At 35.7% G+C, this 58721-nt stretch overlaps 2 protein-coding genes across 8 annotated transcripts; both read right to left on the bottom strand.

Moving 5' to 3' along the window:
• Window positions 1-242: 242 nt before the first annotated feature.
• LOC108044937 lies at window positions 243-42194 on the bottom strand. Of its 3 annotated transcripts, XM_017124102.2 has the most exons (3): window positions 15203-15483; window positions 1895-2403; window positions 243-1840 (listed from the first exon to the last, which is right to left on the bottom strand). In XM_017124102.2, exons 2-3 carry the CDS (start codon window positions 2338-2340, stop codon window positions 535-537), a joined length of 1752 nt encoding a protein of 583 aa, XP_016979591.1. In that variant the 5' UTR covers window positions 2341-2403; window positions 15203-15483; the 3' UTR covers window positions 243-534. The 3 variants fall into 3 exon arrangements, with proteins under 3 accessions (XP_016979591.1, XP_044316481.1, XP_016979590.1); XM_044460546.1 differs by lacking the exon at window positions 15203-15483 and adding an exon at window positions 42114-42194 and having other exon boundaries at window positions 244-2403; XM_017124101.2 differs by having other exon boundaries at window positions 244-2403.
• A 112-nt stretch (window positions 42195-42306) lies between these two features.
• Window positions 42307-57370, bottom strand: LOC108038164 (GIGYF family protein Gyf). Of its 5 annotated transcripts, XM_044460545.1 has the most exons (10): window positions 56986-57122; window positions 56207-56579; window positions 55975-56148; window positions 55633-55912; window positions 50900-53542; window positions 49568-50098; window positions 49139-49504; window positions 49000-49074; window positions 42610-42764; window positions 42307-42557 (listed from the first exon to the last, which is right to left on the bottom strand). In XM_044460545.1, the coding sequence occupies exons 2-10, from the start codon at window positions 56540-56542 to the stop codon at window positions 42432-42434; spliced, it is 4686 nt and encodes a 1561-aa protein (XP_044316480.1). In that variant the 5' UTR covers window positions 56543-56579; window positions 56986-57122; the 3' UTR covers window positions 42307-42431. The 5 variants fall into 5 exon arrangements, with proteins under 5 accessions (XP_044316480.1, XP_016970396.1, XP_016970398.1 ...); XM_017114907.2 differs by lacking the exon at window positions 56986-57122 and adding an exon at window positions 57334-57370 and having other exon boundaries at window positions 49139-50098; XM_017114909.2 differs by lacking the exon at window positions 56986-57122 and adding an exon at window positions 57340-57358 and having other exon boundaries at window positions 49139-50098.
• Between the last annotated feature and the right edge of the window lie 1351 nt (window positions 57371-58721).

Here is a 58721-nt window from a genome sequence, read left to right as displayed (position 1 = left end):
CCATTGACACAAAAAAGTCATGCCTTCGAGTTTTCTCAATCAAAAAAAATACGAACGTGTATTTATCGTAATGGAGGACATTAATGGTATCCCTATATATTTATACGGAATTTGCTAAAATTTCGATTTACATATATAAATCCTTCTTGCCCACTAAATGTTAATGCTTTATAAATAAAAATTCAAAATAATGTTTCGTCATTAAAGTGTGTCCCAAAAAACAAGTATGGAATAACTTGAATTTGACCATTCTGAAAATTGGGCTTTATTGATTGATTATCGGGATGAGTGAGATTTACAGTACTAAATTTTATTAAGTCACTAAATTTATTTTGCGACCTACGAAGTTTAACAATAATTTAACATTTATTTACGTTCGTTAAAGTATATAAAACTGCATTGAATGAACCCTATTTTATAAATATCGATTTAGGTATGTATTTGTATTGCAGGGTGGGACATCAGTTTTCGAAATATATATACGGACATTGGTCTCGCACATTCCAACAATGTTAGTTGCTTATCAGAATGGATCTAATGCTTCTGTGAGACTATTTTGGTTTTTGGAGGTGGAGTAATAGAAGTCGATCTTGCAGTCTTAGATGCCTCCATATTAGCCCGACGCGCAGCTGCGGCCATGTACGTCCCATAGTATCTACTGAGCATGTGAGGATCAACATGGTTGAGCTCGATGTATGCGTTTGGAATGGCAACTGACAGAGTGGATGGGATCGCAGAAGGAATGGGCGAGATGAGTGCAGATCTGGGAGCAACAGTGGGCTCTGCCATGGGACATTCCTCTAATGAGCTGGACTCTTCGTGTTGGCTGCTGCTGCTGCCCAAGGACCTGGCTGCCGAGCTGGAAATGGAGTAGTGGTGCTGGTCAAGATCTTCGGGATCATGATCGGGGTCGGCTTCGAGTGAAGACAGCCTGCCATCGCTTAGGTACGAGTTATTGTCCTCAACAGAAAACAGTTGCTTTATAGTTCCTCTGCTCTTTTCCTGGTCATCCGCTTCTGGATCTGCATTCGCATCCGGATAGTGATCAGGATCAGGATTGATACTTTCGTCTACCACATCCACGTTAACTTCGACATCAATGTCGGTGTCAATGTCGGCATCGGTCACAGGTTGTTCCAATCCCAAAACAACCTCACGATGTATAGTTTGCTTTGTTATGACCGTGTGGGTTTGTGTCGTCGTCCGTGCCGTTGTCGCTGGCCTAACTAAGGAATCCTGATCTTCGGAGACAATGTCAACAATCTGGACATCGGGTGCCAGGAGCGAAGCCACGTCAAACTGACGCTTCCGAGTCTGCGAAAACATGTTCGCAATGGTTGTTGTCGTGGTGGAGTTGATGTAGGCAATGTGCTGATGCTGGGCATGTGGCTGCTGGGCCTGAGCCGGTTGTACTACCTGGTCCAGCTGGCTGGGCTGTTGTCGCTGCATTGCTGTGACTGGGTCTGCGGAGGGGTACTGTGGCATACCGTGTGCTGAGCCCCGATTAAAGAACTGGCCTATGTACTGTTGGTGATACGGATATCCCAACGCCGAAAGTTGCATGGCTGACTGAGAGCTGGGCGGAGGTGGAGTGGTGAGATCCAAGGGGGGCGGACTGGGCGAGTCAGTACTGGCATCGTCCACTGACAGACCCATGTGCTTTCGGACTTTGCGCTGGGCCTTTCGACGTCTGAAGTCTCCTTTGCGAAAATCATCCATGTTTGCCGGATGTATTGCCCAATAATGGCCCTTGCCATTTGCACTGCGGCCAGATTTGATAAAACAATCATTAAGTGAGAGGTTGTGCCTGATGGAGTTCCTCCAGCCCGGGCCTCGGCTTCTAAAATACGGATAATTATCCAAAATGTATTGGTAAATGTCTGAGAGGACCAACTTCATTTCAGTTGAGCTCAAAATGGCCATGGCAATGAGCCCAATGTAGCTGTGTTGCGGCTTGGGCTCCTCGGGTTGAAAAATGCGTTGCGTTTGGGGGAAGAGGGAAATGGTTGACAGTGCGGCCATTCGGTTGACAGCTGGAATGTTGCCCGAGCCATGGTGTCCGTAAGGGCTTAAGTGCAGCCACGGAGTACTTGTGCCACCACCGCCTCCTGCGGCGTATTGGGGGCATCGAAAGCGTTCAATGTTTAGGGCGTAGTTGTACAGCTGCAGGCGGTATTGCTCCAGAGCCATCGTCGTGGCCTGAGTTTGTGAATTTCTTGGCGGTCCAAGTGGATATATGCTGGACAACGTTTGCTTGGGAACATGACCGCTGCTGGACGTGGTTCCATGATCCTGCTCGGCAGTGGTCGCCTGCGAAGCAGCCAAGTCAGAGTGAGCCATTTGGTTTTTTACATCCACACTAGAACCTTCTTTATTCCGTCCTTGAAGATCATTAAGTTAAACCTGTTCAAAATAAAAAAAGAAGTTTTTATTAAATTAATTAAATAAAATAGGTATTTATTCAAGTTACTCAACGTGTATAATAAACCACCAAAGGTTTAAACTCTTCTGTTGATCTTCATTTTATTTTCTTAGCCTTTAAAACAGCTTGTGTAGTGAAAGTCATTGGGCAATTCTAGGTCAAGCTACAACGCAAGTGTAAAATAGTTATACCTAAAACCAAAAAATTACGTCTTCATATATGGTTTAAGGTCTCGGATTTAAACTTTTTTTGAAACTTGTACGACTATCCATTAAAACCTGAAATTTACTTTTTTGCTTGTATGCCTCTTTCGGAAACAATTTTTAAGTTGTTATGAGTTCACTTAGGCAGCGTTGCTTTCATTGTTGGCCCATTACTATTACGATTATATATATAGATATATATTATATATATAAATATATATTATTTGAAATTATAATGGGCCAACAAGGAAAACAACGATGCCTAAGTGAAAATATATAATATAAATATAAGAATATATTACTAATAAATACTTTAGCTAAATTTTTAATTTTTCGTTTTAAGTCACACTTTGAATACCTTATTTTAAAGCTGCTATTCAGTAAATAAGCCTTCTGTTTTACTTAAGCCTAGCTATGAGGGAGAGCGAGAGGCAAAAAGCTGGCGAACGCTTTTCGTGTTAGGCTCTTTTTTCACCCCGGTACTCAGATCGACGAAAAAATACCAGAAAATTGCTTAGCGTTGCCAGTCTGCTGATATGAACTTTGGGTAAACGTTTTTTTGAGGGTCTGTGTCAAAGCAAAGTGTTTCTTAGATCAAAAATGTACAAAAAACACAATAAACAAGAAAGGAAAGCTAACTGCGGGCGGAGCCGAAGTTGATATTCTCCAAAATTATTCATATCATGCATTCATAATACTCATAAAAAATCCCAACTTCCTAACTTTACAAACACCAAAGTTCTGGCATTTCCGATCAATCAGTTGTTTGGCAGCTATAGGATATAGTCGGCCGATCCCGGCCGTTCTGACTTATATACTGCGTGCAAAAGAAAGAAGGGTGTGTTCAAAGTTTCCATTCGACATCTTTAAAACTGAGAGACTAGTTTTCGTAGAAACAGACAGACGGACAGACAGGCGGACAGACGGACATGCTTATATCAACTCAGGAGATGATCCTGATCAAGAACATATACACTTTCGGAGATGTCTCCTTCACTGCGTTGCACACTTTTGACCAAAATTATAATATCCTATGCAAGGGTATAAAAACTTAGACAAATCGCCTACTAGAACTAGGTGCAGCTATGAACTTTAAATTAGCGAATAATCAATTAAATTAAAAATCAACTATTAAATTTAAATTGTATTGTTTTTTAATTTCTTTGTTCTGAGGCAGACTTGTCTTGCCGAGAATATTTTTTCAAAGGCTCTGTCAACAAACCCACATGATTGACAGTACGACCGTAGCACGTTTAATTCTGATGAACTCTCGAAAATGCAGTCACACTGGAAAGATTAAAGTTTTTCCGCAAGCGAACTCGATACTAAAAACCATGAAGCCACATATGACGATTTTGCGCTGCATCTTACATTGTTTTTAAAACAGCTATATGATATTGTTGTCCGATTTTGACAAAACTTAAAGCGTCATTCTGATATAGTAAATAATTACTATATCTCAAACAAATATTTTGATAAACAGAAAAGCAGCAAAATGAACATTTTATTAAATTTTTATTTTTTTTTTAATTTTTCGATTTTCTTATTTAAGCTATAAGATATAGATGTTCGATTTAAATTTAATTTAAACCGTAGTATTTAAATATTAAAATAAATTAAATAAATTAAAAACTTTGTTAGTTATTCTTTTTAAAATTTTTTTTCCGATTGTTGCTATAGAATCTCCGGCTCGTTCCGACTTATAGACTACCTGCAATAGAGAGACAACTTTTGGGAAAGTGTCAAGCCTTAAAACTGAGGGACAGGTTTCCGCAGAAACGGACAGACGGACATGGCTAGATCGACTCTCCTGGTGATGCTGATCATGAATATATATACTTTATAGGGTCTGAAATTATAGTCGATTGGACCTTTATATCCTATAGCTCCCATAGGAACAATAAAGTGAAATCGGTTAAAATTTTGTGCTTTTCAGGATATTTCGCGCAGTATTTAAGCTATTGACACGAATCTTTCCAAGTCGTATTTTTTTATGCATACCTTAATCAGGGTAAAAGCGCCGATCGGACATCTATATCATATAGCTCCGATAGAAACAATAGGGTGAAATCACTTAAAATGTTATACTTTTCAGGATATTTCGCGCAGTAGTGACATACATCTTTCCAAAACTTATGATTTTATGTATACCTTGATCAGGGTAAAGGCACGTGCCGATCGGACGTCCCATAGATACAGTAGGGTGAAATCGGTCCAAATTTGATGTTTTTCAGGATATTTCGCGCAATAGATTATAATTGACATCAATTTTTTTACGTCTTATTTATTTACGCATATCTTGATCAGGGTAAAAGCGCTTGCCGATCGGACGTCTATATATTATTGCTATGAAAATATCCCTTTTTTTTCTATTTTTATATGGCATTTTTGCAGTATAAAAGCTATTGACATGAAACTATGCAAATCTAATTTATTTAAAAATTTAAAGTTTTTAATTTTTTTTTATTCTTTGGGATTTGGTAATATTTTAACACTATGGTATTACGGTGTTTATTAAAATAAAAAATTTAATTTAATTAAAATCGGACATCTATATCAAATAGATCCCAAAAAAAAATCAAAAAATTAAAATATATAAAAGTAAAAAAAATTATTTTGATCTACTGCATACTTAAAAATTCTTAAGTCGTCCTTTTATCCTGGGACATATAATCCCAATACGTATTTTTGGTGGGACATATTATCCCAATAATATTTATTCATTTAATTTGTGAAACGGAGCAAAGTATTCAAAACACAAAGGTGTATTGCAGCCCGAGAATTCCATCTTCGTGTGTTTTTCCTGCCCAAGCGATGTAATTATTTGTCCCTAGGCAAATATAGTGTGAAAATGGATCAGGAAACAATATCCTATAGCTCCCATAGGAACGATCGGTTAAAACTAAAAATAAATTAATGAAATTTAAGGAGATGAAACTTATTGCTCAATGCCTATAAAAGTGGATGATAATAAGTGCAACAAAAGCAAAAAGAAAATTCCATCAAACTCAAAACTTATCGGCACCCACGGATACATTTCGAATATCAGTTCGGCAGTTTGTAGGCAAAATGATTCGAATTTGTCCAAATTGACGGGCAACTGACAGGACAAACATATCAAAATGATCCTCATATTACAAATAATTTGTTCATCAAACATTGTATTGCCTTTCTTGCTCCAGCCGGCCCTTCTCGCTATTCCAAACAGCAACCAAGTCGGCGTTGGAGAAAGTGATTATCTTAGAAAAATTCAAATTGCACCAATAGTGCGGAAAGGTGCACAATAAGACTAACAGCTTTTTGCTCAGAGTTGAGAACGCTACAACATACACATGGACGCGCTGAAAACTAATACAAACTTCTATTTCAAAACTCTTCCCAAAGTTGAAATTTGTTCCTCAAAATTCAGCTTAAGGTGCATTTAAAAAATGACAAAATGTTAGTATAAGCACGCACAATTTAAACAATTAATACATTTAACATAAAGTACAAACCTGTGAGATCAGTTTCCATTTGTTTTTGTCTTTTCAAATGGTGTTTTACACGATTAAGTTAATGTCACAGAACGCTTCTAAAAAATTGCAAACTTAGCGCAGGTGCTTTCGGATGCAACAGCTGACATTACCGCTGTTCTGCTAACATATGCTGTTAAATATTAACATTTTGACAGTTTGATGTTCTGTTAATACATTCCCACTATTATACCCTTGCAGAGGGTATTATAATTTTGGTCAGAAGTTTGTAACGCAGTGAAGGAGACGTTTCCGACCCCATAAAGTATATATATTCTTGATCAGGATCAATAGGGGAGTCGATATAGCCATGTCCGTCTGTCCGTCTGTCCGTCTGTTTCAATACCGTTTGCGAGCTCAGTTTAAAAGCTAGCGATCTGAAACTTTCACAATCGTCCTAAAACATGTGTACGCAGATCAAGTTTGAAAATCGCCCCGATCGGACGTCTATATCCTATAGCTCCCATAGGAACAATTGGATATATCTTGCAAGACTTTATGATATTTCGCGCAGTGTAAAAGCTATTGACATTAATCTTTACAAATCGTATTATTTTATGCATACCTTGATCAGGGTAAAAGCGCGTGGCGATCGGACGTCTATATCCTATAGCTCCCATAGGAACAATAGGGTAAAATCGGTTAAAATTTAATGATTTTTAGGATATTTCGCGCAGTGTAAAAGCTATTGACATAAATCTTTCCAAATCTTATTTTTTTATGCGTACCTTGATCAGGGTAAAAGCGCGTTACGATCGGACGTCTATATCCTATAGCTCCCATAGGAACAATAGGGTAAAATCGGTCCAAATTTGATGTTTTTCAGAATATTTCGCGATGTGTAAAAGCTATTGCTGTACATTTTTTCAAATCGTATTTTTTTATGCATTCCTTCATCAAGGTAAAAGCGCGTGCTGATCGGACGTCTATATCCTATAGCTCCCATAGGAACAATACGGTGAAATCGGTCAAAATTTCATGTTTTTTAGAATATTTCGCGCAGTGTATAAGCTATTGACATACATTTTTCCAAGTCTTATTTATTTACGCATACCTTGATCAAGGTGAAAGCGCGTGCCGATCGGACGTCTATATCCTATAGCTCCCATAGGAACAATAGGGTGAAATCGGCCCAAATTTGATGATTATCAGAATATTTCGCGCAGTGTGTAAGCTACTAACATAAAATTTTCCAATTCTTATTTATTTACGCATATCTTGATTAGGGTAAAAGCGCTTGCCGCTCGGAAGTCTACATCTTAAAGGAGATAGGAAAAATTGTTAAAGGCTGCGAAAGTATCCCTTTTTTTCTATTTGTATATGACATTTTTGCAGTATAAAAGCAATTGACTTGAAACGATGCTAATCTAGTTTACTTATGTATACCTTATTCCTTTCGCTACTTTTTCACTTTTAGCAATTTCGTCAAAGTCTGCAAGGGTATTAAAACTTCGGCTTGCCGAAGTTAGCTTCCGTCCTCGTTTTTTTTTTTAAATTAGAGCACTTTTAAAAAATGCGTAAATGCCACATAAAGTGGTCAAAAACCCCATAGTGCAATGAAGCCTATGGCAAATATTGTTTCATGCTTGATCTACCTTTGAATTTAACCATACATTCATCAACAGACTGAAAAGGACTACCGCTACGAGCTGTGTATTTGAAACAAAGTACAGTATCAGCAATATAATAGTCTTTAGTCTCATTCTCGCTCTTTTTGCAGTCGTTGAATTATATTTTTGATGCTAGTAATAGAATAGCGATAGAACAGAATTTCCAATCGACTTATTCTTGTTCCAATAGTCCTTTAGTTATGGCACCTTATTGTAATGCATATTTAATGTAACTCCAAGAAAAACTTTAAATTTCATTAGCATCCGTGAGCCCTCGCTTTGAATCCAATCGACGATTCATAGCAGTTAATCTCTGATTCGTAAAACCGCAATTTGTACACGCAAACTATATGGAAAGAGCTAGCTAAACACTTAAAACTCAGTGCAGTCATCAGTAATGTTCAACGGAACTTTTGTTTCACGTTCAGATGGAAATTGAAACTTTGGCTTGAAGTCTGGATGGCTTTCAGAAGTGACGTTTACCCAGTGGACTATTACTCCTTGCGATTCGTCGTGGCTTTCTTTATTATCGTGAGGGGTAATTTTGTCACCAACCTCAGTGTCTGAAGCGGATTCTGTTTCCTCAGAGCTTTCACAAACAAATTCACTTCCAGAATTTTCAAAATCGTCACCTGAGTCCAATTCTTCGAGCACAATGCGGCCCACGTCCTCAAGATCTAGTTTTCTTTTCGACATCTGTTGATTGGGATTATATATCCCACTTAAGAAACGTATTGGGATTATAAGTCCCATTTTTATAAAATCATGTATAACTTACAATTTATTAGTGCTTCCAACGCTTCCAACAATTATTAACGCTTCCAAAATATATTTCATATTTTTTCTCACAGAGAAACCGCAAAAATTGTGCACTTTGAAGCTTACACATGCGTTTTTGTCAAATTTGGCAAACGAACTGACGAAATTTTACCTAAGTTGTAAAATTCATCGTCCATTTTGCATATTGCACTAAAAGCTGCGTTTGAGATATTCACATAAGCGATCGCTTTAAAATTGATGAAAATATGGAAGCTTGAAAATTGCTGTGACGTATTGTCTTAATAGTCCCGAAAGGGTTAAGTTTTGTCAAAATCGGACAACAATATCATAAAGCTGCCTTAAAAACGATGGCAAAATGCAGCAAAATGGACGAAGCTTCATTGTTTTTAGTAATATGGCATTGAAATCAAAATGTATTCGTTTTGTAATAACTGAAAAGGTATATAAACTTCTTGCCGCAGTTTGCTTCCGTTCTTGTTTTTTTTAATTTTGATTTATATATAATATTTTTACCAATCGCATAGTTACCTCAATTGATCTTATTAGGTAAAATCATCGAGATTATCGAATAATTCTTCGAAAACAACAAAACTTTAAAAAGCATACTATAAATAAAGGGGGGGGCTAGAGTTAATCTACATTATTTTGAGATTCTTGTGTCAAAATTTCATGTACATCGGAGTAAATCTGAAGAAGTGCAGCGGTTAAAACGATTGAACAGCGCGTTTTAATTATACCCGTTACTCGTAGAGTAAAAGGGTATATTGTATTCGTGCAAAAAAATGTAACAGCTAGAAGGAAGCGTTTCCGACCCTATAAAGTATATATATTCTTCATCAGGGTCACTAGCCGAGTCGATATAGCCATGTCCGTCTGTCCGTCTGTCCGTCTGTCTGTCTGTCCGTCTGTCCGTCTGTCCGTCCGTATGAACGCTGAGATCTCGGAAACTATAAAGGCTAGAAGATTGGCATTTTGCATGCAGATTCTAGGAGTTCCTACGCAGCGCAAGTTTGTTTCAAAAAGGTGCCACGCCCCCTTAAACGCCCACAATCGCTTATAGACGATTTTAAAAATTTAAATATTTCGGAAAAGTAAAAATGCAGTTTTATTGTGTTTATCAATACCTATCGAAATGTAGAAGAAATTTTTCAAATCGAACCATTCGTTAAAAAGTTATGCGTGATCAAAGTTTCTATCTCCATCTCCCTCGCACTCCCTTTACCTGAGTAACGGGTATCTGATAGTCGGGGCACCCGACTATAGCGTTCTCTCTTGTTTTAGATTAAAACGAGGACGGAAGCTAACTTCGGCAAGCCGAAGTTTTAATACCTTTGCAGACTTTGACGAAATTGCTAAAAGTGAAAAAGTAGCGAAAGGAATAAGGTATACATAAGTAAACTAGATTTGCATCGTTTCAAGTCAATTGCTTTTATACTGCAAAAATGTCATATACAAAAGGGATACTTTCGCAGCCTTTAACAATTTTTCCTATCTCCTTTAAGATATAGACTTCCGAGCGGCAAGCGCTTTTACCCTAATCAAGATATGCGTAAATAAATAAGAATTGGAAAATTTTATGTTAGTAGCTTACACACTGCGCGAAATATTCTGATAATCATCAAATTAGGACCGATTTCACCCTATTGTTCCTATGGGAGCTATAGGATATAGACGTCCGATCGGCACGCGCTTTCACCTTGATCAATGTATGCATAAAAAAATAGGATTTGGAAAGATTCATGTCAATAGCTTGTATACTGCGTGAAATATCCTAAAAATCATTAAATTTTAACCGATTTTACCCTATTGTTCCTATGGGAGCTATAGGATATAGACGTCCGATCGTCACGCGCTTTTACTCTGATCAAGGTACGCATAAAAAAATAAGATTTGGAAAGATTTATGTCAATAGCTTTTACACTGCGCGAAATATCTTCCATTCTTGCAAGTTATATCCGATTGTTCCTATGGGAGCTATAGGATATAGACATCCGATCGGGGCGGTTTTCAAACTTGATCTGCGTACACTTGTTTTAGGACGACTGTGAAAGTTTCAGATCGCTAGCTTTTAAACTGAGCTCGCAAACGGTATTGAAACAGACGGACAGACGGACAGACGGACGGACGGACAGACGGACATGGCTATATCGACTCCCCTATTGATCCTGATCAAGAATATATATACTTTATAGGGTCGGAAACGTCTCCTTCACTGCGTTACAAACTTCTGACCAAAATTATAATACCCTCTGCAAGGGTATAAAAAGATTAGCTATACGTAATTAATTTAATTTTTAAATAGCGGATGTAGTATGTACTTGTCTGATTGGCAGCAACTTTTACCCTGAGCAAGGTGTACATAAATAAATTAGATAAATTGCATAGTTTCATGCCAATAGCTTTTATACTGCAAAATTGTCATATACAAATAGGGAAAAAAGGGATATTTTCGCAGCCTTTAACAATTTTTCCTACGGAAGCTATACGATATAGACGTCCAATCGGCAAGCGCTTTTACCCTGATCAAGGTATGCGTAAATAAATAAGACTTGGAAAAATGTATGTCAATAGCTTATACACTGCGCGAAATATTCTAAAAAACATGAAATTTTGACCGATTTCACCGTATTGTTCCTATGGGAGCTATAGGATATAGACGTCCGATCAGCACGAGCTTTTACCTTGATGAAGGAATGCATAAAAAAATACGATTTGAAAAAATGTACAGCAATAGCTTTTACACATCGCGAAATATTCTGAAAAACATCAAATTTGGACCGATTTTACCCTATTGTTCCTATGAGGGCTATAGGATATAGACGTCCGATCGTCACGCGCTTTTACCCTGATCAAGGTACGCATAAAAAAATAAGATTTGGAAAGATTTATGTCAATAGCTTTTACACTGCGCGAAATATCCTAAAAATCATTAAATTTTAACCGATTTTACCCTATTGTTCCTATGGGAGCTATAGGATATAGACGTCCGATCGCCACGCGCTTTTACCCTGATCAAGGTATGCATAAAAAAATACGATTTGTAAAGATTAATGTCAATAGCTTTTACACTGCGCGAAATATCATAAATTCTTGCAAGATATATCCAATTGTTCCTATGGGAGCTATAGGATATAGACGTCCGATCGGGGCGATTTTCAAACTTGATCTGCGTACACATGTTTTAGGACGATTGTGAAAGTTTCAGATCGCTAGCTTTTAAACTGAGCTCGCAAACGGTATTGAAACAGACGGACAGACGGACATGGCTATATCGACTCCCCTATTGATCCTGATCAAGAATATATATACTTTATGGGGTCGGAAACGTCTCCTTCACTGCGTTACAAACTTCTGACCAAAATTATAATACCCTCTGCAAGGGTATAAAAAAACAATTTTAATTGACATTTACGCGAATGCCAACTTTCCAATCGGAGAAAAGCGCCAAAGCTAAAAAACCGGTTCCGCGATTATTTAATATAGTTTTGTAATATAGTTTTTGAAGATACTTCAAATGAAAATATACATCGTTTTCAAGAACAACACTCAAACATTTCACAACATTTCAAAAATATCACAATTAAAATAATTTTTTTGTTTAATTAAAATAAAATAATTTAATTTAATTAAAATTAGTTTTTGTTCCCACTGAACATTTTAATCTCTCTCATGACTTACGAACAGTTTCCGTCGATCTGAGTACTAGGCTTAAAAAGTGTAATCTTTTGAAGTGTCAGTTGTCAGAGCAGAGTGTTTCTTAGATCAAACCTAAGAAACTCAAAAAATTGATTCATTAATTTTTTGAAGCTATGAACTTCAAACCATTAAATAATTATCATTAAATAAACCCCTTTAAATTTAAATTGTGTTGTTTTTAATTTCGTGTACACCGGCAGACTTGTCTTGCCAAAGTACTTGAGAAATCTCTTTAAAGCCCTATCTTGCAGATTAGTTTCTTGAATATTAGCTGTTTGTCAACCAACCCATCTAATTAATAGTACGAACGTAGTTCTGATGACCTCACACGGTAAAGATTAAAGTTTTACCGCTGGCGAACTCACTTTTCGATCTAAGTACTAGAAACCACCGACCAAGCCTCTTATTCCACATTGTTTTTATATGAGGAAGTAATACCACATCCGACATACATATGATCATTTACCACAGTTTGATATGGCTTTTGACTGAGACCATAAGAGGGTCTTACTTTTCATCTTACTGTGCGGTCGGTCTACGGGATAGCCAATGCTCAATTTGTTGATCCTCGCCATTTATGTTAATGAGTACTCCTCTTGACGCCACTTTCGGAGTGATGTGCAGTTTTTGTTTGTTTTGTATGATATAGTAAGAGTACTCTTCAGATTTTACGTAAATCAATATTTACGACGATCGGTATGTGGAAAAAAATGAAAGAAAATTATGAGATGCGGCACATATATTTTTGTTAGGCTCGGTATTGTTACGAGGCCAAAACTAATATCTAAACCTAAAAGTATAGCTAATTTGACTTGACGGATGCTGATCAAATTGTATCTTAGTTTTGGTTACAAAAAAGGTGTCGAAAGTATCAGGTCGACATCAAACTTGGCGAATAAAACTCTTGCAAATGGAAATGGCCGGCGCACTCAGTCAGCTGTTTTTAAATTAGATTTCCTAAAAACTAAGCAGCTTGATCACTTCGAACTATTTTGTTGTTATCAGTTTCCGAAAGAAAAATGCTGACAAAATAATCTTTAAAAACCAAAATCTTTATAAATCGTTTGAAACTTGAAACAAATTATATATATTTTTTAGAAAATCATTCAAACTCGTGTGTTTAAAATACCTTTATCTTTTTTTAAAGATTTATTTTATCTAGATAAAATAAGTAAGTAATATACGTGTGTCGATAGATAAATGTACTTTGAATATACTGTTAATGTTTTAAGCCGATGGATTAGAACTTGATCAAGTAATGCGTTTTAAATACTAATAGTTTAAATATAAAATTTGTATTATAAAATAATATTACAGATAGATTATATTTATTATTCAATTCCAATTCACACGAAAAAATTATTTGGATTCAAACAAGAAAGGAAAGCTAACTTCGGGCGGAGCCGAAGTTGATATACCCTTGCAGAATACTCTGTAAATTATATTCTCCAAAATTATTCATATGATGCATTCTTAATACTCATAAAAAATCCCAACTTCCTAACTTTAAAAACACCAAAGTTATGGCATTTCCAATCGTTTAGTTATATGGCAGCTATAGGATATAGTCGGCCGATCCCGGCCGTTCCGACATATATACTGCGTGCAAAGGAAAGAAGGGTGTGTGCAAAGTTTCAATTCGATAGCTTTTAAACTGAGAGACTAGTTTGAGTAGAAACAGACAGACGGACAGACAGACATGGCTATATCAACTCAGGAGGTGATCCTGATCAAGAATATATATATACTTTATAGGGTCGGAGATGTCTCCTTCACTGCTTTGCACACTTTTGACCAAAATTATAATACCCTCTGCAAGGGTATAAAAAAAGGTTATTTAATTTTTTGACCGTCAAGTCAAAATATTGGTTAGGTTAAGAATTCAATAAATATCCTTGTATCCTGTTAAAAAAAGCTTACGTTAATAAATTTCATGTAAAAGAAAGGTATCAACAGTCATAAACAAAAGAAAATATTTTTTGATGAAAAAAAAAGAATCAAGAGTACATATGTACAATGGTTTCAAAAAAAAACTACAGGCAGGATACAGAAAATCAGTATTAATATATTATCTATAATATATATTCCTGTACTAAGTAACTTCATTTTTCATATTATAATGCCCATGCTTTACATGCATGCATTTTTGCAGGTGAAGCACGTAAGTTTATTACGATTGTTTTAAAAAGAAGGCCAATAACATTTTGCTCCTAATGGTTTATAGGTAAATTGTGTATAAATAAAAGGAAGTAAATTAACGTTATTATAGCACTGTAAAAAAAATGCACACAAATTGTACTGCTTACAAGTACAGATATACAGATATACATACACATATGTAGTTACGTGTTTGTATCGATACGCGTGAGAAAAATAAGTGATAACCATTCCTAAGAAATTAAAATGATGTATATCTTTAAGATTTCATAATGCACAACGTTTGTATATACTTCCATTTTGAGAGATCAGTCAAACAAATTCTATTTATTTGTATATTTACTTTTACGTTTTAATTACAAATTAAATTGTTTTCAGCTTTTCAAACACAACAGCACTTTTAATAGCTAAGTAAGAACAAAATTATATAAATATAAATATAAGAATATATGTATACTCATTTTAATAACAATAATAAATAAGTAAAAATAAATATGAAAAAAATTCGGTGTTCCGTTTATGGGGAGGCACTTCCACACAAAAACTGAATATGGTTTAATGTATAATACAGCTCTCAACAAATAGTAAAAGTGTTATACTAACATTTTAACATGTATACTAAAGGCATGTTAGCGCCATTATTTGATGACTTCGAAAGCTGTATTTTAATACTATCGAAGTTATTTAATCATTACGTTAACAAATTTTTAAAATTCAATAGTGCAGAATTCATGAAACTAAACTTTCTATGACTATTTTTTTGGGGGTACGGTAAGTTTAAAATTTTTGAAACCCGAGTTGACTTTTTCTGTCTTAACTTACAATTTATTTGCGCAAACGGTACGATATAATTTCAGCATGTCCGCATAAATTCACGTTATCTTCAAGGTATTGATTAGTGTTAACCGTTATTAAGCGTAATCACTTTCACAGGTAATCATTTACCATACAAATTTATGTATATATTAACAACACTAATTATTCGGAACCACTTCAGAAGCACTGGTTTTTATGTAGTACACAAAATTTTACCACAATATGTATTGTAAATATTTTATTTGCTGGGACATCAATTTAAATGAAATCAGGAACGTGTGGTCGACGCGAAGTTCAAACTATGTCTGAGTACGGCCAAAATGGCTGAAGACCTGGGCACAAGGGTGCCAACGGTATGGATGGTCTTAGCCGGCCACGCCCCGCCCTGAACTGTCGTTTTCCATTGGCCAGATTCACTCTGCGCTCTGGGGGTGGTATACAGTTGTAGTCGGCGATATTTGGCCGGTCCTCTGCAGTCTGTTCCGGCATTAGCGCTATCTCTTTTGGGCGCACTGAAAGGTGGGAAGAGGACTTGAACAAAGCAAACACACCTACACCTGTCTTGTTCTAGCACCCGCACTTCCGAGCAGGGAAGAAAATCGAGAACAACTTGCATTACTGTTAACTCCTATTGTAAACACTGCAGTGTATAGATTCCATATACACATACACAGCTTTACATAATTTTCTTTTATATGAATGGGATCAAGGTATACCGAATTTGCATTGTGGGTAATCAATAAAAACGCCACCAGATTGCTTATATACGGGCTTACGTTTTAATTAAACTGTTTTTGAAAACATGCCAATAAAAGAAAAACCGTCGACACGACGAACCAATGTTCCATATCTTTGATTATCATAAAATATTTTAGTACCACTTTACCGAGTTCCACAAATTATAATTAATAGTAAAGTTAAACTTAATTTAAAATATATTAAATGTACTTAAGTAATGACAAATTAATCTCTTTAATAACGAAAAATTTCCTATATAACAAGAAAGGAAAGCTAACTTCGGGCGGAGCCGAAGTTGATATACCCTTGCAGAATATTCTGTAAATTATATTCTCCAAAATTATTCATATGATGCATTCTTAACACTCGTAAAAATTCCACACTCCGCCGATCCCGGCCGTTCCGACTTATATACTGCGAGCAAAGGAACGAAGGGTGTGTGCAAAGTTTCAATTCGATATCTTTATAACTGAGAGACTAGTTCGCGTAGAAACAGACAGACGGACATGCTTATATCAATCAGGACGCGATCGTGATCAAGAATATATATACTTTATAGGGTCGGAGAAAACTGAGTTTCACACTTTTGACCAAAATTATAATACCCTCTGCAAGAGTATACAAAAATGGTGACGGAAATGTTTATGAGTACGTTTATGTGGAAGCCATTGGTAACTACGGCAGGATGAAGTTCACATACCAATATTTTATGATTGTCTAATTTATTGTAACTCAAAATGGCCTTCCTAGAATAGTAACAATTAAACAATTTGACAATTTATAACATTATTTTAAGATCATCTTTTTTTGTTTAGAGAAGAAGAACGAATTCATCCGAATTCCAATCGAAAATTCCTAAAAATTGGGTTGTAATTTGTTTATTATTATTTAGCAACCCAATTTGTATTATTGAATTAAACAATTTTGGTGTTACCCTTTCTTATAAAATAATCATCTAAATCGGTAAATGATTTTTTTTTTGTTAAAAAATGGAACGACAATTGTTGTGTGGAAAACATAGAACACCGCAAAAGGATTTGAATCGACGATAGGCGTCTCTACATTGTTTTATGGCCGTTGCCACGTCAGTCATGGGACACTGTCGAGACCTATGTTTTCTACTGCAAAACAATTATACGGCAGAATTAAAACCCAAAATAAACATAAATTTTCTTGAATTTTAATTTTATCTTAATGACACAAACCGCGAGTAAATCTTTAAATCGCTTAGAGTTCCGAAAAAAATAAAAATTGTGGTGAAATATGGTGACTACCTTATGTTCAAGAATAACATTGACAAGAATAACCATTTCCATTTAAGGTCTTAAATATGATTGTGAAAAGAAAAAATATAATTCTGTTAATACAAATAAGTCTAAAACAAGAGAGAACGCTATAGTCGAGTGCCTCGACTATTAGATACCCGTTACTCAGCTAAACAACTTAATATAAGATTAAGTATTAAATAGTATTATGTATATTAAAGTCTAAATGTTTGCACAACACGAGTAACGGGTATAGCGAATAGCTTTCTTTGAAAGGAGTTATCTTTGCCGGGCAATTGCAACTGTGTACAATGTAAATACATACATATGTATATGTTTACATACATACACACATACGCCATTGTTTGACTCAGACCTCCAATTTGGCTAACTAGATTTGATTTGCATAGTTCTTGGGATATAGTTCGGTATTGACAACTGAAAACCATCGCAATTTCCTTTAATAGAAATCCTTATCGAGAATTAACGTTGACTCTGTTGAGCACCTTGGCCAGCTGTTCCAAAGTCATCCGTTAGATGGCGCCATGAAAGGCGGAAATGTAGGCGCTAGACAGGCTTAAGCCTTTAATGGATTTTAGGGCGTTAGAGTGGGCGTGGCAAATTTTTATTAGGCCAATCGATAGGTATTGACGGAACAAATACATATCAATTAAAATTTTCATAATAGCATCAAAACTATGGCCACAGCTTGTGGCTTGTGGGCGTCAGAGGGGGCGTGGCACCATTTTGAAACAAACTTGCGCTGCGTAGGAACTCCCAAAATCTACATGCAAAATGCCAATCTTCTAGCTTTTATAGTTTCCGAGATCTCAGCGTTCATACGGACGGACAGACAGACGGACAGACGGACATGGCTAGATCGACTCGGCTAGTGATCCTGAACAAGAATATATATACTTTATAGGGTCGGAAACGCTTCCTTCTACCTGTTACATACTTTTGCACGAATACAATATACCCTTTTACTCTACGAGTAACTGGTATAAAAATAACATTTCCAAAACCGCCCTAGTTTTTATACCCTTGCAGAGGGTATTATAATTTTGGTCAAAAGTGTGCAACGCAGTGAAGGAGACATCTCCGACCCTATAAAGTATATATATTCTTGATCAGGATCACCTCCTGAGTTGATATAGCCATGTCCGTCTGTCCGTCTGTCCGTCTGTCTGTCCGTCTGTCTGTCCGTCTGTCTGTCCGTCTGTCTGTCCGTCTGTCTGTTTCTACGCGAACTAGTCTCTCAGTTTTAAAGATATCGAATTGAAACTTTGCACACACCCTTCTTTCCTTTGCACGCAGTATATAAGTCGGAACGGCCGGGATCGGCCGACTATATCCTATGGCTGCCATATAACTGAACGATCGGAAATGCCATAACTTTGGTGTTTTTAAAGTTAGAAAGTTGGGATTTTCTATGGGTTTTACATTTGGCCAATCAATTTGACGTACCAAATTTTATAAGGATCGGCCGACTATATCCTATAGCTGCCATATAACTGAACGATCGGAAATGCCACAACTTTGGTGTTTGTAAAGTTAGGAAGTTGGGATTTTCTATGGGTTTTACATTTGGCCAATCAATTTGACGTACCAAATTTTAAAAGGATCGGCCGACTATATCCTATAGCTGCCATATAACTGATTAATCGGAAATGCCATAACTTTGGTGTTTGTAAAGTTAGGAAGTTGGGATTTTCTATGGGTTTTATTTTGGGCCAATCAATCCGACCTACCAAACTTCATAAGGATCGGCCGACTATATCCTATAGCTGCCATATAACTGAACGATTGGAAATGCCATAACTTTGGTGTTTTTAAAGTTAGGAAGTTGGGATTTTTTATGAGTATTAAGAATGCATCATATGAATAAATTTGGGGAATATATTTTACAGAGTATTCTGCAAGGGTATATCAACTTCGGCTCCGCCCGAAGTTAGCTTTCCTTTCTTGTTCTGAATTAAATAGTAACTAATTTAATTTAATTATTGGGCGATGGTCGAAAGAATTTGATCATCTTTACACAACTAAATTGTTATTTACTTCCTTTGTCCGTACTAATTTACAATATTGTTTGCAGTCCCGAATATTTACAAATTTCTTCTGTTGAAGAAGGCTTACCCTACTAAATTACTATTGCTCAATTTGTCTTTTCGAGTAAAATGTAGAACTATGCTTGGTACTATTTTTATGCACAATATGTCATGGATGCTTTTGAATCTACAGAATATGTAATCCGCTAAACATTTAATGTGATCGTGCTTGGTTTCGTTCAGCCACTTGTATGTACTGTTTATTGTGCATCAACAATATAAAAACAAGAAAGGAAAGCTAACTTCGGGCGGAGCCGAAGTTGATATACCCTTGCAGAATACTCTGTAAATTATATTCTCCAAAATTATTCATATGATGCATTCTTAATACTCATAAAAAATCCCAACTTCCTAACTTTAAAAACACCAAAGTTATGGCATTTCCAATCGTTCAGTTATATGGCAGCTATAGGATATAGTCGGCCGATCCTTATGAAATTTGGTAGGTCGGATTGATTGGCCAAAAATAAAACCCATAGAAAATCCCAACTTCCTAACTTAACAAACACCAAAGTTATGGCATTTCCGATTAATCAGTTATATGGCGGCTATAGGATATAGTCGGCCGATCCTTATGAAATTTGGTAGGTCAGATTGATTGGCCAAATATAAGACCCATAGAAAATCCCAACTTCCTAACTTTACAAACACCAAAGTAATGGCATTTCCGATCAATCAGTTATATGGCAGCTATAGGATATAGTCGGCCGATCCTTATGAACTTTGGTAGGTCAGATTGATTGGCCAAATATAAGACCCATAGAAAATCCCAACTTCCTAACTTTACAAACACCAAAGTAATGGCATTTCCGATCAATCAGTTATATGGCAGCTATAGGATATAGTCGGCCGATCCTGGCCGTTCCGACTTATATACTGCGTGCAAAGGAAAGAAGGGTGTGTGCAAAGTTTCAATTCGATATCTTTAAAACTGAGAGACTAGTTTGCGTAGAAACAGACAGACGGACAGACGGACAGACGGACAGACAGACGGACAGACGGACAGACGGACATGGCTATATCAACTCAGGAGGTGATCCTGATCAAGAATATATATACTTTATAGGGTCGGAGATGTCTCCTTCACTGCGTTGCACACTTTTGACCAAAATTATAATACCCTCTGCAAGGGTATAACAAGAAAGGAAAGCTAACTTCGGGCGGAGCCGGAGTTGATATACCCTTGCAGAATACTCTGTAAATTATATTCTCCAAAATTATTCATATGATGCATTCTTAATACTCATAAAAAATACCAACTTCCTACCTTTAAAAACACCAAAGTTATGGCATTTCCAATTGTTCAGTTATATGGCAGCTATAGGATATAGTCGGCCGATCCTTATGAAATTTGGTAGGTCGGATTGATTAGCCAAATATAAAACCCATAGAAAATCCCAACTTCCTAACTTTACAAACACCAAAGTTATGGCATTTTCGATCAATCAGTTATATGGCAGCTATAGGATATAGTCGGCCGATCCTTATGAAATTTGGTAGGTCGGGTTGATTAGCCAAATATAAAACCCATAGAAAATCCCAACTTCCTAACTTTACAAACACCAAAGTTATGGCATTTCCGATCAATCAGTTATATAGCAGCTATAGGATATAGTCGGCCGATCCTTATGAAATTTGGTACGTCGGATTGATTGGCCAAATATAATACCCATAGAGAGTCCCAACTTCCTAACTTAACAAACAGCAGAGTTATGGCATTTCCGATCAATCAGTTATATGGCAGCTATAGGATATAGTCGGCCGATCCCGGCCGTTCCGACTTATATACTGCGTGCAAAGGAAAGAAGGGTGTGTGCAAAGTTTCAATTCGATAGCTTTAAAACTGAGAGACTAGTTTGCGTAGAAACAGACAGACGGACAGACGGACATGGCTATATCAACTCAGGAGGTGATCCTGATCAAGAATATATATACTTTATAGGGTCGGAGATGTCTCCTTCACTGCGTTGCACACTTTTGACCAAAATTATAATACCCTCTGCAAGGGTATAACAAGAGAGAACGCTATAGTCTAGTGCCTCGACTATTAGATACCCGTTACTCAGCTAAACAACTTAATATTATAATTGCCGGGCAATTGCAACTGTGTACAATGTAAATACATACATATGGGTATGCTTACATACATACACACATACGCCATTGTTTGACTCATACCTCCAATTTGGCTAACTTGATTTGATTTGCATAGTTTTTGGGATATAGTTCGGTATTGACAAATGAAAGCCATCGCAATTTCCTTTAATAGAAATCCTTATCGAGAATTAACGTTGACTCTGTTGAGCACTTTGGCCAACTGTAGAAATGTAGGCGCTAGCCAGGCTTAAGCGTTTAATGGGTTTTTGGGCGTTAGAGTGGGCGTGGCAAACTTTTATTAGGCCAATCGATAGGTATTGACGAAACAAACACATATTAATTAAAATTTTCATAATTGCATCAAAACTGTGGCCACAGCTTGTGGCTTGTGGGCGTCAGAGCGGGCGTGGCTCCATTTTGAAACAAACTTGCGCTGCGTAGGAATTCCTAAAATCTACATGCAAAATGCCAATCTTCTAGCTATTATAGTTTCCGAGATCTCAGCGTTCATACGGACGGACAGACAGACGGACAGACGGACATGGCTAGATCGACTCGGCTAGTGATCCTGAACAAGAATATATATACTTTATAGGGTCGGAAACGGTTCCTTCTACCTGTTACATACTTTTGCACGAATACAATATACCCTTTTACTTTACGAGTAACGGGTATAATGATTAAACAAAATTTAGGACGATACCGGCCTCAGAAACTAAAAGCATAAAACTAGATAAGTACTGTCACCCAAAATGAAATTCGGTTGAAATGGGGTTAAAAGCTCTAAGATAAATACATACACTTTGCCTTGCAGAAACTTTTATACTCTTGCAGAGGGTATTATAATTTCATTAACAAGTTTGCAACGCAGTGAAGACAGTGGAGACATTTCCGATCCTATAAAGTATATATATTTTTGATCAGCATCACCAGAAGAGTCGATCTAGCCATGTCCGCCTGTCCGTCCGTTTTTACGGAAACTAGACCCTCAGTTTCAAAACTATCTGCTTGAAATTTTCCAAAAGTTGTCTTTCTATTGCAGGTACTATAAAAGTCGCAACGAGCCGAATCGGGCGACTATATCATATAGCTGCCATATAACTTATTGATCGGAAATGTCATAACTTTGGTGTTTGTAATGTAAGGAAGTAGGGATTTTCTATTGGTTTTATTTTTGTTTGAATATAAATTTTGTGACGAAAGATGGTTAAACATTCGACTAAATAAATACAGTTTTTTAATTTTTCGCATTCTACCCGCTTTAACAATTTAAACTTTTTATCTAATGCTGAACGAAAATCGTTAATAATTTGATATCAGAAATTTTGTATGTTGAAAGTGTGATCGTCACGACCCTTTTACCTCCTTAAAAGGGGTTTTGTTTTAACAACTGATAAAGTACCCCAATGGTGAACACCACCTTTTTTCGAAAGGGCGACGAAGACTGGCTGCCACGGCCATATGTGTAAATATGTTTACTATACCCTATATCCTGCCAAACGAACGTTCAGGACTAAATAGCGCGATTTCGAATTGCTATGATTGAATCAATGAAACTAAGCTGTGCCTTCTCTTCTTCGTGATATGGCTTCCGAAATCAGTTTTAATTTTGTCGAGCCTTAAAGGAAAGTAGGCCCTTTATCTGTACTAACGATTTTGACAGTAAGACGAGAAAATGTCATAGTGAGCCAACGTGAGAAGACGAAAATTGGTTTTTATTTTTTAAAAAACCTAGAAGGGTATTTAAACTTGGGCTGGCCAAAACTGGCTTCCGTTTTCGTTAATCTTGAAGTTGTTAAGATGGAATTGCCCATAAGTGAACGACAGAAAATATCATTAAGGATTTTCAAACTTTTTAGTTCTCGGCTTTAGTGCTATTTATTTGTTTCTTTTTACACCTTTCCTGGAAAATTCTTTGAGCATACTTCAGAAGCGATCTAAGTAGAGGTTTATTGGTATTTACATTTTGAACAGTTGTATTTTTTAAAATCTACCTAACTATTGTTGATGAGCCATGAACGCATGCACATTGTTAGATTCTTAATCTTGTCGACTTCTAGCAAGACTTGGCACCTTTTTGGATTGCCAGCCGCAAAACCACTTGAAAGATTCCAGCAATGCGATTAAGATTTGCCAAATAATCCCCTTTGTCATTTAATACTTCCATATCATCTTACCAAAACTGAAATACAGTATGAGTGAGCAGTTTGTACGAATCATTATTATTGTTTGTACTCGACACTTTCTTTTTAAAATTGGAGGCGATTAGAATGACATCTATTATGAAGCTATATGGGGTTCTTTAGAAGGCCAGCCTAATGAAAACCACTTATAATTGTTCTTTGTTAAACGCGGGTCTTTATGTAAATAAACCATATACGGATTATAATTCGAGATTTACCCACAAACTGTTATTTCATGTTATAACTGGAACACAATTTTATTTTATTTTATTCTTAGCTCTGCCAAAAGATTTTAAAAATGTAATATTTTGTTTTAAACAAATCGCCTGTCTTATTTATCGAACCCATGTTCGAAGCGAAACGCAGTTTGTTGCACCTTTTATATAAGGTAAATTAAAATATCATCATATTTTTAGGATGAGAGAAAGAAAGAATTTCTGCACCATGAAGAAAGATTTATTTTGTTCGTCGATCTAAGTCCGGGGTGAAAAAAGAGCCTCATGAAAAGTGTTCACCAGCTGTTTGCCTCTCGCTCTCTCTCATATCTGACGAACAGATTTCGTCGATCTGAGTACTAGGCTTACAAGTAGTTTTTGCATTTATTCATGTTTGTCTGGGTTCCGCCAACAGTCTTATGTACATATGTATGTATGTATATATATTTGCATGTATTCATCATAGCTAAAATTCATCGCCCTTTCATCAGTATGCTGACTGCGACGCCGGCAGAGCCAACACTCGCTGTGCACGATCGTAGGAAACGCAAAAAAAGTTCCATCCCTCTTTTACTCTCTTTGTTTCCCATAATATAAGTTGAGAGAAGGAGGACAATCTAAAAAAAATCACAAAGGCTGTTGTATACCCTTAGAATTTAAATAAGATAATTTTTTTTTTGTAATAGGTATTCTAGTCGATTCTTATTAGTTATATTATTTAATGGATATACCTTTTAAAAATAAGAAGCATTATGATAGTTTTCAAAAGAAATGGATTCGTAATCTGAATATTTAGCATAGTAGTACATTTTTTATATACCTGCTTTGACGCAGGTAAAGACAAATAGGCAAAGGAAAGGACAATAGGATTAAAGGAGCCCTTGTTCTTGTTATATCCTTACAGAGAGTATTATAATTGCAGTCATAAGTAGTAATAGTAATTACTTACTATATCAAAATTACGCTTTTAGTTTTGTCAAAATCGGACAACAATGTCATATAGCTGTCATAAAAACAATGTCAAAATCCAGCGCAAAATCGACATCGCTTCATTGCTTTTAGTAATATAGCCATAGAAATCGAAATGTAGTCCTGTTGTAATAACTGCAAGGTTATAAAAACTCCGGCTTGCCAAAGTTAGCTTCCTTTCTTATTCGAAGTTCTTTTTTTGTTTTTTCACGATTTTTTTATGCATTTGCATTTGATTACCACAGAGAACGGATCAAAGTTGGCGTTTTTTTTTAAATAGTTAAAAATTAAATTTTACGGATATTCTGGTGTGATTATTTATTTAAATATTCAAAGTGTTAAGCATAAAGTGTTATTCAAAATATTTGTCACAACATCAACACGTTTAAAATATTTTAACAGTTGTTAAAATTTCAATTCTCGCCCTTCAACCAAATAGTGTACCTTTTTATACCCTTGCAGCGGCTATTATAATTTCAGTCAAAAGTTGATCAGCCGGACATGGCTATATCGACTCTCCTGGTGATGCTGATCAAGAATATATGTACTTTTAGGGTCGGAATGGCTCCTTCACTGCATTGCAAACTTTTATAAAAATGGATTATAATTTACTGATGAAAATGCGATGCATGGCTGATTAAAATGCGATGAATTATTGATGACATTTCCGACACATTTTACATATTCACAACATATTTTATATCTAGTTTTTATACCTTTACAAATTTAATAGTTTCTTAATCAAATATTTTGTGGTATTTGCCTACAAAATTCAGATCAATGTCTAATTATCACATCTTGTGCGAACTGATTAAGGTCTTATCTTGATTTAACATTATTTAGCTTTATAAAAAGTATTATAAATAAGTAAAAAAATGTAAATATCTATGAAATTTTGGAAATGCTTTGTTAATTTTATTAAGATAGGTAAGGCATACCATTAATCTATTAGATTTCTTCTGATCTTTTAGAAAAGAAAAAAGAATCCTTATGCGGTCTTTATAAAGGTGGTAATTGCTATCGGAACGCCTCTTGCCAGTATGACTTAACAAATTCTTGAATAGCTATCGAACTCCATCTCAAAGTTAAAACGTGTTTGAATAAAAGAGAAACAGGTGCATTAAAATTTACGTTTTGCTTTTTACATTTGGCTTTACGTTTCCGAAACCAAACAGCAGTGAAATTAAGATTTTAAAACGAAATGAAGTTTGAAGGAGGCAAAATCGGTATTTTCTAGCATTTAGCAATACGAATAGTAGCGTAAAATTTTTGTTTTCCCATGTGATAATGCAACATTTAAACAATATGTGTAAAAATATATGCAATCTCCGGCGACATCTCGAAAAAAGGTGTTTTGCGGTGCACATCGTAAGTAATCACAGAATCATCTGAATTGAAAAATCAAATGTTATTATTTAAACAGATTTTATTTTTTTCTGATTTCTAAACGCACTTGAAAGTCAAATACCTCGATTTGCGACAAAAAAACCGAGTTATTTGTTGTTGTAAAAATATTAAATTGTTCCAAAAACAAAAAACTCGACAGAGTTACTTGAGGAATTTAGCAAAAAAGTACAGTTCAAAATTTCAAAACTATTTGTCCAGTAGATTTTGCAGAATCGTGTGCACCGACTTTGCAAATGGCAACTTTTCAGGAGATCGTTTGAAAGTTTGGGACCAAAAATCGAATACAAAACGAGCTAACTTACCCATGTTCAACTGCCCATAACTTCGTAAGTTTTACTCGGATCAGTCAAAAATTGTAACACAGAAAGGTAAGCGTTTCGACTCATTCATTCTCCTTTTATTCAAATCACAAATGTATATAAATACGAGCAAGACAAGCTCTTGAAATGCAAACTTAACGAATTTAATTCAAAGATCGAAACATCTCACAGAAAGATACCAAACTGGCACAATCCCGCGGAAAACATTTACCTTTGTGGAAGAATACAGAATAAGGAAAACAAACTTAACTTAAATAAACATATTATGTGCCATAATACAAAATTAAATGCCATATATACAAATCTTTAATTGTAAGAAGCATTTTGTTTTTCTTATAAGTAACAATTTCGATTTCAACTGTAAAGAAAAGCACAATTGTGAAAGTCAGGGTTAGATTGAGAATTTTTAGAAATAAGTTTTCACTTTTTTTTTTTTTTTTTTTTGGCGACCTTTGATGTGTGTTTAATTTTTGAGTTTTTTCGGCTCGAGGTCAACAATTGTAAAATTTTTAAATAAAGACTTTTGACGAAGTATGTGGATGATTTATTCGCAATAGTAAAAGAAGACGAAATACAAAACACACTTGACTCTTTAAACTCTTTCAATAAAAATATAAAATTCACACTGGAACAGGAAGAAGAAGGAGGACTAGCATATTTGGACTCAATGGTTCATAGACAGGGGAACATTCTAAAACTAAAGTGGTATAAAAAAAACCAACAGCATCAGGACGAATCCTCAACTTTAACTCAAAACACCCTAAAACAATGATTATCAGTACAGCAGTAGGTTGTATACAACGGATGCTAGCCATTTGGGACAAAATTTTTCATGAAGAAAGCAAAAATGAAATAAGACAAATTTTAAAGGACAACGACTTCACTAACCATCTAATTAGAACATTAATTAAAAGACACCAAAACATGGAACAAAAAACAAAATGTAGAGAACCTACACAATACATGTCCGTAACATATATACCAATACTATCAGAACGCCTTTAAAAGTCAGAAGTTTACAATAAACAAAGAATAACAAAAGCACACAAGCCCAACAATACCCTACGACCAATATTCAACAAGACCAAGTCCGAAATACAAATGTTTGACAAAAAAAATGTTGTATATAGAATACCATGCAATGGAGATATAAATGAAAAATGTGACAGAATATATGTAGGAACAACTAAATCCAAACTAAAAACTCGAATATCACAACACAGATCAGACTTCAAATTAAGACACCAAGCTAATATACAAAAAACAGCACTTATGGCCCACTGTAAAACCATCGGTCACTCGCCAAATTTTGAAGCAACGGTTATTTTGGAACAAGAACAACATTACAGAACCATAGAAATGTTACATACATGTTAAATATTACATGTTACAAACACACCCACAAACATAAGACTGAACTACAGTTACTTAATAACAACATTACAGAAAACGCTTTACCATAGAAATGTTACATGTTACAAACACACCCACAAACATAAGACTGAACTACAGTTACTTAATAACAACTAGTATTAATTTTTAAAGCTTTGTTTTTATGGTCTAAATTTATGTTATTTTATGTGTTTTATGTTGATTATAGTTGCCCTGAAGACGGTTGCCGAAGTGCAACCGAAATATATTGGAAAAAATAAAAAATAAAATTTATAAACTTTTATTTAAAAATTTTACAATTGTTGACCTCGAGCCGGAAGAACTCAAAAATTAAAGAAGTTTTCACTTTATAGAAATTTTTTATGGAAATAGTTTTTGAAAACAAGTACTAAGGAGATTTTATTTTATGGCGATATTTTTGTTTAGTTTGATAGATTGTTATATTTGATTAAGTTCCAGCTTTAAATATGAGCGGTTAAAGTTGTGAAGTGATTTCAAATGCAACCATGAAAAGTCGATGCCAATTTAATTATGCTTTCGATGTCCAACCCAAATTTTCTAAAAATCCTATTCTATTTATAAAAAAATTAATTTATAAATTATTATACCTAAGACTATAAGATTATGTTTACATTTACAAAGTTAACTAAATATTCTTTATTTCGATGTTGATGCTTAAAAAAATAAAGCTTTGTCGATATTCGGGTATTTGTTAAGAAACAACGAAGTTATAATTTTATTTCCGTTTTCCCCGATTGTTAATTTTTCAGTTATGTAGGTATATTTAGGTAGGTAGGTTGGTATATTTATAAAAAACACTATTTCTCGGAATTAATATGAACGTTGCAAACTTTTAGCTGAAATTATTATACTCTCTGCAAGGGATTAAAATCAGAATGTAGCTTAGTTCGACATGCCGATGTTATAATAACCTTACAGTTTGACGAAAATGATGACAGCGTATATATAAGCCTACAAATATAGGACATAGTCAACTTAAGGGATCTTATTAGTCGAAAAGATATTCTATGTTGGGATTTCCTGTGGGTTTTATTTTTGGCCAATCAATCCGACCTACCAAATTTCATAAGGATCGGCCGACTACATCCTATAGCTGCCATAACGATTGGAAATGCCTTAACTTTGGAGTTTTTATGGGTCCGTCGGTGGGATTCGAATCCAGGTCTCCCTTGCGTGAGTTCGAAGACATCGAATTGAGCCACGGTCGCTTGTGAAAAACGAACGGCAAAACCTAAGACTGTACGGGCGTCAGTGAACAGTTTGTATTTGATTTTTATACCCTTGCAGAATGTATTATAATTTCAGTCAAAAGTTTGCCACACAGTGAAGAAAACATTTCCGACTCTATAAAGTATTCTTGATCAAGATCACCAGGAGAGTTGATCTAGCCATGTCCGTCCGTCCGTCTGACCGTCCGCTTCTACGCAAACTAGTCCCTCAGTTTTAAAGCTATCTGCTTGAAACTTTCCCAAAAGTTGTCTTTCTATTACAGGTGGTATATAAGTCGGAACGAATCGGATATAGCTCCCATAGAATCAATCGGGAAACAAAATTAAAAAAAAAAAACACAAGAAAGGAAAGCTAACTTCGGGCGGCGCCGAAGTTGATATACCCTTGCAGAATATTCTGTAAATTATATTCTCCAGAATTATTCATATGATGCACTCTTAATACTCATAAAAAGTCCCAACTTCCTAACTTTAAAAAACACCAAAGTTATGACATTTCCAATCGTTCAGTTACACGGCGGCTATAAGATATAGTCGGCCGATACTTATGAAATGTAGTAGGATGTAGGCGGATTCGGCCGACTATATCCTATAGCTGCCATATTTTTGGCCAATCAATCCGACGTACCAAATTTCATAAGGATCGGCCGACTATATCTTATAGCTGCCATATAACTGAACGATTGGAAATGCCATAACATTAATGTTTTTAAAGTTAGGATGTTGTGATTTTTTATGAGTATTAAGAATGCATTTACACAGCTTCATTGTTTTTAGTACAAGGGACTAGTTTGCGTAGAAACCGACGGACGGATAGTTGACTCTCCTTGTGATGCTGATCAAGGTTTGAACAAGGTTTGAACACTCTTGCCAATTTTCTATACTCTTGCAGAGGGTATTATAATTTCACTCAAAAGTTTGCAACGCAGTGAAGGAGACATTTTCGACCCATAAAGAACATAGATTTTCTTTATGGGTCGAAAATGTCTCCTTCACTGCGTTGCAAACTTTTGAGTGAAATTATAATACCCTCTGCAAGAGTATAGAAAATTGGCAAGAGTGTTCAAACCTTGTCTTGCCGAAGCTATCTTCCGTTTCGTTTTCTGTTTAATTTTTAAACGGAGCATCGGATTTACAGCAAGATGGGTGTCATTCATTTTAAATCAGACTGAAAACTATAGCATTTTGACAAACTAGGCCCAACAGCTCCAATTTTCTAAGTTTTCTCTTTCACCGGACTTGATCCTGAACCAATTTATTTTTGTAAAGGGTATGCACACCATTTCAAATTCTGTGTTATTATACCCTTGCAGAGGGTATTATAATTTTGGTCAAAAGTGTGCAACGCAGTGAAGGAGACATCTCCGACCCTATAAAGTATATATATTCTTGATCAGGATCACCTCCTGAGTTGATATAGCCATGTCCGTCTGTCTGTCCGTCTGTCTGTTTCTACGCAAACTAGTCTCTCAGTTTTAAAGCTATCGAGTTGAAACTTTGCACACAGCCTTCTTTCCTTTGCACGCAGTATATATGTCGGAACGGCCGGGATCGGCCGACTATATCCTATAGCTGCCATATAACTGATTGATCGGAAATGCCATAACTTTGGTGTTTGTAAAGTTAGGAAGTTGGAATTTTCTATGGGTTTTATATTTGGCCAATCAATCCGACCTACCAAATTTCATAAGGATCGGCCGACTATATCTTATAGCTGCCATATAACTGATAGATCTGAAATGCCATAACTTTGGTGTTTGTAAAGTTAGGAAGTTGGGATTTTCTATCGGTTTTATATTTGGCCAATCAATCCGACCTAGCAAATTTCATAAGGATCGGCCGACTATATCTTATAGCTGCCATATAACTGATAGATCTGAAATGCCATAACTTTGGTGTTTGTAAAGTTAGGAAGTTGGGATTTACTATCGGTTTTATATTTGGCCAATCAATCCGACCTACCAAATTTCATAAGGATCGGCCGACTATATCTTATTGCTGCCATATAACTGATAGATCTGAAATGCCATAACTTTGGTGTTTGTTAAGTTAGGAAGTTGGGATTTTCTATGGGTTTTATTTTTGGCCAATCAATCCGACCTACCAAAGTTCATAAGGATCGGCCGACTATATCTTATAGCTGCCATATAACTGAACGATTGGAAATGCTATAACTTTGGTGTTTTTAAAGCTAGGAAGTTGGGATTTTTTATGAGTATTAAGAATGCATCATATCAATAATTTTTGGAGAATATAATTTACAGAGTATTCTGCAAGGGTATATCAACTTCGGCTTTCCTTTCTTGTTTTTTCGTTGATTCACCTCAATACTTACTTTATTGAATGATAATTTGAATGATTCCAGTCAAACATAAGAACATAATGCGTGCAAATTGTTTGATAATCACTAGTCCCAAAGGAGTTAATGTATTTCGTCAAGCCTTAACTAACAATAGAAAATACATACATATGTACATGCATCCATGATAACCAGCGAAATCGGATACGAGGGTAGAAAGCATACACTAGTAAAAAAAACTCTTTCAAACTGTTTTTGAATGATTTTTCCTATTTAATATTTTTTTGTTATTTTGATTGATATTGGAAATGTTTTATTAATTTTTATAACTTTCCTATTTTTATTTTTTACTGTATTGTTAATAAAAAAAGAGTAAACATCGACCATATTTGGGTTAAAAAATTAGACTAACAATATTTCATATTTATTGAAATTTATTTAATAAATCTAAACATAATCTAAATCTTTCTTTTTAGGCTCACTTTCGCATTTCACTTAATTTGCTGGATATGGGCACATCAAATCACAAAAATTTGCAAGTTGCAGCCTTGCTTAGTTACATATTAGTATGTTCTTAGAAACGCATCATGTCCGGCTTAAGGGTAATTTCCAATATGTATTTAAAAAAATAATAATATTTGTATCTTAATTTATATGCATTACATTTTTAGACCAAATTCTAAAACTTAGACATTATTACTTTTATGAGTGTAGGTAGGTCTTGCTCATTTGCTATTAGCTGAAAGGCACAAACAAGATTGCCACTGCTCGCCGACGGGAAATTGTTAAACGGTATTTAAACAGCAAGCCGAACCAGGTCTGGGACAAGGACAAAGGCCAGCTAATCCCAAGACGCACGCACAACAGGAAGCAACCACAAAAATGTGTAATTTTAACAGTAACGGAGCAACAGCGCTTCAGTCATGCAAGGATAACACCAACAATAAGGCGTATCAGCGATGTGAAGAAGGGGGACACGACACTAATGAAATAAATGGAACGGAGCTGCTCAGCGCATCTTGGGGATGGGCCAGAGTGACTTTAAATATGGACAAGTGGAGTGGGCGGTGGGTGGTGGGTGGTTGGCGGTGGCTGGTGACTAGAACAACAATTATTCTTATATAGGGTTTGTTGGGCTGCCATTGGCGCTCGGCCAAGTTGCTTCGGAAGCCGGTGTTGAAGTACTCTGAGCGTATAATCGGTTTACAACCAATAAATCCCATTGGGGAATAGAAGCCATTGAAACTCGCTAAGCTACATGAACACAGCTCTATACATTGATATGACTCATGCAGCGGTGTATCCACGGGGGGACGTTCTGAGTGTTCAAAATTCGGAAATCATTAAAACTAGATATTACTATATCTTGCCTATAATATTATTTCTCTTTTTTGGCCATTACTTCTATGGGAGTATATGTATACTACAACAGAACAAGAACTTTTTGCACAGTTTCATCCAAATATCTTAAAAACTGAGGGGCAAGTTGGAGTAGAAAAGGACAGACGGAATGGTTCTCCTGGTGAAGCTGGTCAGGAATATACATATACACATTATAGGGTCGGAAAAGTGCCTTTCTCTGCGTTGCGTTTTCACTGAAATCATAATGTGTACCGTCTACAAGTGCATAAACATTAAACATAAATTCGCCATAAATTCTAGGGCACATTTATCTATAAGTTGTGTTAAGGAAACAATTTTTTTATAACGATTCCTCATTTTGACTAACCTAAGCTGACTAACAGAAACGTTTTTTATATCAGGAATTTTTCATATTTTTATTCTAAAACCAAATTTTATAGTTAAAGTTTATTTTGCATATTTTATTAATTATTCTTAAGATACAAATACAGAATACATTCACTTATAAACTGCCATTAGTTACTGTGTCAACCCGAGTGGCTAATTATATGTTTCCAACAAGAAAGGAAATAATAATAACTGCAAGGGTATATAAACTTCGGCTTGTTCCTTTCTTGTTTTACTTAAATATATACATTTTTTCTGGCTTTTCGACCAATATTGATTTGTTGCAATTATTTCTTCATTTGAAAAAAATATTCTTGGACATATTTACAGAAAATTTTTTGAACTAGGAACATTTTTTTTAAAAATAAAGTTTTATTGCGATTTTATGTGTAATTTTATTATGAGTTTATGTAATCTCCACCACAAAAAGTGGCAATAATTTTAAACCATTCTCTTCTTTAAATTTCATGCCTGAAATAAAAAACAAACAATTGTATTATAAGCAAAATAAAATAGCTCCTTATTTAAACTAAAAGTAATATCAAAGTCAGCCTGGAAATTGAATGGCGCATTTTCATTGTTGGGTAAAGGACTGCTCTAATTGAGTTATATGAGCTTCGACTTGGTGTCGTAATTGGGCGGTTGCGACAGATGTTGGAACGAAACATTTGAAACCAGATACCTGTTTATTATCTGATAGAACTGGTTATATTTTTACATTGAGGGTGCGCAACAATAAAAATACAAATTAATGGTGGTGTTTTTCGACAATGCTATTCAACGCCCTTGCTTTTCGCACTTGATAGCAAACACTTTACTTACAATTAATAGTAGTAATAAGTATAAGTAGCAACGCAAATTCTATAATAATATTAAATTATCTGCTAAGAGCTTATTTAGTTACTTTGCACATGAGCAGTCCCAATTCACTGCTAGTCACAACTAGGCAGGTCGAAGATTTTATACCCTTACGAAGGACGTACGGTATTGAAACAGACGGACAGACGGACATGGCTGTATCGACTCCCCTATTGATCCTGATCAAGAATATATATACTTTATGGGAATGTCGGAAACGTCTCCTTCACTGCGTTACAAACTTCTGACCAAAATTATAATACCCTCTGCAAGGGTATAATAATTTGGGCTGTTTCAGTCAAAAATAAAGTCTGGTAATTAGGGCTGAACTATCATGATTTTCTGGCTGTATCAATATATGGTGCACACCAAGTGCGCCAATCTAAAGGCGATTTGAAGGGGCTTATTAACTGTTTCGGCATTGCTAGAGATCGTTTTCGTCGAGCTAAAGATCTACTCTCTGCGCTGAAATCGCAATTTTACAGTCGTAAGCTATTAGACTCTCCTAGCCGCTGGTTAGCTGCCGATCGTTAAAACGAGCTTTTTGAAGCCAAATGCTCTAGCATTAAAGCTTAATCGTATGGAATTTAAATTTTTGTACTTTTTTTTCTGAATGCTTTGAAGAATATTGCGTTAATATTGATCCGAGTAAAACTTCCGAAGTTATGGGCAGTGCAACGTAGGTAATTTGGCTCGTTTTTTGGTGTCCAAAACTTTAAAACACCCTCCTAAAAAGTTTCCATTTTAAAATCGATGAACACGATCCTGCAAAATCTACTTGACGAATCGTGTTGAAATTTTGCACACAATTTCTGTACCTAAATTTGCAGGTACTGGCGTCGAGTTTTTTTTTAATGATTATTTTTCATTTTATAATAACTAATATATCGAATTTGTAGGCTAAATTTACGTTTCTGACTTCTGATCCAGTAACGAGTTATGCTGTTCACCGCAAAATCTTTTTTTGTAGGCGCCTACGGAGTTTGGCTGTGAACGGCTCATTTATTTTTTTTTTCGATGAAAATTTGTGAAAACATTGTAATGAAAAGTACGCTTTAGTTTTGTCAAAATCGGAAAAAAATATTATATACATAGCTGCATTAGAAACGATGGCAAAATGCAGCGCAAAATCGACATAGCTTCATTGTTTTTGGTAATATAGGCATCGAAACGTAGTCGATTTGTAATAACTGCAAGGGTGTATAAACTTCGGCTTGCCCAAGTTTGTTTTCTTTCTTGTTAACTCATGATATTTATAATATCGCGGTTCGAAATACTAAGAACATTGCATTTCATTTCCTTAATTTTAAGTAAAACAAAATGTATGGATAGTTTAGTAGACTTGTTTATCTCTATTCCCAATACATTTTAATACATTACCGTTAAAATCACTACAAAATAACTATTTTTAAAAACTTATTTTTACCAGAGCCTATTCTGTTTAAAGGCCTAGTACTTAGATCGGAAAACGCTAGCGGAAAAACTTTAATCTTTCCCGTGTGACTGCATTTTCGAGCGTTCATCAGAATTGAGCGTGCTACGGCCGTAGTGTCAATCAGTTTGTTAACAAGCAGTTAAAATTCAAAAATCGTAAGAGACCTTTAAAGATATTACAACTACCTTGGCCAGACAAGTCTACCGTTGTACAAAGAACTTAAAAAATTTTTTTTCCTCCATTTTTTAAATTGTTAAAGGAGAAGCGCATGCCAAAAGATTAAAATTCACCCAAAATTCATTTCCAGTGTGACAGCATTTTTGAGAGTTCACCAGTATTGAACGCGCTACAGTCGCGTTCAAGCCAAGATGGGCTTGTTAACAAGCAGTTAAAATTCAAAAACAAGAAAGGAAAGCTAACTTCGGGCGGAGCCGAAGTTGAAATACCCTTGCAGAATATTCTGCAAATTATATTCTCCAAAATTATTCATATGATGCATTCTTAATACTCATAAAAAATCCCAACTTCCTAACTTTAAAAACACCAAAGTTATGGCATTTCCAATCGTTCAGTTATGTATATGGCAGCTATAGAATATAGTCGGCCGATCCTTATGAAATTTGATATGTCGGATTGATTGGGAAAAAATAAAACCCATAGAAAATCCCAACTTCCTAACTTAACAAACACTAAAGTTATGGCATTTCCGATCAATCAGTTATATGGCAGCTATAAGATATAGTCGACCGATCCTTATGAAATTTGGTAGGTCGGATTAATTGGCCAAATATAATACCCATAGAGAGTCCCAACTTCCTAACTTAACAAACAGCAGAGTTATGGCATTTCCGATCAATCAGTTATATGGCAGCTATAGGATATAGTCGGCCGATCCCGGCCGTTCCGACTTATATACTGCGTGCAAAGGAAAGAAGGGTGTGTGCAAAGTTTCAATTCGATATCTTTAAAATTGAGAGACTAGTTCGCGTAGAAACAGACAGACGGACAGACAGACGGACAGACAGACGGACGGACAGACGGACATGGCTATATCAACTCAGGAGGTGATCCTGATCAAGAATATATATACTTTATAGGGTCGGAGATGTCTCCTTCACTGCGTTGCACACTTTTGACCAAAATTATAATACCCTCTGCAAGGGTATAACAAGAAAGGAAAGCTAACTTCGGGCGGAGCCGAAGTTGATATACCCTTGCAGAATACTCTGTAAATTATTTTCTCCAATATTATTCATATGATGCATTCTTAATACTCATAAAAATCCCAACTTCCTAACTCAACAAACACCAAAGTTATGGCATTTCCGATCAATCAGTTATATGGCGGCTATAGGATATAGTCGGCCGATCCCGGCCGTTCAGACTTATATACTGCGTGCAAAGGAAAGAAGGGTGTGTGTTTCAATTCGATAGCTTTAAAACTGAGAGACTAGTTTGCGTAGAAACAGACAGACGGACATGGCTATATCAACTCAGGAGGTGATCCTGATCAAGAATATATATACTTTATAGGGTCGGAGATGTCTCCTTCACTGCGTTGCACACTTTTGACCAAAATTATATTACCCTCTGCAAGGGTATAAAAATCTGATATCCGGGAAATAGTCTACTACTTTGGCAAGACATGTCTGCCGCCATTCGAATAAATTAGAAAACAATGTAATTTAAATTTACCAGTTGTCTTTTTTTAGTTATTGGTAATTTAGAGACCATAGCTGCCCTAAATTCTTGAAGGAGATTTTTGGGTTCCCATAATTTTTGACATAAGAAAAACTCTGCTTTGACAACGTTTTTTAAGCCTAGTACTCAGATCGACGAAATCTGTTCGTCAGCTATGAGAGAGAGCGAGAGGCAAACAGCTGGCGAACGTCAGCTCAAAAGATATTCTTAACTACTTTGGCAAGACATGTCTGCTGCTATACAAAGAAATTAGAAAACAATATAATTTTAACTTAATATTCGTTTTTTTTTTGTAATTACTGATAATTATTTGGTAATTAAGAGATCATAACTGCCCTAAGTTCTTGCAAGCAATTTCTCAGGGTTTTTGTTGTGTTTTTCCGTTCTTTTTTGACCTAAGAAACACTCTGCTCTAACAACAGGCACCTCAACAGATTCAATTTCTTAATCTTTTTTTCTTGTAGACTTTCCAATTTAATTATACTCACGGATTTAAACCCTAGAAGATGGTACTTCAACAAAGTCAAAACATTGCGTAGGTTAATCGATTTTATATGCATTTAAAGGCTTGAGGAAAGTGTATGCAGATGGTAACGGGGATATAACAGCAGGAAAACGCGGTTTTCTCAGCTTAAAAATTTATTGACCAAATTTTCACTCGACTTGCTTTTCGATTTTGCAGAAATATTTCCTTTTTAAACAAAAATTGTAAAGTTCATATTCGTAAAAAAGAGTGGCAGGCCACACTTCTACAAAAAACTACTGAATTATCCACATACGAATGGCACTGTTAAATATTTAAAATATTGTAATATTATTATTACAATTATTTAGGTCTATTGTACTAGTTTACAATTAAATCGACAATTTGCCCCAGAGATGAAAGTTAGATTTTCCGCTGTAGTTAGACTCCATAACTTGAAAATTACTTAATTTTTTCGACCCCATAAAATATATATATATTCTTGATCAGGATCGATAGCCGAGTAGATCGAGATCCGTATGAACGTCATGATTTCGGAAACTACAATAGCTAGATTTTGGAGATTAGTGTTAATAACGTTATATCCGATTGTTCCTATGGGAGCTATAGGATATAGAGGTCCGATCGGGGCGCTTTTCAAACTTGATTTGCGTACACATGTTTTAGGACGACTGCTCTTCAGATCGCTAGCTTTTAAACTGAGCTCGCAAACGGTATTGAAACAGACGGACATGACTATATCGACTCCCCTATTGATCCTGATCAAGAATATATAATACTAGCAGGGTGCCCGCAGCTTCGCTTGCGATGGATAACCCCAATATCCTACTTTTCTTATGTAATAAGTATGTGAACATGGGGCAGACCACGTTTTTGCTATTCAATAGAATACATAAAACACTGTACTTCACCAAACAATTGGCCTTTAACCAACAGCGCCATTAATGTTTTAACTTTTAAATGAAAGACTCGAGATATCAGATCATGACGATTCTGAGGATTTTGGCCTGGAAACAACTCATTCGTTATTTCCTCCCATTTAGGGTTACAGGTAAATGTTATAAAAGTATCAGGTCGGCCATGATGTCGGACATAAGTCATAGCATCCTGGGTCTTTTCATGCATATATCGAGGAGAGCCTGTAAAAGTTGAAGGTAAAATCACCATCTGACCAAGTTGAGTCATATCTGCATCTCCCCTACCTATAGCGTCTTGAAGATGTACATATGTAACTTTCTGCTCCCAACTTTTTTTGATTTGCTCGAATATAATTAAGCCGTTCGGTTTCCATTTTTGCACTCATATCAACCAAAAATTGATTAAACAGAGCTCAATAATAATGCACGTGATTGACTTTAGTCTCCCTTAGAATTATTCGATAACTGTAAAAGCTAAATGCAGATACAGTCTTCTTTAGATCATTTTTGTTAACGGATCCCGTTGGGGAATATTTATGGAATATCCATCATATCCGTGGCAAAAAATTAATGGATATTGTAGACAGTCATAAGATCTTTAAAGTTCACTTTGCTATTATGACTCTCAATAACAATGTCCCGACTTGAAAATTGTTGATCACTAATACCAAACCCACTTCATTTGTTTGAGGTGCATTATAACGACCTCTATGAGCATTTGCTGGCTTTTTATCAGCGTTAATGACCATTTTGAAGTCTTTGCAATCTTTTGGGTCACCAATAACTATAAACTAATGTCTACAGATATTAAAACCGTATTAAAGCTCATTTTATATTTTTAAGGAAGCGTACGGAAATGCAAGGCAGAGAGAGAGGAAGGGAGATGGAATCATTTTTTTTTTTTTTTTTTTTTTTTCGCGCGGAGTCCCACGGCCCACTTACCCGCTCAACCGACCGAGGGGCGCAGCCGTGTATCGTACGGCACGATTCGCGATAGGATAGACGCGAGATAGGAAAATAAAGGTAAAGGTCCCGGAAAAAAAGTAATAGTTAGATCAATCTTGTGCCAATGAAGCAAGTATTAATCGTTTTAGGAGCGGCAGAGAGTCAAGATTTGATATTACAGGAAAAAGTCTATTATAGTCAGAACATAATACTCTGAAAGGCTCATGCAAGGCATAGTTAGATCTACAATGATTTAAAATTAGGGGAATATAATTTCTAGTTAATCTACTTGGCACAGAAAAGTTTAGCCGACTTAACAAGGCGGGGCAGTCAATATCACCATGTATAAGGTTATAAATAAAGATAGTACCAAGCATCGTTCTACGGTTGGCTAGGGATGGTAAATTAATCAAAAGAAGTCTACTAGAATAAGAAGGTAAGATAAGATTTGCATCCCAGTTTAGGCGCCGTAAAGCAAAAAGAAGGAAGTTTTTTTGTACAGATTCAATACGACCAATATGTATTCCGTATTGTGGACTCCAGACGGGAGACCCATACTCCAGAATCGGACGGACTAGTGAAATAAATAAAGTTTTAGTCAAATAAGGATCATCGAATTCTTTTGACCACCTTTTAATAAATCCAAGCACTCCTCTGGCTTTATTAACCATGGACGAAATGTGATTAGAAAATTTTAGTTTAGGGTCCAAGAGAACGCCAAGATCGTTTACAAGAGTTATTCTATCCAAAGAGCTGCCACTTAACGTGTAAATCGCGTATATCGGATTGGCCCGATAAAAAGTCATCAGCTTGCACTTGGAGCCGTTTAAATTTAGTAAATTATCTCGGCACCAGTTTTGAAAATTATCTAGATCGGATTGCAAGTCTAAATGGCAGGAAATGTCCTTATACTGCAGGCACAACTTAACATCATCTGCGTACATAAGTACGCGAGAATGACTTATAATTGAGGGAAGATCGTTAATAAATAATGTAAAAAGTAACGGACCCAGATGGCTCCCTTGTGGGACACCGGAGGTAACACGGAGAATTTCAGAAATTGAATTTTTAAAAAGGACCCTTTGTGACCTGCCATTTAGATAACTTGAAATCCATTTAAGCAGATCAACTGGAAAACCTAAAAGGTCAAGTTTATGAATAAGAAGTAAGTGATTTACAGAGTCAAATGCTTTACTAAAGTCAGTGTAAATGACAATTTGTTGACAATTTGTATGAAAATGCAGAGAGAGATAGCAATATGCAGGCAGAAAACGTATGATGCTTATGGAGACACTTAAATTCGATAAAAGATCGACTTTTTGCTTAATTTCTTTGTTTAGAAGATAGCTAGAGCTTTGGTGAAACCATTAAATGAATCGTTAAAGCTTAAGGAAAAACTTTACCGAAGGAATTTTTGATTCTCAGTTTGAAGATATTTTTGGCTAAATTGTAATTTTAGAACGGGTGTTAAAAATAGTAAAAAGCCTTAAATCTAAGCGGTCAAATTTTTTAAACATTTATAATGTCTTAAACTATTTTTGGGCGAAAACGGATTCGATTGCTAAAACGGTTTAGCGTCCAGAATTTTTGAAAGAAAAATTGACCTTTTTTCCAATTGGAATCGATTGGGGCCACTTGGGGAGCCCCAGTTTTCTTACTGATAGCTTTATATATATGAATCCTTAAAGTATCAGGATTCCCTCGATAAATTTTCATATTGCTAATTGACTTAGATCAGTGTTTTTTTGCCGTTTGGAAAAAATGAGGAAGATTCATAGATTTTCAAAGATCGATAAAAAATAGTAAACATTAAAATATCGAATATTAAATTAAATAGAATCTTTATTATGTAGAGGACTAAATTTTGGCCAAAAATCGCATCGATTGATTAACGCGTTTAGCGTCCAGAATTTTTTATAGAAATTGGGGGTTTTTTTGCCACTGAAAAGAAAATGGGGGCATGTTTGTGGCCAAAATAAATCTTAGCAAATCAGTTTAGTGTTATAAGAATTGAATGGTAAACAATTTTAATAGGGTCATTTAATTAGTTTAGGCTGTGCGTTGATTCTTAGTTTTCAATGAACAGTTTTATATATATAGATATACTTTATGGGTTCGGAAGCGTCTCCTTCACTGCGTTACAAACTTCTGACCAAAATTATAATACCCTCTGCAAGGGTATACAAGTTTTAAATATTTAACTGTCTGCCATGTGGATAATTCAGTAGTTTTTGTAGGAGTATGGCCTGCCACTTTTTATTTTACGAATATGAACTTTACAATTTTTGTTTAAAAAGGAAATGTTTCTGCAAAATCAAAAGTGAGTCCAGTGAAAAGTTACAGACGCAGTCGGCTTGTACACGCCTCAATGCCGAATTTAGTTAACTTGACGCCGTTTTGTATTACTTTCCGTTCAAGTGGAAAAAGACAAAAGCCGTTAATTTGTTTGATTGAGCAATGTATACATTTTTGAGTGCACAAATTGTATTCAACAATGACCAAATAATAAAGGCAACGACAAAGGTTGCTAAAGGAGGAAAGGACAGAGACGCAACTATTGTAAATTTCTCTTTCTCTATACTCACCCCTGTTTGTTGTTTTGGCCAAACGCTGTTTTGGCGCAACCCTGACGAAGTTGACCGACATAACATATGACATCGATTCGACGGACGGTAACAAAGATTTATTAACAACAGTTTTGTTTATGTGCATATATATATATATATATATATATATATATATATATACATACAGATATATAGATATATATATAAATATATTTATTTATTTATTTAGGTATATCAGGGTTTAGCGCACATCCATTTGTGACCTAACATTTAATTCAATTCTGTTGTTTATAAGATTTGTAATTTTATAAAAAAATTGAGGTTGTCCCAATGTGGTTATGGTCCTTCGACATAATCACGAACGCCAACATTTATGCGACCCTCGGCGGCTGTTACCGAAAACCCAAGAATGCGGGCGTCCATTCTAGTCATCTTATTCTTCTTAACTTTTTTCTGCTTGTTCTTAAGAAAGACAATATTAATACGCAATGTTAATTATACATACAAGACCCACCTTGCTGTCAGTATAGTCGTTCGCCGATGGTGTAATGGCAGGAGCTGGTTTACACATGTCATCATTGTGTGCATTTTGGGCACGCTGCAAACTCTTGTATTTACTGCGTCGATCCAAAAACTGCTTGGCAAAATCCAAAGACTCTTTTCCTTCACCTAAGAAGTTAGAAAATACCATTTATATAGCAACATTTGACTTTATTGTGTTATATAGATTGTGTGCAGTCTGGTCCGTCTTTTCTTGTCCGTCTAATATGTTAAGTTCAGCTGTTTTGCCGTCGTTAAATTAATAAAGTTTGTGACCTAACAAATACAATTTATCAGGATTTAAATTTAAAATTTGTATGATAGATAAAGTGACTATCATAATTAATTAAATGAAACAAAATATCTAAAGATATCATTTACTGTTAAATACAAGTCTCTTCATTAATTTCCCAGAACAAAATTATTGGCACACTTGGTAATTAATTAACTTTGGTTAACACTTTATCCCGTTTTACTCTAAATAGTTTAATGATAAACAAGAAAGGAAGCAAACTTGGGCAAGCCGAAGTTTATACATCCTTGCAGTTATTACAAATCGACCACATTTCGATTTCTATGCTTATATTTCTAAAAACAATGAAGCTTTGTCGATTTTGCGCTGCATTTTGCCATCGTTTCTATGACAGCTACAGTATGTCAAGAAACACTTTACACACTGAAAATGAACTTTATTTTTGGACTTTGGATTAAAAACTAAGCAACTTCCAATCAATTTCATAATTTTTTTTAATGCACAACGATTCTTCTTGCCTTGCTTAATTAATAAGTTGAAAAACAAAAACATAACAATTTATAGGAACATAATAATTAACTTAAACATGAGAATACACATTTTTAATCCTGTCAAGAAACTCTTTACACAAAACTAATTATCGTAATTTAAATCTAAATATTAAGAAACTTATACTATTTAAATTTAGTTTTAGTATTTTGTATGACCCCCCTTAGCATTAGCAACAAGCTGGATCCGTTTGAATTGATTAACTTTGGCATATCATATACCAATGATATTTTTTGCCACTCCTCAATTTCCGCCGTTTTGAGCGCTTGACGATTTTTGGGCTACCTTTTAGCCACTTTTTTCTTCAGGAAGGCCCACAAATTTTCAATAGGGTTAAGGTCGGGGCTCTGGGGTGGTGTATGGATCACCTTACCGTAGTTGTAAAGGATCCAATTCCACACATAGAACTTCAAGTTAGACTTATTGCCGGAAATAAAGCCAAATTTTTCAGCACTAGGCCTTAAATAGGTCATTTAAATTCGAAGATACTGCTCAGCATTCATAGTATTTTCTATGAAGGCAATTTCTCCGACCCCTTTGCTGCTGATGCATCCCCAAATCATGACCGACAATTTTCCGAATTTAACTGTCGGAATAATGTTGCGGTTCTCTAGTGCTGTAAGTGCCTTGCGCCACACTTTGGTTGGACCATCGTTGTAATATATAACGTCGTCCCAATATTCTTGCGGCTGGCTAATCATGGCTTCAGCAAAGGCTTTACGTTTTTCCACATTCATTTGCGACAGAAGAGGCTTCTTTCGAGCGACCCTGGAGGAGTACTTGCGTCGCAAAATAACTGGCGTATTGTTTCATGTGAAACAACTATACCAAACTCTTCCTGAAGCTCATTGGCAAGAGTTCTCGTCGAAATTGGTTAACTTTTCGCCTTATTATTCGGTCTTCTCGTTCTCCAATCATCATTTTACGGCCCTCTCTATTCGTTGTTTCCAGCCTACCTTCATATTCCGCTCGATTTAATACGTTATAAACGGTTTTTCTGGAAACTGAAAACATTTCAGCAAGCTCCGCGGCAGATTTTCCCAATTTATGATTAAAGTAAATCAACTGAGAGATCTCAAAGATCAATTTTTGCCAAACATTATAAAAATCTCGTAAAGATCCCTTTTGATGCTAGCTTTGGCTAATTTCACAACAAATTGAAATAGAATGTAAAAATGACGCTACTTACAAGTCATAGATAGTGGTAAAGTACCGTTCATTTTTTCGAAAAGAACAAAAAAGAATGAAAAAGCTAACTGTGTAAAGAGTTTCTTGACAGTGTTAAAATTGTGTTCTCTTAGTTTGTCTTCTTCTTCATTTTCTGTGGATTGTGTTGATTTTGTTTTCGGACTAACTAGGCATACTCTAATTAATATAATAGCATTTCAAAATAAATCATAAAATGAAACACAAGGGGCTTTTTTTTGCATGCAAAGTCAAAATATAAAAACAATCTTCAGTATGTAAAGTGTTTCTTGACATTCTGTATATGATATTGTTGTCCGATTTCAATTTAATTAAAACCGTAATACAATAATATTTAAATAATACCAAATCCCAAAGATAAATAATTAAAAACAACAAAGTTATAATTTTTTCCGATTGTTCCTATGGGAGCTATATGATATAGTCGCCCGATCCGGCTCGTTCCTGCAATAGAAATACCACTTTTGGCAAAGTTTCAAGCAAATAGCTTAAAAACTGAGGGACTAGTTTACCTAGAAACGGACGGGCGGTCATAGCTAGATCAACTCTCCTGGTGATGCTGATCAGGAATATATATACTTTATGGGGCCGGAAATGTCTCCTTCACTGCGTTGCAAACTTTTGATTGAAATTATAATACCCTCTGCAACGGTATAACAAGAAAGGAGGCAAACTTCGGCAAGTTTATATACCCTTGCAGTTATTACAAATCGACTACATTACTATTTCTTACCTATATTACTAAAAACAATGAAGCTATGTCGATTTTGGGCTGCATTTTGCCATCGTTTCAATGGCAGCTATATGATATTGTTGTCCGATTTGAATTTAATTAAAATCGTAATTCATGACTTATAAACTACCTGCAACAGAAATAATACTTTTGGAAAAGTTTCATTCAGTTTAAAAATGAATGACTAGTTTGCGTAGAAAGGAACAGACTGAGGAACCAGACACGGACATGAATATATATACTTTACAGGGTAGGAACACTGCGGTGTAAACTTTTGACTGAAATTTGAATACTCTCTACAAGGGTGTATAAATGCAGTTTGACTTACTGTATTAATTACTGTTGCTTAATATATAAGGGGTTTTATGTTCTGGAGTCATATTCCAAAATAGGGACATGGTAAAGCTTTTGTAGTGTATAGATTGTCGACGTTTTATAAAAACTAACAAAGAAGGAAGCAAACATCGGCATTCATATCAAACGACTACATTTCAATTTCTATGCCTATATTACTAAAAACAGTGAAGCTATGTCCTTTCTATGGCAGCTATATGATATTGCTGCCCGATTTTGACAAAACTAAAAGCGTAATTCTAATTACTAAATCTAAAAGAAATATTTTGATAAACATAAAAGCAGCAAAATAAAAATTTATTTCATTTTAAGGGGTTGTAACCATTTTCATTTTCAATAAATCGAAAATTTTGTTATTGCTTTATTTTGAAGAACAACTTCTTGAGAACATTTCCCCAATTTTAAGCAGTAGAATGAAAGTTATAGCGCTCCTAGCCGCGCGCCTCGTCCCCGCCCAAACCCAAACTTGAATCTTTAAACGCGAACATCTCGAAATGGTGGTTTTTGAAAAATGACTTTGCGGTGATATGGATTGGCGAAAAACTACTGAACCGTTTTCTTCAAATTTTTTGTTAAATGTTCGTGATGAATTTTATGAGTACTTGAACGATCGATTTTTCATGCACAATTTTTTATTTCACCGAAATGGATTTTTTTGTAAAAACTAGCGACCAAAAACTTCATTTTTCGCATTAAACGTTCCCGTATGCACAAAAAAAAAATCGTTCAGATACACGAAGTTAATCTAAACTAATAAAAAAAATTTTATTTTCACTGTTTCAGTTGACCTGTTCGACATGGGGAATTATCTCCGCAAGGCTCTTCCAAAAAAAAAAGGGAAACAGCCACCCCACCCCTTAAAAACTATTCAATATTTTTTCACAAATTTTTGCAGAAACATTGTCAACAAACTTAAATTTCAGAAAATATAATCATTTATGTAATACAAAAATTGGTACATACATAAAACAAGAAAGGAAAGCTAACTACGGGCGGAGCCGAAGTTGATATACCCTTGCAGAATATTCTGTAAATTTTATTCTCCAAAATTATTCATATGATGCATTCTTAATACTCATAAAAAATTCCAACTTCCTAATTTTAAAAACACCAAAGTTATGGCATTTCCGATCGGTCAGTTCTATGGCAGCTATAGGATATAGTCGGCCGATCCTTATGAAATTATCTCCAAAATTATTCATATGGTATACTCATAAAAAATCCACCTTTAAAAACACAAAAGTAATGGAATTTTCGATCGTTCAGTTATATGGCAGCTATAGGATATAGTCTGACGATCCTTATGAAATTTGGTAGGTCGGATTGATTGATCAAAAATAAAATCCATAGAAAATCCTCATCTTTCTAACTTTACCAAAACCAAAGTAATGGCATTTCCGATCAATCAGTTATATGGCAGCTATAGGATATAGTCGGCCGATTCCGGCCGTTCCGACATATATACTGCGTGCAAGGGAAAGAAGGTTGTGTGCAAAGTTTCAATTCGATATCTTTAAAACTGAGAGACTAGTTTGCGTAGAAACAGACAGACGGACATGACTATATCAACTCAGGAGGTGATCCTGATCAAGAATATATATACTTTATAGGGTCGGAGATGTCTCCTTTACTGCGTTGCACACTTTTGACCAAAATTATAATAACCTCTGCTAGGGTATAAAAACTAAAAATACTTAAATTTAAAAGGAACATGAATTCATATTAAAACTGTTTTATTTATATATAATTAACTTTTAAAATTTAAGTCAACGTTTTTGTTTACAAGTTTTATATGATCCACTTTTATTTTAGTGGACATGTAATTTAAAACATAGCTTTGTTCTATTAAGCAGCGTTCAATTATCCAACTCCCAGCTTTATTGAAATATTATGGATATCAACAAAATTTAAAAGCAGATTTGTTCAGTACTGTAGTAACATAGATTATGGCAATTTATTGTAAAACTTTTATTGAAATAAAATTCAAAACTAAAAAAGGGAATTTTAAACATTTTTCATGTCATTTTATGTTATTTTGTGCTAGCCTTAATCTTAAATTTAATTGTAAAACTTAAATGTAATATTTAATACGGCAATGATTATGTTTATTAACATTTAAATTTAACTTCTAAACTTTAACTTTTAGTATGAAATGCACTAATGCACTTCCTCTCGAGCTTTGTTCAAGTTGTTTATACCCTTGCAGAGGCTATTATAATTTCAGTGAAAATGTGGCATCGCAGTAATAAAGACATTTCCGACCCTCTTGATCAGCATCACTAGAAGAGTCGATCTAGCCATGTCCGTTTGTCAGTCTGTCCGTCCGTCCGTCCGATTCTACGCAAACTAGTCCCTCATTTTTTAAGCTATCTGCTTGAAACTTTCCCAAAAGTTGTCTTTCTATTGCAGGTAGTATATAAGTCGGAACGAGCCGGATAGGGCGACTTTATCATATGGCTCCCATAGGAACATAATTACATTAAAATCGGACAATAATATCATATAGCTACCATAGAATCTATGGCAAAATGCAGCGCAAAATCGACATAGCTTCATTGTTTTTAGTAATATAGGCATAGAAATCGAAATGTAGTCGATTTGTAATAACTGCAAGGGTATATAAACTTTGGTTTCTTTCTTGTTTAAGGTACATTTACAATGCTAGGACTAACATAATGGTTTCTGAAAAATGTATTTGTGCGGCACTGTAGATATTAATTATTATTCCTTCTATTTTAATTCCTAACTTGAATAAAATAACCGCTTACAGCAGCAGAAGGAATGTCAGCTGACTAACAAACTACCGTTCCATTGCATTGAGTCTGTTCCTCTTATTTGGAAGAAGCCTATGTTGATATTACGGTTTTTGTCAAGACATTTTCATTTAAAGTTCTGAAGATAGAGCTCCAGAGATTTTATCTTTGCGTCAGGCTTATCAATTTTAGAAATTGAGTCGTTTGTCACCTCACAACTATGTTGGGATGTACAAAAAGTTAAACTTTATTAACACAGGTTATATTAAAAACGCGATGGCAAAAATAAACATTTTGGAAAGATTTCTCACATTGGTATTTCACTTGTCCAAAGTGTCCGAAATTTCAAGAAATTCTTATTGTTTACAACTTTGCAACAGATATAGTTTTTTTTTTATAACAAAATCTTACAAAAACCCAAAAGAAGACATTCCCTCTTCCTCTTTAAAATACAAAAAAAAGATAAATAAATATTTTCCTTTATTGATGATAAATAAATTATAAAGAACTACATACCAAGGTATATTCGCACATAGTCCTTCACTTCATATGGTGCCTCCAAATCTTGTAAGAAAGCTACGAACGTTGGTACTAAAAATATATAAAAACGTAAATAGTTTGCGAAAAGGTCAAGGTCAAGATTACGAATATTTACCATCAACTTTGGCGGACATATTATCTAGGCTCCTAATACACCAGCTAGTGAACTCGTTTTCGTACTCGGTTACCTTATTATTGGACTGTTCGGAGGGGCCTTGATGCACCTGGCTTTTATAATTGGACTTTCTCTCCTTATCTTTGTCCTCAACTGAAGTAGCTGTACTTTTTGAACCCGGACGGATCTGACCGATTTTCAGTTTCTCTTGCTGTTGTTGTTGTCCTGGCGCAGTTTTAATGGTTTTTCCTGTGTTATGTATGGCCGGCAAAGTCTGACTTTTGCGTAAATTTCGAGGCGAAGCAAATGAATTCGACGACTTATTCTGAGCATTTATGTTTGTTTTATTGGTCGAATTTAGTCCACCTGCAGCGGAATTGGCAGTAATGCTACTGCTTGTAACAGAACCAAACATAGACTGATTAGTACCTGATGCATTTGGTTCGTCCCACAGACCAGTTCCAGTGCTTGATCTCATAGATAGTAACGGAGCAGCGCTCGAACCGCTCCATGCCTTACTTCCGCTACCCCAGATGTTGGAGGTTCCACTCGCCGCAACAGATGCTGATTGTAGTGCAGCATGCTGGTGTTGCTCCAGTTCGCGACGACGCTGCTGATCTAAAAGGTCATTGGTCAGACGCTTGGTCTCTTCAGCCTGAATCTCGGCAAGGCTCATTACGGGAGCCGACGCTGGAGCCGACTGCCATTTTAGCAAAGCATCGTTAGCTTCAGCCGCAGCGGCAGCATTGGCACGCAATTGTTTATCTAGCAACTCTTGATGTCGCTGCTGGTCTGCGCGGCGCTCCCGACGTTCTGCCTTTTGTATCTCTGCCAGTCCAGGCGCGGTGCTACTAGAATTTGGTGACTGAAGTGACCATGGCGCTACGGATGCAGCAGGTAAACGCGAAGCCACTTGCGGTTCAGACGTTTTAACGACGTCATTCTTAGAAGCGGAATTACCTAAAAAAAACATTTGGTTAAATTTTAAGTTATAAAATAAATTTGGAGAACATTAAAAAGCTCATTAATACTTTAGTATGAGCGTACTTAACGGCACTGGGATAATCATGGCTTTTCGAAACGACGAAAGGAGCAAAAAGTTGGGAGCCACCACTGTGGACTGCAAAACTACGAATCCCACAATGGAAAAAAGGCTGTAGTCAGAAAGCAGTTTCACAAAGTCAGTCTTCCAACTGAAATCGGGTCCATTAAAAAAAATACACCTTTTTTATAGAAAAGGAAGTTAATAACTTTTCAAAACTACACCTCAAGCACATACTGAAAATTGAAATTCGATCTTCATTATAAGTATTTTTGGGCGCTTTCCCAAATAATAACCACTGTGCAAGGCTCCGAAAACAGGAAATGTTATAAAAATATAATTGACATACAGATTTTGTCAACAAATTTTTTTTTTTTGAGTGGGCGGATCTGAGTTCGTAATTACGATGCTTGCAAAAAAGTTTGGGTAATATTCCTGTTAGGTTTGTTTCGAAAGTTTTAGTAATTTTTCTGTAAGGTTTCTTTCGAAAGTGAACAGAGCATTTATAGAAGACACGAATATTTCTTGAGGGAGTAAGTCTACTAAAACTTTTTCTAAAATTCAAAAAATGAAAGAATCTTGGAATATATTCGAGTATGTTTTTCAATAAACCGTCTGGAAGGTTATAATAAGAACAGAACAAAACTGCATTTTAATTTTCATGATGGGACCTACGGATAATTCACATATTGCACGTAAAGTTAAATATGAAAACCAACCTGTGATGCCACTTTGAACTGCAGTTTGAGCATTGCCTAATAATGCCTTTCGACGTTGGGCTTGTATTTGCTGTTGTCTTTCTTTTTCCTCCTGCATTTGACGGGCCCTTTCCTCGGACTCCTGCATAGCACGCCGTTTTTCTTCTTCCAGTTGCTGACGCTTGCGCTCCTCCTTTTGCCGACGTTTTTCTTCCGTCTGCTCCCGTTTGCGATCATCTTCATTTATTTGCTTTATTGCGGAAGACTGCAGCACATTCTGCCTTACAGTCGAATGCTGTTTAATAGTCTGCTTTGTTTGTTGCTGATGAGAACTTTGTTCCTTGTTTTGATACTCTTCAATATCGGAAACAAACGATGAAACTAACTTATGATTATTCGAATCCTTTAGATTGTCAGTAGTCTGGCACTGACCTAAATCCGCGGAGCTATGTTTAAAATGATCTTCTGATTGAACTTGGTTTAGTGGTGTTTGCACAGAATGCACTGGATCTGAGAAACAGGTTTGTGGGGATTTTTGAATTAATAGTTGCTGTTCTTCACTTTGCTCTTCATTTAAATTCCCCACTTCCCACAACGTTGCTTTTGTATTGGGTATTCCAGGCCATTGTTGGTCAAGCTGTTGTGGCTTGTTAGGTGGTAACCACATCGGAATCATTAAGTTGTGTCCCGCTAACAACTGAGTTTCAGTTATAAAATCTCCTCCAGAAAGATTTTCGTTGCCAGAAGTTGGAAGTGAAGGTTGTTGCTGTTGGCCAACTGTTGGCTGGCCTCGCAAGAGCATTCGTAAGTTGTATTCATTCAGTAAGTCCAAGTCATTTCTGGGCAGCTCATCTATTTTATTAAGATCGGCTGCAGATCCACTTTGCATAACACAGTCAGCCGATGTTGGCAAGGAAGCTACCACTGGTTGTGCTTGCTGATGCATAATTTGGGCATTTAGTATGAAATTATTGGCTTCTAATAGGTTACCCACTGAAAGTTGCTGTTCGTTACTGTTCGCAAACATATGTTGATCCTTCTTGGCATGTTCAGCCACTGCACTATATAACTGACTTCCGGCAATTGGGTTCAATATGGAGAGCGAGTTGCTTAGTGCGTTTAAGTTGCTCAAATACTCAGGAAGAACAAGCATTTGAACTTTCCGCCGAACAACCGCCTCTTTCTCCACTGTTGAAAGTCGTTGAAAGATCTCATTTTTGGATAGCTCTGCCAGTATTTGGTATTCCTGGTGCTGCAAATACTGGTCCTGCAGCATCTGAAATCGCATTGTAAGCATATGCGATGTAGTGCCTATGCTATTTCCTCCAAGATTTCCTTTAATTGCGGCGCTAAGAGATTCCGCAGCTGCAGTCACATTTGCCTTAAGTTGCTCGTCTCTTTGTTGTTGCAACTGCTGTTCAACAACAGACAGAGAAAGAGTAATTGGGTTTGGCTTACGGGGTGTAAGCGGTAGAGGCGCTGGAAGAGTGGGTGGTATCTGACTAATAGGAAGATTCTCTAGATCAATTGGTGAAGGAAGTAAGTGGCTGTTAGTAAATGGCATGTTCCCATGACAAAATTTTATAAGCTCGCCCAGCGGTCTAAACCTATTATCGGAGAATCGTCGTACAAATAGGTTTTCATTAAAGTATCCAGCACGATACCATTCTGTCATCTCCATGGCACTGAATGGCCCCTGCACATTTGCCTGAGGATCCCGGTAAAACCACAATTCATTGAGATTTGGATTGACCATATGCGGTGTGGGAAGCATTGAAAAATGTGGTTGGTGGTGCAGATTATGGTGCTGCATAGTCACATGGTCTGAAAACGGTACAGCTGGGTGCGCTGTTGGATGAGCCGTTTCTGAAAGTGTGCTCGTCATTTGTATAGGCATGGTAGGAGGGGCTTGCTGGCGTACTGTAGTACCACTTACAGAATCAGGTTTCATACTTAACTCAATATCAGCTAGACTTGGCAGAGGCCCTGCAAACCGTCCGCTATCATTTTGATGTTGATTTTGATTTGTTGAGCTTTGATTATCATCTTCCATTATTAGTTTTTCCACTTCATCGGCGACTTCTTTGATTCGATCTGAAATATCACCGTGGACCTCTTCCATTTTTGTCGTTGTTGAGTTTATTGGAGATAAACGGCTGCTGTTGACTTCCTGTGCTGCTGATATGTTCTGATCTTTCATTAATAGGATTTCAGATGGTTTATCGTTTGCACTATCTGTTGCAGTACTGTCCTTACTTTTAGATTTTGAAACATCGTGTTCAGAGTTTAAACTTTTGGTCTTTAAAGAATTATGCGAACATTTGTTATTTTGTAGATCGATATCACCATGAAAGGCCCCATTTGCATCAAAGCTGCCACCCAATTCAGATGGATTTTCCATAGCCCATTCTGGAAGATTGTCCTCGGCATTAGCACCGACTGCATCATTATTGCCGGCCCACAATTGTGAGGCCTTCGAGCCTGACAAACGTACAGAAGGGTTAGATGTGCCTCCTCCTACCTCTCCAGCTCCCATTCCGCACCCTTTACTACTTCCAGGCCGCTCGCGATCTGTGCTCACAGTCCCAACCGTTGAAATTGACCGTTGCAAACTGGTTGGACTGTCGACGTTAGCGTCTTCATCGCGCCAACTTGTAGACCTTCCTAAAAATAAAAATTTAAAAATTCGTTTAATGATTCGAATTAGTATTTAATGTCAGTTTTAAAGAATTTTGTTTGTTTTAATAATACGAAAGGATTAAGGATTAAATTTTATTTTTAAGAAAGATATCTATTTGTATACCCTTGCAGAGGGTATTCAAATTTCAGTCAAAAGTTTGCAACGCAGTGAAGGAAACATTTCCGACGCTATACAGTATATATATTCTTGATCAGGAGAATCGATCTAACCATGTCCGCCTGTCCGTTTCTACGCAAACTTGGTTCTATGGGAACTATATGATATAGTCGCCCGATCCGGCTAGTTCCGACATGTATACAAGCAGATAGCTTTAAAACTGAGGGACTAGTTTGTGTAGATAGACGGATAGACGGACATGGCTAGATCGACTCTTCTAGTGATGCTGATCAAGAATATATAAACTTTATAGGTTCGGAAATGTCTCCTTCACTGCGTTGCCAACTTTTGACTGATATTATAATAATTATTAAGACAGATCTAAACCAAACTTTAAGAAGGAAAACTTTAATTTTAATATTACATGCTAAAGAATATATAAACTTCATGGGTTCGGAAATATCTCTTTCACTGCGTTGCCAACTTTTGACTGAAATTATAATACCCTCTGCAAGGGTATAATAAACGAATTTATTAAGACAGATCTAAACCAAACATTATAAATATTTGTTTGATTCATTTATTTAATTTTATAAGGCTCACTTATTTATTTATTTAGATTTTAATAAATTTTTTTTGTAATTTTTGATTATGCATCTAATTTTTATAGGGGCTAATGTTAAAAATTTTGGATTATATTAGAACATTCTGAACATAATGATCCTTTTTTTTGTGTTATAATAATTGATTTTTTACTCTACTTCTGCCTTTGTATTACATAATTTTTTCTAAAATCCATATATTTATTAAAAACTGTAATTTTAAAGAGTATTAATCCCTTGGGGGAGATATGGTTAATTCGCTGCAAAATCTGTAATTTTTGACGAATTTTTATTGGCGATACGAAAATTCTCAGTGAAAATTTTGTTTTTTCATGTGATAAAAACAAAAAAAAAAGAAGTACTATGCAAAATTTCAAAACTGTAGATTTTGCTGGATCGTGTACACCGACTTTGAAAATGGAAACTTTTCAGAATAGTGTTCTAGGTGTGAAGTTTTTTTTTCTTTTGAAGCTTCACAGCAGATTTGAGCATGAATATTTAATTAAAGGTACCCGGTTGCTGTTTAAGACTATATCAAGTAGTATTTGTTCAAGAATATTTTAAACAAAATACTTATTTAAACTATTAAACCAACAACAAAAATTAACGGAACTAAAAAGTTGTCAAGATGATGTTACAGTCATTATCCTAATGTGCATCTAAAATTGAATTTTTCCCGAGAACAATGATAGGAATGCAAAAAAATAATTTACTCCCATAAACAATTTACTCCCATTTGGGAACGTTTAAATTCAAGTATCAGAAAAGTTAAGTTAGAGAAACATTTTTTAAAATATATGCATCAAAAACTTCAACACGTATTTATATGCTTAATTTTTGTTGAACAGTTTCCTCAATTAAGAACAAGTTTAACAACAGCAATATTAAATAAACTTCAGCATTAATTCTTGGAATAGTCAAAATCTTTTAGAAAAAAAGGTTATTTTAAGCTATGCGATTTAAATACAATTTCTAACTATACATTTTAAAGCTTGGATCATCAAAATGAGCACGGCGTAAGAATTTAACTTTAACTTTTAATTTTTTATTCCTGTTACTCGTAGAGTTAAAACGATATTCTCATTCAAAATTGCGTAAGAGTCCGCTATCGACTATAGGAAGCCTTTCAGACCTGATTTGGAAGTGGATTCGTTAGAATTTTTTAACATAATTAGGACATTGTGGCCATTGCTGTCAATAGACTATAACAACCACCAAGGACAAGTGGCATAATTTCTGATCTTGCTCTGCTGTTTAACCGACCTGTGTAAAATTGGTCTATGGTCGTACGAATCTCTTGAATTGCATTGTGTTGTTGAATATTAAAATAATAATAAAATGGTGTAATAACTGACCCCAACGATGACTGTTTGTACCAAAACTAGTATTGGCATTTCCTGCGCCGCCACCGCTTCGCCAACCAGCAATGTCTGGACCGCTGGCAACTGGACCATCTCCGGATCCGTCTTCGTTTCGAGATCGCCGCCAATTCTCCATATTGCGATGATGACTGGAAAAGTCTTTACGAGGGCTTGAGCTTGGCGTGCCGTTCCAATCTAAGCCACCTAAGTTACCAGAAGTGTTGGCAATTGCTGAATCTCCAGTTCCGTTCCGTTCATTCCAAGTACGTTCGGCCTGGGTAAAGAAAATTATTAGCTAGCAAGACATCAAATTTTCCCTTAAATCTTTTGCCTTACCTTGATAGATATTACGGATAAACCCTCATCGTAAAGCCCACTTGGACGTTGATATATAGGATGATAGACAGATTTTCCGCGCATTCGGCCCCTGTCAACTGTCCCACCACGTCCAGTTCCCCGAGATGCAGTACTAAATCCACCGGATGAGCGCTGCAGCCAGGCCGGACGCGACTGTTGCAAAGTAGAGAAACTGAAATTCCCGAAAATATGTCACATCCAGTTAACTTACGCTATTCCCAACAGGATTTTGGTTATTGTCCTCCTCAGAGCCTGGTGTCAGGGCAAGTGGATATTGAACTTTTTCCACGAAAAGTTTCTTAAACGAAGGTAAAATCTGCGGCAGCAAACAGTTCCGATCAAACAACGACAACATTTCCTCACGTCCGTACCGGTATTCTGGAAATAGATTACGCGAGGCAGATGCTGTCGTGGTGTTGCCAAGGTTGTTCGCTGCAATTGAGCTGTTTGGTCCTCCGGCACCGATGTTGTAAGTACTGGGGGAGCCTGAGGGCTCTGCTGACATATTGCGCAACCATTCCGGACCAAATTTCATCGAATCTGTCATTTTCAGTAGCCTCTTGTTCAATATAATTATGCTGACGCTAAGATCAAAGATAAAATTGTATATTTTAGCTGCTCGACTTGCATATCATATCAAGGACAGTCAACCCAACTTTTCTAGTTTATAATTCAATTAAAATTACCAAAACGATCCGTAAAATTGTACGACTGCTTTTGAAAATATCTTTAGCTTAACAAAATGCAACTCAAGAACTAACGTCTACAGCATTAGGACCAATTGAAAATTTCCATAAAAGGACAGTACTTATTAATAACAAAGACGACCTTTTAAGTTGTTACCAAATAGGCAGTTAAATAAAGGAATACAAAAGTAATACAGCAAAACTACATAACCTTAAAATCTAACTTAAATATCACATACAAACGCCATTTAGACATGCACACTTATATTTAATTTTTAATATATACATTGTTGTGTGAACATACCTAACACTAAAATCTGGTTTTATCCTTCCATATATTAAATCGCCATAACTTTCAATTGGATATAATATGTCTTTTTAACGGACACAAGAGAAACAGAAAATTGATAAATGTTATTCGTGCAGACCATATATATACACATGCACATATGGAAGTAGTCTTGTTCTAGCTTTCTAACGCGTGTATGAGTAAACGTACGAAAGCATAACCAAAATACAGGAGTTTTTTAATAAGTTAATACATATATTCGGTTTAATCTATTTAAGCAATTTTTCATACTATTTGGAAATCCCATTCAACAAAAATAAAACACAAAACTTCTTGTTTTATTTCGTAAAATGTTATACTTACACGTACCACCGAGATATAATAGTAAAATACCAATACCAATAAAGTATTCAAATCTAGTGTGGCCGTTTTCAGTTTTCTTAATATTAGGGTGATCCCTGAAAATGATTTCAATGTCTTTTATAACTTGATATAATATCCTATTCCCACAGACAATGCACTAGTAAAGTCTACTTACACTGACGCGAGTTTCCTATCGTTATAGGAGTTACAAAAAACTGCCGTCCTCTACCTAGCAAATTCGAATATATGCGTTTGGCTGTAGGAAAACAGCGGTTATTTGTTTCGATGGGCAATTAAACTAAGAAAGCCAGTGAAAAAACAGAAAGCTTGCAAAAATATATTAATAGCTAGAATAACCTCGGCAATAGTAACTGACATAAATTAATACTTTTATTTAGCCCAAATGGGCTTCACCTCGGTACTCAGATCGACGAAAAAATACCAGAAAATTACTTCGCGTTGCCAACCACCTGAAAAGTACTTTTGGTGAACCCTAGCGAAAAGGTTAAAAAATGTAAAGCCTAGTATCCAGATCGACAAACGATTACGCTAGCGTAAAAACTTTAATATTTCCAGTGTGACCAAAGTTTCGAGAGTTCATCAGATTTAAGCGTGCTACGGTCGTACTGTCAATCAGCTGGGCTTGTTGACAAGCATTTAAACTTCAAATATCGTATTTGCGTGAAAGAGCCTTTAAAAGATATTATCAAAAACCATGGCAAGACAAGTCTGCCGCTGTACAAAGAAATTAAAAAACGATACAATTTAAATTTAACAGTTGTTTTTTTAGTTTACTGATAATTATTTGCTAATTTAAAGCTCATAGCTGCACTTTTATTGTGTTTTTTCATACATTCTGGACCTAAAAAACATTTTGCTCTGACAAGAGGCACCCCAGATAGTATTAATGTTATTTTGTCCTCACATGTAAACTCCTGCAATCGCCTTTTGTGAGTTTTTTGAGTTTTTCCCTCCATTTCTTATAATGTTCAGTGAGAAGCGCACGCCAAAAGATTAAATTTTTTAATCTTTTCGCTAGGGTTCACCCAAAGTTCATTTCCGCAGACTGGCAACGCTATGAAATTTTCTGGTATTTTTTTCGTCGATCAGGGGACCGACGTGAAAAAAAGGCCCGACGAAAAGTGAACGCCAGCTGTTTGCCTCTCGCTCTCGCTCATGACTGGCGTACGGTTTTCGTCGATCTGGATACTAGGCTTAATCTTTTAACGGGCGCTTCTCACTGAACTTTTAAAAAAATGGAGGGAAAAAATAAAAAAAAACCCGCAAAAGTCGATTGCAGGAGTTTACATGTGAGGACAAAATAACATTAATACTATCTGGGGTGCCTCTTGTCAGAGCAAAGTGTTTCTTAGATCAAAAATGTACGA

Source organism: Drosophila rhopaloa, unplaced genomic scaffold (genome assembly GCF_018152115.1).
Source record: "Drosophila rhopaloa isolate 14029-0021.01 unplaced genomic scaffold, ASM1815211v1 contig_203, whole genome shotgun sequence".
Lineage (NCBI taxonomy): Eukaryota > Metazoa > Arthropoda > Insecta > Diptera > Drosophilidae > Drosophila > Drosophila rhopaloa.
This window is presented reverse-complemented; position numbering and strand designations above follow the sequence as displayed.

Excerpts from the sequence above, each read along its gene's own strand:
- LOC108044937 (XM_044460546.1), bottom strand. The coding sequence starts at position 2,340 with ATGGCTCACTCTGACTTGGCTGCTTCGCAGGCGACCACTGCCGAGCAG.
- LOC108038164 (XM_017114907.2), bottom strand. The coding sequence starts at position 56,542 with ATGACAGATTCGATGAAATTTGGTCCGGAATGGTTGCGCAATATGTCA. Across the intron at positions 56,149-56,206 it reads AAAATCCTGTTGGGAATAGC|TCGCGTCCGGCCTGGCTGCA; the intron begins GTAAGTTAACTG and ends ACTTTGCAACAG. Across the intron at positions 42,765-48,999 it reads CTATGTGCGAATATACCTTG|GTGAAGGAAAAGAGTCTTTG; the intron begins GTATGTAGTTCT and ends CTAACTTCTTAG.